Source organism: Schistocerca piceifrons, chromosome X (genome assembly GCF_021461385.2).
Source record: "Schistocerca piceifrons isolate TAMUIC-IGC-003096 chromosome X, iqSchPice1.1, whole genome shotgun sequence".
Lineage (NCBI taxonomy): Eukaryota > Metazoa > Arthropoda > Insecta > Orthoptera > Acrididae > Schistocerca > Schistocerca piceifrons.
In genome coordinates, this window is record NC_060149.1 from 277,339,945 (window position 1) to 277,412,033 (window position 72,089).

The window sequence follows — 72,089 nt, forward strand, 5'->3', positions numbered from 1 at the left end:
TTGTTGGCTGGTGGAAGAAATGGAAGTCTCGGCATTTGCCTCACAGCCAAAGGAAAACCTCTGCTAAAACCTAGGCTCGAACTGGTAGTGCACTTCTGTGCTGTTTCAAAGCCTTCACTGTGGCATGAATTGCCACCTCAATCCTGTTCAAAAATCTCTTCTCAAGCTAGCTGTAGAGTCTCATCACTTCTGCATTGGCAAGTGCTTCGATCCTAACCAGTAGCTCCACTCCAGGTTCTTGGTCTTAGGATTCTGGGCTACCTGCTGTCACTACAGCAGCTTTATCTCCTCCGTGTCTCAGTGCTGTCTGCTCTGACCCCACACTGTGGGGGCTGGCCTCCCCTTCCACTGTCACTCGTGGAGAAAGGGGGGGGGGGGTGCCAGCTGGCTACAAGGTTGATGGGCTGCTTCCAGTGCACTGTCTTCTCTGGAGTTAATGTTGTGCATTTCCTATGCCTTCTTCACTGCCTCTTCTTCTTAGCAATTTCTTCTGAATGTGTTTGTTTCTTTTCACCAGCATTATTGTGGGCTTTGAAGGCTTTGCAGCCACATCAGCTCACAATATGTGACCCCCCACAGTGAATACATGTTGGCTTTTCTTCTCTCTGCGTACAGTTACAACTGTCATGACTGCCAGCACACCTAATGCATTTTGCTTAATTGTAACAATATTTTGCCACATGTCCTTATTTTTGACACTTACAACATTGTGTCTAATGTCAAATCCTGCTGGGAGAGGCTCGATCTTGGTGTCAAATCCCACGAGGTTCTTCACCTTGAAGATTTCCTTTAGCCTTCTTGAAACTCGCTTCTTGTGATGGATCTACAGCCAGAACAAATGATGGTGGTCTGTTCTTGTTTGTTCAGTTGTGTAGTTTCACCATGGCAGCAAATCTGCAGTTCAGCAGTGTGTGACACACTGATTCTACATCGAACCTCCATGGTAGATCATGTAGCAGATCCATAAATGGTGGTGTTTTTTTCTGAAGTGCTGTTCTAATTGGTTCTTCCAATACGGTAGTCCATCATAATCTTCCTCACTGTATCCTGGTCATTCAAAGTGAATGTCCAGGTCTCTAGTATCATTATCCATTGGTGTGACCTTGGGACATTATTGAAGTTAATCAGTCAGTTCATGGTAGGTCTTTATTCTGTTGTTTCCAGTATAACAGATGAACACCAAATACCCCAGCAGATATTACCTCTTCTCCTCCTCCTCCTCCTCACTATTGTCTTCTCTCACCCTGCCTCCTCTGGCCATACTATAGTCTTCTTTGGCTTTTTGCGGTTGGTACCTCCCATGCTGTATACTAATGTAACACTGACAATTTATGGTGTTGTCAGAACAGCAAAAACACAGCAGTTTTCTTCTAAAAGCAACAAGCACGGCGAATTTGCAATTCATTATACAGCACACAGCTTAAGAGAAGCTTCTGCTTCAATCATTAAAGCTCTTGCTGTGAAACAGATCGCCTTGGAGGTATGTGTGTGTGTGTGTAACAGCCTCCCTATGGCTGCTGGGTAGGACTGCACTGATGGCTGCACTGCACTGAAGGGTGCAAAGTACACACCTCAGAAAGTTTTGTATCACATCGATTCCGAGAGTTCCGGAACCTGCAAAGAAAATTGGAATAGAGATCAACATACCACCACATTTCTGCCCTTCTTATTCCTCATGAAAACTACACATTGCATGTTGTACCACCATACAGTGAGTCCTTCAGAATTGGTGGTCCAGATTGCTGTACACACCGGCTGCTCTAGTCGAGCAATGTCATTATCCTGAAGGAAGTCATTCACAAGATGAGCAAAATGGGGGTGCAAATTGTCGTCGATGAAGATGAATGCCTCGCCAATATGCTGCCGATATGGTTGCCCTATCGGTCGGAGGATGGCATTCACATATCATACAGCTGTTACGGCGACTTCCATGGCCACCAGCGGCATACCTTGGCCCCACATAATGCCACACCAAAACAGCACGGAACTTTCACCTTGCTGCACTTGCTGGACAGTGTGTATAAGGCATTCAGCCTGACCGGGTTGCCTCCAAACATGTCTCCAACGATTGTCTGTCTGAAGGCAAGCTCGACAGTCATCGGTGAGAAGAATGTGATGCCAATCCTGAGCGGTCCATTTGGGATGTTGTTGGGTCCATCTGTACCACGCTGCATGACTGCATGGTGTCATGGTTGCAAAGATGGACACCGCCAGGGACATGGGGAGTGAAGTTGTGCATCATGCAGCCTATTGCGCACAGTTTGAGTCATAACACGACTTCCTGTGGCTGCACAAAAAGCATTATTCAACATGGTGGCATTGCTGTCAGGATTCCTCCGAGCCATGACCCATAGGTAGCGGTCATCCACTGCAGTAGTAGCCCTTGGGCGGTCTGAGCGAGGTATGTCATTGACAGTTCCTATCTCCCTGTACCTCCTACCGAGCGAGGTGGCGCAGTGGTTAGCACACTGGACTCGCATTCGGGAGGACGACGGTTCAATCCCGCGTCCGGCCATCCTGATTTAGGTTTTCCGTGATTTCCCTAAATCGCTCCAGGCAAATGCTGGGATGGTTCCTTTGAAAGGGCATGGCCGACTTCCTTCCCCGTCCTTCCCTAAAACCGATGAGACCGATGACCTCGCAGTTTAGTCTCTTTCCCCAAAGCAACCCCCCCCCCCCCCCAATGGATGAGCTACAGACAACATGAGCTGTGTACCTCCTTCCTGCTGGAATGACTGGAAGTGATCGGCTGTCGAACCTCCTTTGTCTAATAGGCGCTGCTCACGCATGATTGTTGGTTACATCTTTGGGCAGGTTTAGTGACATCTTTGGACAGTCAAAGGGACTGCGTCTGTGATACAATATCCACAGTCAATGTCTATCTTCAGGAGTTCTGGGAACCGGGCTGATGCAAAACTTTCTTTTTATGTGTGTATTTCTTCACTATAAATATGGAGATTAGCTACTGGCAAATTGAGGTTGATGTGACTGACCAATAAGTGACTGGTTTCATAGTACCTGACTGACTCTGAGTTCAGAGATGGGCCATTTGGTCTGCGCAACACCCAAGCCATCTTTGAGAGCGTGATGGACAACCCAATCTGGTGTCTAAATGTATTATGTCATTGTTACCAGGATGAAGATGTTGCTTTCTGAAATATTTCAAGGGTATCTAAGCCTCTTGACAACTGTGCTGAAATGTGTAAATGGAACTGCTTCATCTGAATCTGAGAATGTGCCTCTTTGTCACCCAAGAAATAAAAATCTTTGTGCACCTAGTTAATAAAAATGAAATTCCTCTTTATCGAAAAAAGTAAGAGCAGTAACAGATTTTCGAACTCCTCAGAATATTAGTGACTTTAGAGGCTTTCTTCCAATGTGCTTCTACTGTTGCTTCATAAATGATTTCATTTGTATGGCATAGCTACTACAAGAACTGCTACAGATAGAAGGCAAATATTCTTGAAGCAAGGAGCAAGAATATTTGAGATATTTTCTGTTCTTCCAGAATGCATAGCTGTAATGTTATCCTTTGATGGAACTTCTTGCAGGGATCATAAATGGTATGGACTGTAGAAGACTGCGGCTCCAGATTGTGAAAGCTGCTAGAAAATGTTCGTGTAATGATTATTGTTCTGGCCAGTTGTCTGCCTTTTAAAAGCATACTTATGCCATCATCAATGAAAAGAGTTCTACTTGACAACCTGGATCCACAGTTAAACTGTGAAGCTCTAGTCAGGTGCAGAAAGATATTCAGACTCATAAAAGAAATCTATATGTCAGTGACAGTCATAACCTTCGCCCACGAGAACTTTGGGTCACCATTTGCCATGGACAGCAGCAACTGCTGTGAAGGGTGTGTGTGTAGCAATAGACAAACCAGTCAAGGTAGGTCAACTCGGTGTCATTTATGGAGAATCATACGACTACTGACTACCCCTAGGTATTTTCTACTATGAGCTGCCAATAGGTCCCAGAATGACTAAGAAACATCAACCATTCTGCACCAATTCAGGTCTGGAGTACAGGCAATACCAAAGAAACAATCTAATGTGAAACACAATTTGCAACACTGGGTATCATATCCCTCTTAACTCAGTACTTCGGTATGGTGGCTCCAGCTGAATGATGAATAAATCATATGGAAGTGGAGAAAATTCTGCAAGACATTATTCGGCTGTCAGAAGGTTCGTGAAGAAGAAAGATTGCATGTGGCATTTATGTATTGATTACCAAAAATATATACCTATTGTCAGGAATTTGACACTTTGGACTGTCTTTTTTTTATCATCTTCATTCCATTGCTGATAGGGATGTTGGGGCCTGTTTTCAAAATAATGTAGTTTGGGCCAGAGAATATTTGGTACATCTGTGGGGACACAATTTATTTTATCTTTTGTGAGGACACCCTTTGTTGGCTGGTGGAAGAAATGGAAGTCTCGGCATTTGCCTCACAGCCAAAGGAAAACCTCTGCTAAAACCTAGGCTCGAACTGGTAGTGCACTTCTGTGCTGTTTCAAAGCCTTCACTGTGGCATGAATTGCCACCTCAATCCTGTTCAAAAATCTCTTCTCAAGCTAGCTGTAGAGTCTCATCACTTCTGCATTGGCAAGTGCTTCGATCCTAACCAGTAGCTCCACTCCAGGTTCTTGGTCTTAGGATTCTGGGCTACCTGCTGTCACTACAGCAGCTTTATCTCCTCCGTGTCTCAGTGCTGTCTGCTCTGACCCCACACTGTGGGGGCTGGCCTCCCCTTCCACTGTCACTCGTGGAGAAAGGGGGGGGGGGTGCCAGCTGGCTACAAGGTTGATGGGCTGCTTCCAGTGCACTGTCTTCTCTGGAGTTAATGTTGTGCATTTCCTATGCCTTCTTCACTGCCTCTTCTTCTTAGCAATTTCTTCTGAATGTGTTTGTTTCTTTTCACCAGCATTATTGTGGGCTTTGAAGGCTTTGCAGCCACATCAGCTCACAATATGTGACCCCCCACAGTGAATACATGTTGGCTTTTCTTCTCTCTGCGTACAGTTACAACTGTCATGACTGCCAGCACACCTAATGCATTTTGCTTAATTGTAACAATATTTTGCCACATGTCCTTATTTTTGACACTTACAACATTGTGTCTAATGTCAAATCCTGCTGGGAGAGGCTCGATCTTGGTGTCAAATCCCACGAGGTTCTTCACCTTGAAGATTTCCTTTAGCCTTCTTGAAACTCGCTTCTTGTGATGGATCTACAGCCAGAACAAATGATGGTGGTCTGTTCTTGTTTGTTCAGTTGTGTAGTTTCACCATGGCAGCAAATCTGCAGTTCAGCAGTGTGTGACACACTGATTCTACATCGAACCTCCATGGTAGATCATGTAGCAGATCCATAAATGGTGGTGTTTTTTTCTGAAGTGCTGTTCTAATTGGTTCTTCCAATACGGTAGTCCATCATAATCTTCCTCACTGTATCCTGGTCATTCAAAGTGAATGTCCAGGTCTCTAGTATCATTATCCATTGGTGTGACCTTGGGACATTATTGAAGTTAATCAGTCAGTTCATGGTAGGTCTTTATTCTGTTGTTTCCAGTATAACAGATGAACACCAAATACCCCAGCAGATATTACCTCTTCTCCTCCTCCTCCTCCTCACTATTGTCTTCTCTCACCCTGCCTCCTCTGGCCATACTATAGTCTTCTTTGGCTTTTTGCGGTTGGTACCTCCCATGCTGTATACTAATGTAACACTGACAATTTATGGTGTTGTCAGAACAGCAAAAACACAGCAGTTTTCTTCTAAAAGCAACAAGCACGGCGAATTTGCAATTCATTATACAGCACACAGCTTAAGAGAAGCTTCTGCTTCAATCATTAAAGCTCTTGCTGTGAAACAGATCGCCTTGGAGGTATGTGTGTGTGTGTGTAACAGCCTCCCTATGGCTGCTGGGTAGGACTGCACTGATGGCTGCACTGCACTGAAGGGTGCAAAGTACACACCTCAGAAAGTTTTGTATCACATCGATTCCGAGAGTTCCGGAACCTGCAAAGAAAATTGGAATAGAGATCAACATACCACCACATTTCTGCCCTTCTTATTCCTCATGAAAACTACACATTGCATGTTGTACCACCATACAGTGAGTCCTTCAGAATTGGTGGTCCAGATTGCTGTACACACCGGCTGCTCTAGTCGAGCAATGTCATTATCCTGAAGGAAGTCATTCACAAGATGAGCAAAATGGGGGTGCAAATTGTCGTCGATGAAGATGAATGCCTCGCCAATATGCTGCCGATATGGTTGCCCTATCGGTCGGAGGATGGCATTCACATATCATACAGCTGTTACGGCGACTTCCATGGCCACCAGCGGCATACCTTGGCCCCACATAATGCCACACCAAAACAGCACGGAACTTTCACCTTGCTGCACTTGCTGGACAGTGTGTATAAGGCATTCAGCCTGACCGGGTTGCCTCCAAACATGTCTCCAACGATTGTCTGTCTGAAGGCAAGCTCGACAGTCATCGGTGAGAAGAATGTGATGCCAATCCTGAGCGGTCCATTTGGGATGTTGTTGGGTCCATCTGTACCACGCTGCATGACTGCATGGTGTCATGGTTGCAAAGATGGACACCGCCAGGGACATGGGGAGTGAAGTTGTGCATCATGCAGCCTATTGCGCACAGTTTGAGTCATAACACGACTTCCTGTGGCTGCACAAAAAGCATTATTCAACATGGTGGCATTGCTGTCAGGATTCCTCCGAGCCATGACCCATAGGTAGCGGTCATCCACTGCAGTAGTAGCCCTTGGGCGGTCTGAGCGAGGTATGTCATTGACAGTTCCTATCTCCCTGTACCTCCTACCGAGCGAGGTGGCGCAGTGGTTAGCACACTGGACTCGCATTCGGGAGGACGACGGTTCAATCCCGCGTCCGGCCATCCTGATTTAGGTTTTCCGTGATTTCCCTAAATCGCTCCAGGCAAATGCTGGGATGGTTCCTTTGAAAGGGCATGGCCGACTTCCTTCCCCGTCCTTCCCTAAAACCGATGAGACCGATGACCTCGCAGTTTAGTCTCTTTCCCCAAAGCAACCCCCCCCCCCCCAATGGATGAGCTACAGACAACATGAGCTGTGTACCTCCTTCCTGCTGGAATGACTGGAAGTGATCGGCTGTCGAACCTCCTTTGTCTAATAGGCGCTGCTCACGCATGATTGTTGGTTACATCTTTGGGCAGGTTTAGTGACATCTTTGGACAGTCAAAGGGACTGCGTCTGTGATACAATATCCACAGTCAATGTCTATCTTCAGGAGTTCTGGGAACCGGGCTGATGCAAAACTTTCTTTTTATGTGTGTATTTCTTCACTATAAATATGGAGATTAGCTACTGGCAAATTGAGGTTGATGTGACTGACCAATAAGTGACTGGTTTCATAGTACCTGACTGACTCTGAGTTCAGAGATGGGCCATTTGGTCTGCGCAACACCCAAGCCATCTTTGAGAGCGTGATGGACAACCCAATCTGGTGTCTAAATGTATTATGTCATTGTTACCAGGATGAAGATGTTGCTTTCTGAAATATTTCAAGGGTATCTAAGCCTCTTGACAACTGTGCTGAAATGTGTAAATGGAACTGCTTCATCTGAATCTGAGAATGTGCCTCTTTGTCACCCAAGAAATAAAAATCTTTGTGCACCTAGTTAATAAAAATGAAATTCCTCTTTATCGAAAAAAGTAAGAGCAGTAACAGATTTTCGAACTCCTCAGAATATTAGTGACTTTAGAGGCTTTCTTCCAATGTGCTTCTACTGTTGCTTCATAAATGATTTCATTTGTATGGCATAGCTACTACAAGAACTGCTACAGATAGAAGGCAAATATTCTTGAAGCAAGGAGCAAGAAAGATTTTCTTTATGGTTGAGGAGATGCTGAAATCTTCCCAAGTCCTGTCCCTTTTTATGTGAATACAGAGATGGAACTACACAATGATTTAAGTGATCATGGGCAAGGTACAATTCTAATGCAGTGCTGAAAGAGTACTCTCCAGTTCCAAGAAGAATTACTCTCACAGAGAAATAGTGTCTATCTGTTGTTTGGGCAATCAGTAAGTTCTGCCCCTATTTATGTGGTAGACCATTCAGTGTTCTGACTGAGCACCCTTTTTTATGGTGGCTGACAAGGATGAAGGATCCACAGGACAATTGGCAAGATGTGCACTAAAGCTTCAGGAATACGTAATCACAGTTGTACCGTATTTACTCGAATCTAAGCCACACTCGAATATAAGCCGCACCTGTGAAATGATACTCGAAATCAAGGAAAAAAAATTTTCCCGAATCTAAGCCGCACCTGAAATTCGAGACTCGAAATTCCAAGGGAGAGAAGAGTTTTAGGCCGCACATCCAAATCAAAACATAGTTGGTCCATTGTAATTCAGTTTAGGTCGAATGAATGACGATACAGCTACAGTAGTTTGGTTCGAGTTAAGCTTAGCAGTTAAGCTTTACCATGTAGCAATTGCTATGCGTCAGGTGCTCCATCCGTATTTATACGGGTACCATTCCTTTATCACGTGCTTCGTCTGGTTTGAATTGATTGCTTATTTTTCTTTGATCTGGCAAGTGCCGTTATAGGTGTTCACGTCATTCTAAGCTGAAAATGCATTACTGTACTGTGTCATGCATTGTTTGTCGCATTCTGATAATGAGTGTTTATGACCTGCAGCAGCTTGCTTTTGTGCGCGCAACAGCCGCTTAAAAAAAAAAAAAAAAAAAAAAAAAAGAGGAATCGTCTCATTAGCGGAACAATGGCAAGAGACTGCTTGCTATTTGCTATTACTTACACTGATGCTTTCTTTGATAATGATCAACAAGAACCAAATAATAGACTGCGTATGATAGAAGATGTTCTGAACGAGCGTTTAGCGAAAATTTTTCTCCGGTTGAAAATCTTTGCAGACGCCTCTTTAGTACATTACATTCTGTACAGAAATTAGTCATCTTAGATTTAAAAATCTTGTCAATTGCCGTGCTTCATTTCTGACTGTATCACTATTAGGCATAAGAACAATACCAATATAAACATGACATGATATGTATATTATTCCGCATTTGCTGTTGTCTCACTCTAGTTTCGTAGTTTATTAGGCAGACAGGAATTATATGAGATAGCAGCAAACACGAAAGAATACAAGGCAAAATGTTTATATTCGTATTATTCTTATGGTGAAGAGAATACTGCATATGATTCACAATTCATAAAAGTTCTTATTAGCAATGATCTCTTGTCCCAGGTAGGAAAAAATTCAGACAAACAATCTTGCCAGTCGGATTTTCGTAGTACGCTGAAATGCTGCTACATTCAAAGATGAACAATATGGAATTTGTATTTACTTTGTTGGATAATGTATGAAAATGCAGTGGTCGAAACTCGGGGCGGTGAAAAAAGCTCGTCTTCCACTTTTTTTTTTTTTTTTTTTTTTATTTACTGACGCAGGGGTTTTGTCGCCAGTATTTATCTTTGTGCCTGCAAATCATACCTGTGTAGCGCTACATAATTCGACGGAAGAAGTTAGTTGTGGTGGCACCTACCAACATTTTGCAGAACTGCCGCTTACTTTGCACTCGATTCTAAGCCGCAGGCGGGTTTCTGGATTACAAAAACTGGAAAAAAAGTGCGGCTTGGATTCAAGTAAATACGGTATACAGAAATGGGCATAAACACCTGGATATCGACTGCCCTTCACAGTATCTCCTGGTGCTGATGATAACCCACTCATTATTGCACTGACAAACATTGCAGCCAAACAAAATGAATATCCAGCATTCCTGAAGTTCACAGATGCCTTAATGAAGGAAGAAACTGTCACAGGAGAATTCAGATTCTTAGATGGAACATGGTATAAATGGAATTAGGGTCCATTGGGATGGAAATGTTTGCTTGTCATCAAAACTCCTTTATGGCCCACCATAGTGAAGTATTTTTGTCAATACTCCATCATGTCATCTCAGATTTGCAAATATCCTTGACAGAATCAGAAGTAGGCATCATTGACCAGGTCTCCACCAATCTGTCTGACATTAAGTAAGCCACTTTATTGTCAACAGTGGAAGCATGTATCTCAGTTGCCCCCAGGACATCTGATACCAAATCCTCTTGTAGTTGTTCCCTTTCACTGGAATGAAACTGAATTTTTGGAGTGGTTTTCAAAGTTGACAAATGGGTATAAATGGATAATAGTGTGCGCTGACTACATCAACCACAACTGTCATCAAGAGTGCCAAAGCTCCAGAAATTGCCAGAATCCTTGTAGAAGGGGTATAGAGCATAGAGCACAATGTGTAATGATTGATGTTTGTGGAAAAGTATTTCAAGTTGTTGGCAGATATTCTCTTTATGTATGTTGACATTGAAGATAGATGTTCAGGTATGATGATGCTTGTGATTTTCACAAACTACACAGCAAATCTTAGGACAACACAGGTTTCATGCCATTTTTCCTGATCCATGGTCTTGAGGCTGAAATAGCAATGGATACTTAGTTTCCGTTTCAACCTTATGGTGCTCAGGAGGATTACACCTAACAGTTCATCACCACAATTGATGAAGCAAGGTAGCTGGTATACATATGGAACTTGGCTGCCCAAACTAAGGACTGTAAGGACTGTGAATGTTAAAACTCCAAACACTGACCTATAAGTTATAAACCAAGCACATTAATTTGGATTTTTACACCTGTGCTGGAGGTCAATCTAATAGAAAAATTATTAAAATGCTACTTTAGTCTTTAATGCATCCTCCGTAATGTCCAAAGTCATGGGTGATGATCCTACATCAAGGAGACAAAGGTGCAAAGACATTACCCATGTCCTTCACATGAATCCCTATCATAGACATGAAGTGCAGTTCAACAACAGGAACTTCCAATATGAGGACCACGTAAGACCTGCCCAGTGATTTGATACTTCAATGGAAGTAACTGTATTTGAATTTAGCAGTGATCTTAATTTTGTGTTCTCACAAGAGGTGTGTAAAAACTGGTTTAAATATTTGTCTTTTAGAATGCTTCATACTAGGCATCAGTATATAATGGTATAGTGCGTTACCGAGATAAATATTGGCATCAAAGTTAAAAACTAGTTTTCTCCATTTTATAGGAAATAACGTAATGGTGAAAGGGTGAAAAAACTCGAAAAAATCTTCAAACATCCTCAAGGACATCACCCCAACTGCCTCATGCAATTCCAGGAACTCAGGAACACACCTCCAACCAACCAATTGAAGATATGAAACGAGAAGACGAAGACAAGGGTACAGTGTCAGGTGCTGAGAATGATTTGAGAAGGAAAGCGCCTGTTGATGGTGACAAGGCTGATGACTGACTGTACAAAAGCCAGATTGTGTAAAGTACTATGCAAATAAGTTCACATGCTCCCATTCCTGATGCACATGGTCATGTGAAATATGTAACTGTGCTTAAGAACTTCGAGTATTTACTACTGGGAGTGCTGTTCTCATTACTCAGTGACTCTGTACATAGCACACATTTGTTGTAACTATATTCAGTGTGCAGTATGTATCAATTTTGTCCTACAAATACTGTGTTTTTCTTGTATGATGTATTGCATATATGTGCCATTATCTTCAGGAGATGTGAAATGTCTGTATAGTCTTTTACAAAGCAGCTTTTAGTAAAAGAATGTTGTTCTCTAAATATTTTGTTATGTGAAAAGACAGCAATCAAATCAGTGCTGCTGTTGAAATGTTATAACTCAAAGTGGGATTTATACATTCTGGGTAACATTATGATTCAATATATACATATTGAATGACATCATGATTCAAAAAGGAAAAATTGAGCCTTTTATGAAAGTAGTTTTTTTTTGAAGTGTTATTTTATACCAGTGTCTGGCACTACTTTCTTTTTGCAGTGTTTCTGATGTGATGATATGTCCTTTATGTGTGTTTATGTATTTTGGTAGTTTTTCTCTGTTTTATTTGAAAGAGTTCTGTATGTTTTATTGAAAATGTATTGTTTTCAATATTTTGTTACTTTGTCTGACTTTATGCTTATCTCTCTTTCATTCTAAATATGTTATTTATGCCCTGTAATTGGTTGAGAACATAAATAAGATGAAATTGTAAAGTAAATAATGTTTTAGCTTGTCATCATTGCAGTTAATACTCATGGAAGAGTCAAGAATAATTATATTGTGTCTGTTGATTTGCGGAGAATGTTAGAACTTCAAGATGTAAGTGATGAAAGCAACAATATTTTAACATGTTGCAGAATGTTAAATTATGTAGCGAGTTACTCAAAGAGAGCCTCAGAGTTATATTTTCAGTTTCCACTGTCTCAGTAACTGTGAATGTGCATGTTTGAGAAATGATATGTAACATATATGTTGAGGAAGTAACTAAGCTGTACAGTAATATATGTTGCTTATTAAAGCAATTTTCATAGCAGACTAAGTAATTGTAAAATGAAATGCTGTTATAGTCATACCAAGGTACACCACATGTATCTGAGTGGGAATCTATTTGGATGTTAAATAGATCTGTTTGTATTTTTAATGTAGCCTTTATTTTCTTCTTTCTCAAGATTCGTTGACAAATCTAATTTTCAATCTGAGAACATTTTATCACAATTATGAAGTGAGAAGCTAAAAATTAAAGTTTTCTTGTTGTTGTTGTTGTTGTTGTGGTCTTCAGTCCTGAGACTGGTTTGATGCAGCTCTCCATGCTACTCTATCCTGTGCAAGCTTTTTCATCTCCCAGTACCTACTGCAACCTACATCCTTCTGAATCTGCTTAGTGTATTCATCACTTGGTCTCCCTCTACGATTTTTACCCTCCACGCTGCCCTCCAATACTAAATTGGTGATCCCTTGATGCCTCAGAACATGTCCTACCAACCGATCCCTTCTTCTGGTCAAGTTGTGCCACAAACTTCTCTTCTCCCCAATCCTATTCAATACTTCCTCATTAGTTATGTGATCTACCCATCTAATCTTCAGCATTCTTCTGTAGCACCACATTTCGAAAGCTTCTATTCTCTTCTTGTCCAAACTATTTATCGTCCATGTTTCACTTCCATACATGGCTACACTCCATACGAATACTTTCAGAAATGATTTCCTGACACTTAAATCAATACTGGATGTTAACAAATTTCTCTTCTTCAGAAACGCTTTCCTTGCCATTGCCAGTCTACATTTTATATCCTCTCTACTTCGACCATCATCAGTTATTTTGCTCCCCAAATAGCAAAACTCCTTTACTACTTTAAGTGCCTCATTTCCTAATCTAATTCCCTCAGCATCACCCGACTTAATTAGACTACATTCCATTATCCTTGTTTGCTTTTGTTGATGTTCATCTTATATCCTCCTTTCAAGACACTGTTCATTCCATTCAACTGCTCTTCCAAGTCCTTTGCTGTCTCTGACAGAATTACAATGTCATCGGCGAACCTCAAAATTTTTATTTCTTCTCCATGAATTTTAATACCTACTCCGAATTTTTCTTTTGTTTCCTTTACTGCTTGCTCAATATACAGATTGAACAACATCGGGGAGAGGCTACAACCCTGTCTTACTCCCTTCCCAACCACTGCTTCCCTTTCATGTCCCTCGACTCGTATAACTGCCATCTGGTTGCTGTACAAATTGTAAATAGCCTTTCGCTCCCTGTATTTTACCCCTGCCACCTTTAGAATTTGAAAGAGAGTATTCCAGTCAACATTGTCAAAAGCTTTCTCTAAGTCTACAAATGCTAGAAACGTAGGTTTGCCTTTCCTTAATCTTTCTTCTAAGATAAGTCGTAAGTTCAGTATTGCCTCACGTGTTCCAGTGCTTCTACGGAATCCAAACTGATCTTCCCCGAGGTTGGCTTCTACTAGTTTTTCCATTCGTCTGTAAAGAATTCGTTTTAGTATTTTGCAGCTGTGACTTATTAAACTGATAGTTCGGTAATTTTCACATCTGTCAGCACCTACTTTCTTTGGGATTGGAATTATTATATTCTTCTTGAAGTCTGAGGGTATTTCGCCTGTTTCATACATCTTGCTCACCAGATGGTAGAGTTTTGTCAGGACTGGCTCTCCCAAGGCCGTCAGTAGTTCCAATGGAATGTTGTCTACTCCGGGGGCTTTGTTTCGACTCAGGTCTTTCAGTGCTCTGTCAAACTCTTCACGCAGTATCATATCTCCCATTTCATCTTCATCTACATCTTCTTCCATTTCCATAATATTGTCCTCAAGTACATCACCCTTGTATAGACCCTCTATATACTCCTTCCACCTTTCTGCTTTCCCTTCTTTGCTTAGAACTGGGTTTCCATCTGAGCTCTTGATATTCATACAAGTCATTCTCTTATCTCCAAAGGTCTCTTTAATTTTCCTGTAGGCAGCATCTATCTTACCCCTAGTGAGATAGGCCTCTAAATCCTTACATTTGTCCTCTAGCCATCCCTGCTTAGCCATTTTGCACTTCCTGTCGATCTCATTTTTGAGACGTTTGTATTCCTTTTTGCCTGCTTCATTTACTGCGTTTTTGTATTTTCTCCTTTCATCAATTAAATTCAATATTTCTTCTGTTACCCAAGGATTTCTAGTAGCCCTCGTCTTTTTACCTACTTGATCCTCTGCTGCCTTTGCTACTTCGTCCCTCAAAGCTACCCATTCTTCTTCTACTGTATTTCTTTCCCCCATTCCTGTAAATTGTTCCCTTATGATCTCCCTGAAACTCTGTACAACCTCTGGTTCTTTCAGTTTATCCAGGTCCCATCTCCTTAAATTCCCACCTTTTTGCAGTTTCTTCAGTTTTAATCTACAGGTCATAACCAATAGATTGTGGTCAGAGTCCACATCTGCCCCTGGAAATGTCTTACAATTTAAAACCTGGTTCCTAAATCTCTGTCTTACCATTGTATAATCTATCTGATACCTTTTAGTATCTCCAGGGTTCTTCCATGTATACAACCTTCTTTCATGATTCTTAAACCAAGTGTTAGTTATGATTATGTTGTGCTCTTTGCAAAATTCTACAAGGCAGCTTCCTCTTTCATTTCTTAGCCCCAATCCATATTCACCTACTATGTTTCCTTCTCTCCCTTTTCCTACACTCGAATTCCAGTCACCCATGACTATTAAATTTTCGTCTCCCTTCACAATCTTAATAATTTCTTTTATTTCATCATACATTTCTTCAATTTCTTTGTCATCTGCAGAGCTAGTTGGCATATAAACTTGTACTACTGTAGTAGGTGTGGGCTTCGTATCTATCTTGGCCACAATAATGCGTTCACTATGCTGTTTGTAGTAGCTTACCCGCATTCCTATTTTCCTATTCATTATTAAACCTACTCCTGCATTACCCCTATTTGATTTTGTGTTTATAACCCTGTAGTCACCTGACCAGAAGTCTTGTTCCTCCTGCCACTGAACTTCACTAATTGCCACTATATCTAACTTCAACCTATCCATTTCCCTTTTTAAATTTTCTAACCTACCTGCCCAATTAAGGGATCTGACATTCCACGCTCCGATCCGTAGAACGCCAGTTTTCTTTCTCCTGATAACGACATCCTCTTGAGTAGTCCCCGCCCGGAGATCCGAATGGGGGACTATTTTACCTCCGGAATATTTTACCCAAGAGGACGCCATCATCATTTAATCATACAGTAAAGCTGCATGCCCTCGGGAAAAATTACGGCTGTAGTTTCCCCTTGCTTTCAGCCGTTCGCAGTACCAGCACAGCAAGGCCGTTTTGGTTATTGTTACAAGGCCAGATCAGTCAATCATCCAGACTGTTGCCCTTGCAACTACTGAAAAGGCTGCTGCCCCTCTTCAGGAACCACACGTTTGTCTGGCCTCTCAACAGATACCCCTCCGTTGTGGTTGCACCTACGGTACGGCTATCTGTATCGCTGAGGCACACAAGCCTCCCAACCAACGGCAAGGTCCATGGTTCATGGGGGGGGGGGGAGTTTTCTTATAAAAAAGTAATTAGAATTACACAGAATTACATTTTTAAAAGTGCCAAGGAGGCTGTTGACAACCAAATTAATTGTAATATACTGAAAATTGTAAATTGAAGGGAAATAATTGTATCACAAAGTAAAATAACACCCAACATTTTGAGTGCATGTAAAGCAATTTGTGTCAATAGTTTTCCTGTTAGAACCTGCTCAAGTGCATTGGGTCTCACCCATGCCAATTTCCATCAGTGCAGCTGTAGAGAGACAATTGGTTTAAATTGAGGTTACATCTAGAAAACCACTGTGAATGTGTGCCATGCACTTGGGATACGGAGGATGAGTGGCACAGCTGGGGCACACGTGTTCATGTATGTCCTGTCCCTGACGTACAAATTCGGAGGTTGTCTGAAAATACTCATTCATCGTCATCACAACTACTTCATTTCACTGAAAATATTTTCCAGGTACAACTTTCTATAATGGTGGGATATGTAGAATTGTGTGTGCCAAAATCTAAATAATATGGTGGATACACTAAAAATTTTTTCCTCAGTTTTCCCACTACCACTGCACTTTTCTGAGCTGAAGAATTGTGCTAATGAAAGATGATAAAAGTTTATTTTATTTCATCCAGTTGGGCAGGCATATTGGTGTAATATTCACCAGTCATGGTTGTATTATTTGAAAAGGTATCTGATGAGAAGCTGATGACAACTTTTCCAGCTGTTGAACTTAACTCCACATTGTTTTTGTGTGAATCTGCCCACTTCTTCGACTCCAGTTTAATTTCTTCACTCGTGTTCAAAAGAATATATGACGCACTTGATGTAGCAGTTTAAAACCCCCTAGGACTTGATGGCACTGTCACAGCACAAGCTTCATGAGTGTCTGCTTCCTGCATTGCCACCGGGCATTTTTTTATGTGGCATATACAAGAGTGAGATCTGCTATTGCCATATTATTTACTAAAAAGTCTCATAAATCTTGTGAAATTTTCTAGAAGACTTTGAACTCACCATTGTTGATATTGGGATACTCTTTCATCGAAAACATTATGATAACATAAGTTTACTGAACTGAAATTTCAAAACAAAAAGAAAATCTTTGTTCAAAGTGGTCACATCTTAATATTAAATTACATCAATGATTTTTTTCTGTTTATTTTTACTCTAGTGAACCCCTAGATCTGACACTTAGTGACAGAATTTCCAATTGCATCTATCAGAAAGAGGTTATGAATAAGGAAGAATAAAAGCAAGTTTAGCATTTAACATTCCATCACCAACAAAGTGGTTAGAGGTTAGAGATGGAGTGCAAACTAGGATTGGGGAATTAATTGGTGGGTTTGTTCTCTCTCTCTCTCTCTCTCTCTCTCTCTCTCTCTCTCTCTCTCTCTCTCTCTCTCTCCCCCCCCCTCCCTCTCCCCCCCCCTCCCCCCCCCATTTCAGGTGAACCTTCCCTGCACTGCCTAAATCATCTTAAGGAAAACCACAAAAAATATGGAAACTTGAATAACTGAACAGAAATTTCAGTTACTGCCACCCTGAATACAAATCCTGTATCTTAACCACTGCACCACTTTGTGTGGTAGCTCGTTAATAAAATACCTAACCTATACACACATATCAATAATAAACACTAAGCTGATTTTTACATGGAAGAGTCATACCAATAATTAACAATCAGAATTTCTAATGTTCCAAATTTTAATTTCATATAATACGTAGAAAATGACACACACAGAATTTAATATAGTATTGTTTTACATTTATAGATACTTGTCAAAAAATGACATATCAAGATTGAAATATGCAGAAGACTCATATTTTTCTTATGTGAACAACTTTTTTTAAATTAATTTTTGATGCCTTCTGTACATGGAAGGATTTTATACTTATGTCATTAAAGCTGATAATGGTTTTACATAAATAATTATCAACAGCAACTGGTTGCAAAGTTTTTCTCTAGAATGCCTGTTTTATATATTTTATAAATTTGCTGTATGTGGGTTGAATCAATAAGCTTTTGAATTTTGAGCTCAGTTATACTGATGTGAAATATGTAATCATAAAGTAAAAATGGGCATCCATTGAGCAACTTTTTCTTCATTCTTGAAAGATATGTCAAAATACAGTCATAAAATCAATGAGTAAAATAACCTTTTTGTCTGAGATTTAATGAGACGTCATTATGGAACTATAACAATAACAAAAATTAGTTATGAGAAACTAAAAGTTACATCTTTTTCTAGTCTGAGAGAAAACAATGAAACCTTACTGTCCAGAACTGTTGTAGTTGGAAGACTGTGGAAATAATTACATTATTTTATCAAAAGCTAAGAAGTAATTGTGTATGTGATTGAAATGAAATAAGGCTTTTAGTATAAAATTCATTGTCCAATGTTTTCAAGGGATGGAAGAGACAAGGGAGTTACAAAAATCACCTAATGCTCTCCTACATGGCTGAAATAAGGTTGTGAAGGTTAAAGTACAACCCTGTTTCAATACTTAGCCTTGAACCATCACTGCCCATACACGCTTGAATGGATTTACCTCTGGAGACTTTACAGCCAGTTTCAAATGCTAATGCATCTAAGTACCTATTCAGCCTAATTGTTTTTTAGACTATGCATGTTGCTGTCGTGCACAAAGTGATTGGTTAGGCATCTCATATGCTGGCTAAATATTTTGAGCAGTTGGTATCTGAATGTATTCTTTGGAGTCCATTGTGGATGAAGTAATCCAGTTCTCTCACCTCAGATGCAATCACCCACTCCCAAACAACCAAACTTATCATTCCTTGGGCGACAATGCACTTTGGACAGCAGTGAGTGTTATCTCTGTGAAGAAAATCTTCCATCCTTGTCCAAAGAAAAAAAATCTTTGTCTTTAGGGCATAAAAAGTCCCACAGGTACTTACTAGCTGGGAGGAACTGGGGACAGAATGCTATGGCCACATTTCAATGATGACATACAGTGTCTCAATTTTGTGCGCATTTATGGTTATATGAGCTGACAGCATATTGCCACTGGCAAACAGTAATCACACTCACTGGCGGATATGGCTTTGATCTACATTTGTGCATGTATTCTTGACACAGGCATCTAAACTCTCTCAATGTAAGTCCCTAGTTGTTGTTTTTGGCCTCCATGCACTTTACAAAGTACAATCACCTTCTTCGCCCTCCTCTCAACATCTTCCCACCCACATTTTTGCTGTTACCTCTGAGATACCAATTGCTTTCACAGTATGGGCAATCAGGTGACCGCAGTATCATGTACTTACAATGCAGCCCCTAGTTACCTCAGTCAAGTAAGGCATGATTTGAAAGGTATTGCTCCCTATTACTCATTTCTTCATTTTTATGTTGCTTTGATGCAACTCATATGTAATACTTAAGGAATTTTCTCACTCCAGTATTGGAAGTAATGAGAGAAATTTGAGCAGGGAGAAGGGTGGTCCACAGTTCCAATTTTAGCTAGCTGACACCAAAAGCTACATTTGATCATTACTGTATATCTAAATCTGTAACCTGTACACCAGTGTACGGTGTGTGATGGTAACTAGAAATTGAAACAGGCGTGTACATGAACCTTCATAATCCATATTCTAGTCATGTTCAAGAGCTTTAGGTGGGTGATACCATAATTTTTGTAACACCCTTGTCTCTTCCATCCCTCCAAGACTCAACAGAACTTCAGACAAAGAGGGACCATGAATTTTTATCATAAAAACATTTCATTTTAAATTTAATCATTTATAGAGTTATTATTCCTATCTTTTGATAATATAATGTAGTGATTTTCTCATCCCTTGAATTCCAACAGTTCTGGACAATGAACATTGACGGTTTTCACAAATAGGAAAAATACTGTATTGTAAGAATGACTGCCACTAGGCCTCTGTATGTGTTCAGACTTCTTTTATTTTTTTGTTGTCATGATCATTTTGTGAAATGCATGTATGTGGAAGTAATATGTTGTCAGTCTCTTCTCAGAATGTATCCGCTCAGAATTTTCGTGGAAACATCTCTGTGATGCATAGTTCCTCTCTAATACTGCGTGCCACTGGAAACTGATGAGCTTAAAAATCAAACCCATGACTAAATGTGGTGCTATGCTTTGCACTCTCTCTCTCTCTGCTATTAAATCTCTCATTGAAGGAGTGTAGGCAGATAAACAATACTCAAGAATCAATCAAACAAGGGTTTCATAAACTGCACCTTTCATGGTATCTACCTTTCCTACAACTAGGTTTTGTGTTCAGTACAGAACATTTTGAATGCTTACTCCTAGGTATTTTACAACTGTTTCTGTTTCCATTTATGCCTCACAAGTCTTGCAATCAAACAGTAAAGGGTCTTTCCACCTGTTTGTGTGTGCTACATTACACTCAACATGTGTCGAAGGTCGACTACCGGTCTGTGCGATGAGCATTGATCTTCAGCAGCTTTTCCTACATTTTTCTACAGTTCTCTGACATAGCAACTTTCTTGTATAAATCATCATCATGCGCAAACAGCCTCACAGAACCTCCACCAAATGCTTATATATGTCATGAACTATAGTGGCCCCAAAAACATGTGTCCCATCAGGTCCCTCTGTTGAGTGATTTCAGTTGATTTTCTGATCCACAATCACTTATCTCAATATCTGTCATTTCAACGTTTGTGCCTGATAATTTCGCCCCATTAAGAGAGAGATGTTCTACATCTACATCTACATTTATACTCCGCAAGCCACCCAACGGTGTGTGGCGGAGGGCACTTTACGTGCCACTGTCATTACCTCCCTTTCCTGTTCCAGTCGCGTATGGTTCGCGGGAAGAACGACTGTCTGAAAGCCTCCGTGCGCGCTCTAATCTCTCTAATTTTACATTCGTGATCTCCTCGGGAGGTATAAGTAGGGGGAAGCAATATATTCGATACCTCATCCAGAAACGCACCCTCTCGAAACCTGGCGAGCAAGCTACACCGCGATGCAGAGCACCTCTCTTGCAGAGTCTGCCACTTGAGTTTGTTAAACATCTCCGTAACGCTATCACAGTTACCAAATAACCCTGTGACGAAACGCGCCGATCTTCTTTGAATCTTCTCTATCTCCTCCATCAACCCGATCTGGTACGGATCCCACACTGATGAGCAATACTCAAGTATAGGCCGAACGAGTGTTTTGTAAGCCACCTCCTTTGTTGATGGACTACATTTTCTAAGCACTCTCCCAATGAATCTCAACCTGGTACCCGCCTTACCAACAATTAATTTTATATGATCATTCCACTTCAAATCGTTCCGCACGCATACTCCCAGATATTTTACAGAAGTAACTGCTACCAGTGTTTGTTCCGCTATCATATAACCATACAATAAAGGATCCTTCTTTCTATGTATTCGCAATACATTACATTTGTCTATGTTAAGGGTCAGTTGCCACTCCCTGCACCAAGTGCCTATCCGCTGCAGATCTTCCTACATTTCGCTACAATTTTCTAATGCTGCAACTTCTCTGTATACTACAGCATCATCCGCGAAAAGCCGCATAGAACTTCCGACACTATCTACTAGGTCATTTATGTATATTGTGAAAAGCAATGGTCCCATAACACTCCCCTGTGGCATGCCAGAGGTTACTTTAACGTCTGTAGACGTCTCTCCATTGATAACAACATGCTGTGTTCTGTTTGCTAAAAACTCTTCAATCCAGCCACACAGCTGGTCTGATATTCCGTAGGCTCTTACTTTGTTTATCAGGCGACAGTGCGGAACTGTATCGAACGCCTTCCGGAAGTCAAGAAAAATAGCATCTACCTGGGAGCCTGTATCTAATATTTTCTGGGTCTCATGAACAAATAAAGCGAGTTGGGTCTCACACGATCGCTGTTTCCGGAATCCATGTTGATTCCTACATAGTAGATTCTGGGTTTCCAAAAACGACATGATACTCGAGCAAAAAACATGTTCTAAAATTCTACAACAGATCGATGTCAGAGATATAGGTCTATAGTTTTGCGCATCTGCTCGACGACCCTTCTTGAAGACTGGGACTATCTGTGCTCTTTTCCAATCATTTGGAACCCTCCGTTCCTCTAGAGACTTGCGGTACATGGCTGTTAGAAGGGGGGCAAGTTCTTTCGCGTACTCTGTGTAGAATCGAATTGGTATCCCCTCAGGTCCAGTGGACTTTCCTCTATTGAGTGATTCCAGTTGCTTTTCTATTCCTTGGACACTTATTTCGATGTTAGCCATTTTTTAGTTTGTGCGAGGATTTAGAGAAGGAACTGCAGTGCGGTCTTCCTCTGTGAAACAGCTTTGGAAAAAGGTGTTTAGTATTTCAGCTTTACGCGTGTCATCCTCTGTTTCAATGCCATCATCATCCCGTAGTGTCTGGATATGCTGTTTCGAGCCACTTACTGATTTAACGTAAGACCAGAACTTCCTAGGATTTTCTGTCAAGTCGGTACATAGAATTTTACTTTCGAATTCACTGAACGCTTCACGCATAGCCCTCCTTACGCTAACTTTGACATCGTTTAGCTTCTGTTTGTCTGAGAGGTTTTGGCTGCGTTTAAACTTGGAGTGGAGCTCTCTTTGCTTTCGCAGTAGTTTCCTAACTTTGTTGTTGTACCATGGTGGGTTTTTCCCGTCCCTCAGAGTTTGACTCGGCACGTACCTGTCTAAAACGCATTTTACGATTGCCTTGAACTTTTTCCATAAACACTCAACATTGTCAGTGTCGGAACAGAAATTTTCGTTTTGATCTGTTAGGTAGTCTGAAATCTGCCTTCTATTACTCTTGCTAAACAGATAAACCTTCCTCCCTTTTTTTATATTCCTATTAACTTCCATATTCAGGGATGCTGCAACGGCCTTATGATCACTGATTCCCTGTTCTGTACATACAGAGTCGAAAAGTTCGGGTCTGTTTGTTATCAGTAGGTCCAAGATGTTATCTCCAGGAGTCGGTTCTCTGTTTAATTGCTCGAGGTAATTTTCGGATAGTGCACTCAGTATAATGTCACTCGATGCTCTGTCCCTACCACCCGTCCTAAACATCTGAGTGTCCCAGTCTATATCTGGTAAATTGAAATCTCCACCTAAGACTATAACATGCTGAGAAAATTTATGTGAAATGTATTCCAAATTTTCTCTCAGTTGTTCTGCCACTAATGCTGCTGAGTCGGGAGGTCGGTAAAAGGAGCCAATTATTAACCTAGTTCGGGCAGGCCTTCCTAAAGTTGAGGTACATAGCATTAACCTGGGTGCCATTATCTACTTTTGTCCAGATCTCATGTACAAAGTGAGCTGCATTTCTCAATATCTCTATTGGAGGAATCCATTTTTTTTTTTTTAACTGAGCGGATTTGGGTCTCCGAAGATGTGATAATGCATGAGTATAGTACATTTTATGATTGTATTACAGATAAACATTAGTGAAATACATCTATTACTATAGACAACTGTCTAATGTTCTTTCTTGGAGACTGGAATGATTTGCAACTTTTTCCAGCAACCTTAAATACATTCCTGCTAGAAGAGGAACAAGTTCCTTCACATAATCTATATAGCATCATACAGGTATCTCATCAGGCCCACTTGAGATATTTTCTAATACAAAATCACTTCTTGATATGTGTCATTTTGGTATCTACGGTATGAGTAATAGAAGGGTTGTATTATGATCTTTCACAACAAAAAAGTTTTGGATTCACTATTTAGGTCTTCTCTCGGTCGTCTTGCAGTTCAGTGACATGATGGTCACTGAGTGGCTATAAATGAGTTTGATCCATTTAGTGGATCAGTACATCCTAAGGTTTTACTTTCAAATTCATTGACTGCTTCTCACCTTTCTTCTATTAAACTTATTTTGGATTTGTTCTGATTTTTTGTCAATGAGGCTTTGATTTCATTTTAACCTGTAACAAATCTTTGCTTTTTCAATGAGCTACTGACAAATGGCAGGTCTTTCCCATCCCTCACAATTATGCTCAGTATAGGCACATTTATGTTTATAACATAATGTGGAATATTCTAGAATTTTATCCATTAACACTCCAATTCTTTATCTTCAGAGCTGAATGTTTAATGTTGACTGGTCAGATAATTTACAATCTGATTTCTGTTCCTTCTAATGTGTGTAGTAGATGCTGTAACAGCTTTTGCCTGTAAAATAATGAAGCACTTACATTAGGATACAAAATATGGACATCAAAATGATAAGTAAATTACAATTGTTAGATTACTGTAAGAAGCTTTAGAAAGAGAGTGAAGCAAATGGAAACTTAAAGGAACAAGTTGTAACACCTGATTATTTAGTGACAACACTCCATGTTGATAAGCAAATTCAAAAAGTGATTTTTTAATTAAATATAATTGACAAGAGCTATAACTCAACAATCTCTCCCCAAATACCAAAAGTCATAGCTTCTGAATGCTGATACCCGGTTCCAAGAAAAATTGTAGTAAATGACCAGCAGCGGAAGGAATTCAGCTACTTAGGAAATACCATCTCCTTCACAGTTATATTATTGGGAACATATGCAGATTACTGAACAAAAAGGAGAGGAAAGAAGCTCTAATAAAGTTCTATGAATTCATGGCAATATCATCTGTACTTTATGGCAGAGGTGTGCAATAGTTTTGGCTCAGGGGCCACTTTGTATGAACAGAGGTAAGCAGAAGACTGCACCTTTTAAAATGATTACATGCATTAGTTAAATTTGCACTTCAAACATGGTATAAATTGTTACATAAAAATTCTGACTGTCTTGGTGGGCAAAAAAAAAAAAAAACTATTAGTGGGCGGCCTGCGGGTCACTATTTGCCCACACCTGCTTAATGGCAATCAGACATGGGCAATAACAGCTGGAAATGAACAAAGGATACAAACTGCAGTAATGAGGTTTAAGTAGGGCAGCTGGCTATAGTGTGTCTGATATGGTAAGGAATACAACAGTTGGACAAGAATTTATATAAACAAGTCAAAGAGTATAAAAAGTGGAAGAAACATGTCTCAAGAATGAATGAAAACAGAATGTGTAAAATCATAGTAAATTATTGCCCAACAGGGAAAATATCAATAGTTAGACCAAGAAATAGCTGGAGAGCTCAAATAAAACTAACCACAGATGAAGAAGGCACTGAACAAGAGGATATAACAAATACCTGACACTTGAAGAAAGAAGAAGAAGAAGAACTTTATGAGCAGATTCCTTTTTATTAGTGTGTTTAGTTACCAGGAGATTTGAGGTGTGTGCCCTTCATGAGTCAGTTCTCTAGTCTGCTCAAAGGAATTTTCAGAAATGATACTTGGAACAATCTCACATGAATCCTTGTCTCTGAAACTTGAGCTAGGTGACTGTTGGTCAGTAGCTAACAAGTTGAAATCTCCCCATACTACCAAAACGTAATCAGGAAACTTGTGCACAATATTCTTTGATACCAGTTTAAAGCTATTGGATTTCCAGTGTGGTGATATCACTGAAATGACATGATATTTTGATGTGTGTCAATCCCATTATCTTCTGGGGAAGTGTTGAAACGGTGTGACCAGGAATCAAACTCGGGTCTCTTGTTTAATAGGCAGGTACTAAGCCACTTTGGCACAGCAGTTCACCCAACTGCACGGATTACCCTGGCACACCCCCCTCCTCAATCTAAATTCTCATTGCCACCCCACTATACTTTAAATTGCGCCTTACACACGAACAGTATTGCTGAGGCTCTGCATGTTCTGGAATAGCACCTCCAGAACATGGAGAGCCTCGGCAATTCTGTTCATGTGTAATGGGGAATTTAAAGTATACTGGAGCAGAACTGAGAATCTGGATTGAGGAGGGAGGCATGCCAGGGTAATCTTTGCAGTTGAGGGAACTGCTGTGCCAAGGTGGCTTAGTGACCTGCCTAGTACACAGGAGACCCATGTTCGATTCCCAGCCTTGGTACAAATTTTCACTCACCGGTTCAGTCTGTACACATGAAATCGTACCTGTATGAGACCAGTAATGTCTCTAAAGTTCTGTAATTCCATTTGTACAAGTGTCAGGGTCGTCTTTATATTGAAATTGCCAGGGGACAATCTGTCCCTCCCAAGGCCACAGGATGGCTATGACTGAATTGAGGGGTGGGGGTGGGGAAGGGAGGGATTATTCTGGAGTCCCACTGTGGTCAGTTTGGCTCCTCCTTGCATGACATGTGGATGTGCCTCTGCTAGAGGCACTTGCAACATTTTATAGCCAGTAATAGGTCCCAAGCAGAGCTCAGTGGGCAGATTTTGTGTCTGTTCATGAGACTGTCAATGAGAAGATGGATTTTTATCAAAGAAATGTATGATTTCCCATTTCAGTATTAAATCCAGATTTTTCACTTGTAGCATGATCATTTTGCAGTGTGTTAATAAACATTTCAATAGCCTTCAAATGGTATTTAAAATGCGTATGTAACACAGTGGCTATCAGGATTTAAATTTTTCAGCTTTTGTAGTAACCAAAAAGTGTTGTACATCATTTTTGATCAGTCAAGTGAATCTTTCTTGTGACCTCTACTCTTCACACATCCTGGTGTAACTTGTTGAATTTTCTGTCGATCACTCAGAAATTGCTGTACATGTCTCAATACTGTGAGATGCCAATTTAAAGGCACATTTAAATTAGCATCCAAATGAAACCTTCTGTCTTTTACTATCAGGCTTAACATTCATTTGACTCTGTGCCCCAATATAATTCTCAGTCTCAGATATACCTGCAGTTTATGTAAATGTGTCTACACCAGATTGTGCTCTGTGAACTGCAGCAACGTAGTGTATGATTACTTTGATGTCACTGATATAACTGGAGACTGGAACAATTTGATCACAATTGCAATGTAATTAACAATAGTTTAAAACAACACAATGATCAAGGAGTTGCATTAACCAAATACTACCGTTAAATAGAGAACATCAAGCATATAACCTTAAGTCTCAGTCAATTCTTTCATTTTGTTATTTATCATCTACCAAAACACAAGAAGCAATAGCAGTTATTGAAAACGTACAAAAAGGCAAAATCGGAAGCAAATAAGCACATTTTATATGATCAGATTAGAATCACATGGTTATTTATATCTGATGGTATAAATAATATAAACATGGATTTTTTTACTTTTACAGCACAAATATATTATTTTTTCTGCTTTTGACCTCATATAGAATAATCAGGACATATTTTAAGAAACAGCATGAAAATAAACTCTGATGCCAGCTCACATCTAAAGAAAAATGCCCTTATATGTGCCCAGTTGCTCATGTCATTGAGAAGACAGATGGCCAATGTCACAGCTGTCATTGTTGCTGATGGTGACATGGGTTCAGTGGGGCTGTGCAGTTCTGAGTAAATAATCAAGCACAGATGCTCTAGGTGTCCCTTGTAGATCTTCATGGTTCTTGGTGTAAAATACCTAACAAAACAAAACAAACACAGATAATATTATGCTCCTGGGAAATCAATGTTTGCCTATCTATTTGGTTTGCTCACTGAGTAGTGGTCCACCTAGTGATGGGACAACAGACTGTTTTAGCAACTGTTTTGCCAAATGTTTTTTCCCCCCCATTCAGTCAGTTTTTTCAGTCAAATCAAACAACCAAATGAAACTAACCTCTGTGACCATGTAAGCTGTATGAATGTTTTCACTCTCTTTCTGGGTTTGAGTGGTTTCACTTAGTGTCAGACAGCCAACTGACACAACTCTCTGACAGCTACGTTAGTTGTATGAATATTTTGACTCAGTCTTCAAGTTTGAGTGATATCATTACACAATTTTTCAGTTATACATGAACCATGACATGTTGCTGACTTTTTTTTTAGAGACAGATAACATATTTTATTTTGTGGAGAGGTGAATAAAAAGTATATTTCTAAAAATGAAGTATTTTCAAAATTTGTGTATTTACTTAAATATGACTTTTTAACTTCACATTAGAAACAGAAACTAACACACTACACTTTCTAGATCTCACCATACAAAAAACAAACAACACACACAACTTCACAATATTCAGGAAACCGACAACCACAAGCACCACCATTCACAACCACCCATTGACACATAAGCATGCAAACTTCAGATTCATGCTCCACAGATTAAACAGAACACCCATGAACAAACAGAACTACACACAAGAACTTACTTATTACTTACTTACTTACTCACTGGTCATACCGGACTCGAGAGTCCATTACCACAGCAACGTATTTTTGCCATCTGTCCCTGTCTTGGGCTATTTCCTTCCATTCACCTTCAATACCTAGGCTCCTCAAATCAGCCTTCACATTGTCCTCCCATCTACACCTCGGTCTCCCCACAGGACGTTTTCCTTCTAGCTGCCTTACCAGTACTCTGCGCGCTGCCCTGCCCTCATCCATTCGAGCTACGTGACCAGCCCATCGCGGCCTATGTGATTTAATAATACTGATTATGTCAGGGCTTGAATAGAGTTCGTGAACCTCTTCGTTATGCAGTTTTCGCCACTCTCCGCTAATGTCATCCCTTTTTGCTCCAAAAATTTCCTCAAATTTTGGTTTTCAAATACTCGAAACGGCTTTTCATTTTGCACAGTGAGAGACAGCATAACTGGTAGAATAATAGTTTTGTATATTCTAATCTTTAAATTCCTAGACAATATCTGTGATGAAAGTGATCTATTCAGTGAGAAGTAGCACGCATTTCCCGCCCGTAATCTCTTCTTCAGTTCGGATTCAATCTCATTTCTCGAAGTGATGTCCACGCCTAGATACTTAAATGTGTTCACTTTTTCAAACTGCATGTCTCCAACTCTTAACATTTCCTGATCTACTGCTGTTGGCATTCTAGTAGTAACCAGGTATTTAGTTTTGTCTTTACTTATCCTTAGACCTACATCTTCACTAGCCTTGTTTAACGCATTCGCATTTGCTGTTACAGATTCTTTCCTATCACTAATGATGTTTAGATCATCTGCATACCCTAATATCTTAATATTTCCATTTAACTCCACACCCTCTGAATTATCTGCTGCCATTCGTACAATATATTCTAGGACTAAATTAAAAAGTAGACAGGGCATCTCCCTGCTTAAGTCCGTTCTTTATTACAAATTCTTCTGACTCCAATTTCCCCACATGTACTCTACCTTTTGTGTTTTTCAAGCTCACTTCTATAAGTCTAACATACTTCTTTGGTATTCCAAGTTACAAAAGAATTTGGTACAATTTTGACTGAAATACTGAATCATATGCTTTTGTAAAATCTATGAAAAGATTATGAACTGGTTTATTGTATTCCCATTTCTTTTCCAAAATTTGACGCAGGGTGAATATTTGGTCTATAGTTGATTTGTTCCTCCGAAAGCCGGCTTGGTAATCCCCCTCAATTTCATCTGCATATGGTGTAAGGCTGCTTAGTAGAATATTCGAGAAAATTTTGGAACATACTGGTAATAGCGATATCCCTCTATAATTACTACAATCCATTTTGCCACCTTTCTTAAAAATTGGGATCAGAATCGACTCCAGCCACTCTTCAGGTATCATCTCTGAGTTCCATACTTTAGTTAGCACTTTGTGAACTATTTCCACCAATTTCTGTCCCCCATTTTTAACTAGTTCTGCAGTTATGCAATCTGATCCTGGTGCTTTATGGTTTTTCAATTTGTTGATTGCATCTCTTACTTCCTTTAACGTTGGCTCAGGTATCTGCGGTTCTGCTGTATGTATTTCGTATGCCTGCTCATTTCCTGCTTCCTGGTGTACATTTAATAGATGCTCAAAATACGCCCTCCATTTACTGAATATAGCACTGGGGTCTGTCAGTGTTCCCCCAGCATCTCCTCGAAGTGCATTTGTCCTAGCCTTGAAGCCCTTCCTATACCCATTTATGTCCAGGTAAAGTTCCGTAATGTTTTTTGTTTTACTGTTTGTTTCCATTTTTGTAACTTGATTGTTCAAATAACCCCTCTTCTTTGCCCGTAGCCTATGACCAACTTCCCTTCTCAAGTTCAAGAACTCCTTTCGTTTTCTGTCTCCCATTCTATCCCAATCTAATCTCGCTTTTCTCCTTTCCTCTACCAATTTCTTGCATTCCTCATCAAACCATGGTTTCCTCCTGCTCTTCTTAATTGTACCTATTGTGACCTTCGCTGCCTCTTTGATATTATTCCTCACAGTGATCCACTGTTTATTTACATCCTCGTCTTGATCTTCATGTGTCCTGAGAGCATCAAACCTATTTGTAATTTCTATCATGTACCTTCTTCTAAAGTTTTCATCATTTAGCTTGTCAGTGTCGAACCTAACAAGTTCTGCATTGTGACACCTTGATGTTGCTGTAGATAGCCGTTGGTGAACTTTGGCAACTACAAGAAAATGATCAGAATCGCAGTCTGCTCCCCTGAAAGTCCTAACATTTTCTATACTAGTGTGCCATCTCCGATCTACAAGAACATGATCAATTTGGTTTCGGGTGTGTCCATCAGGAGAGACCCAAGTTGCTTTATGAATGTCCTTCCTCTTTAAATATGTGCTCTCAACAATCATGTCTTTTGAAACAGCAAAATTAACCACCCTTGTGCCATTATCATTCAAAATGTTATGCAAACTTTCTTTCCCAATTGTAGGCCGGAATGCTTCCTCCTTCCTTATCTTCGCATTAAAATCACCTATGATTAATTTTGTATCATACGAGGAGAACTCATCCCACAGTTGATCTAGTTCTTCATAAAAGCTGTCTTTAACAACCTCTTCAGTGTCCTCCGTTGGTGCGTGTACATTAATTACTACTAGTCTATTCCACCTGCCGGACAACACTGTAACTGATAGTTGGTCACTAATGAACCTTATATCTCTGATTGCGTGAAGCACTTTTCCCTGTATTGCGAAACCTGTTGCAAAACTGTGAGCTTCCGCACCTCTATAGAAAAATGTATAGTTACCCCTCTTTATGCTACCCTCCCCCTGCCACTGAGTTTCTTGAATAGCTGTAATGTCTACATCATATCTATCTAATTCGTCTAATAATGTCTGGAATCTTCCTGGCCTGTTCAAACTTTTAACGTTCCATGTTCCCAACCTGAAAGTTCCTTTCGGCCTGAATCTCTTCGAAGTAGGTTCTGCCCGGAGATCCGAATGGGAACCTAGTTTACCTCCGGAATATTTTACTTCAAAGGGACCCATGGCCATTAATGTTGGTGATTCTTGATGAATAGATTTGCTAGGAAGAGAAGAAGAAACAGGGATGGTTCATCACGCCATCGCCTGCATGAACACAAGAACTAAACACAAAAAAACAAATAGCAGTATAAAATGATTACACTACCCATATGGTAGGCAAGTTAAACCAAAAACATGCAAACAGTACAAAAATGAACCCACCACACACACACACACACACACACACACACACACACACACACACACACACACACAAATCCTTACCCAGCACAGAACAACACAAAACACAAACAATGACCACACACAAGCCACAAAAGAGCAACAACACACACACAAAACAAAATGGCACATACTCACCTACAATAACAAGATTGTTCACAGAATAGGCAACATATTAAAGAAACAGGGACTCCAAATAGGATACAGGATGGAGAACACAAGACAGAAAAAGACCAGAACACAAGAAACACCCCTGGATAAATTTAACAGGTCAGGAATATATGAACTCACATGCAACACTTGCCAGTCAGTATACATAGGACAAACATGCAGAAACTTCAAAACAAGATATTCAGAACATCTCAGAGCTTTAAAAAGCAACAGCTCCCATAGCACATTTGCTGACCACCTTATAGCCAACAACCACCACCCAACCACAATAGAAGCAGACTTAGAATACTAAAACCCAGCCACAGCCTATACAGCAAACTGACCATTGAGGAAAATTTCCATATAAAGAAGGCAATAGTGGAAGGAAAACAGGTCTTAAACGAATACACTACACTCTGCAAGGGCACACTATTTAACACATTAAAAGGAACTTTACAAATGAAAACAGCACAAACAGATAAAGCCTACACACACACACACACACACACACACACACACACACACACACACACACACACGAAAAATAAATATACTAAAAAGACGCACCATTTGCACACAAATAGGAATGCCATATAAAAGACAACAAGCACAGCTAAGAAACACACACAAAGATAAAATGCAAATAAAATTCAAATTTGGCGCCAAACTCTCTGGTAAACAAATGAACACTGACTGAGCTGGGACACACGACAAATCACAATCACACTGTGTTCTGGTGTAGTGAAAAGCATTTTACTACGTAATTTGTGGGAAATACTTGCTATAGTTACGTATGCATCACAACATCTCAGCATGATGCGGAGAATGGAAGTGCTTGTCACACGAAAACGTAAGTAAATACGAAAATAGGCGCGAAAAACTAAATTACACTCTAGAATATAGGTTAACTCTCAGCAAAAAACTTTCTCATCAACATCGTTTGGTTGCAGATGACAAGCTACCTGTAATAATTAACACAAGAGTGGTCCAGTAAATTCATGCTCACCAAATGTAAAGGTATTTACAAAAAGAAACGATCTGTTGTTTGAACTAAAAATGCACTTAATTTTATAATCATGTAACAAAAATGTTCACATTGCAGAATAAATAAAAACGAAAACCCACAGATGATGGCACAGTGGTGCCGAAACATGTTTGGGTACTGAGAAAAACGGTGCTTTGCGTATCAGGCGGACCTCAAATCCCAAAAATGTTAACTGCAAACACGGCCAATACAAGGAGCTGCAAACCAAACATGGATATGACTTTTTCATTCTACTTTCAATCAATTGGGACTTTTTAAAAGAGCTTAGTAATTGGTACTACATTATAAATCTATGTTTAAATAAATTAACAATTACTTTTCTGTTTAAATTTATTGACGCTCTTCTCCTGTTCCTGTTGATTTACACCCACCACCGATAATTCTGTTTTGGTAATGCTGAGGTGACATGAGGACAAAGCATATAAGATACATTTTTTTAATTGTTTAGTGATTTACTCACTTGCTTTTAAACCATATACTGTAGCTTATTGGAAGTATTTTCTTAGCAAGAAAAATGTGTCATCATTAATTAATTTTCTTTGAATTTTTTTAGTTAATATACACTCCTGGAAATGGAAAAAAGAACACATTGACACCGGTGTGTCAGACCCACCATACTTGCTCCGGACACTGCAAGAGGGCTGTACAAGCAATGATCACACGCACGGCACAGCGGACACACCAGGAACCGCGGTGTTGGCCATCGAATGGCGCTAGCTGCGCAGCATTTGTGCACAGCCGCCGTCAGTGTCAGCCAGTTTGCCGTGGCATACGGAGCTCCATCGCAGTCTTTAACACTGGTAGCATGCCGCGACAGCGTGGATGTGAACCGTATGTGCAGTTGACGGACTTTGAGCGAGGGCGTATAGTGGGCATGCGGGAGGCCGAGTGGACGTACCGCCGAATTGCTCAACACGTGGGGCGTGAGGTCTCCACAGTACATCGATGTTGTCGCCAGTGGTCGGCGGAAGGTGCACGTGCCCGTCGACCTGGGACCGGACCGCAGCGACGCACGGAGGCACGCCAAGACCGTAGGATCCTACGCAGTGCCGTAGGGGACCGCACCGCCACTTCCCAGCAAATTAGGGACACTGTTGCTCCTGGGGTATCGGCGAGGACCATTCGCAACCGTCTCCATGAAGCTGGGCTACGGTCCCGCACACCGTTAGGCCGTCTTCCGCTCACGCCCCAACATCGTGCAGCCCACCTCCAGTGGTGTCGCGACAGGCGTGAATGGAGGGACGAATGGAGACGTGTCGTCTTCAGCGATGAGAGTCGCTTCTGCCTTGGTGCCAATGATGGTCGTATGCGTGTTTGGCGCCATGCAGGTGAGCGCCACAATCAGGACTGCATACGACCAAGGCACACAAGGCCAACACCCGGCATCATGGTGTGGGGAGCGATCTCCTACACTGGCCGTACACCACTGGTGATCGTCGAGGGGACACTGAATAGTGCACGGTACATTCAAACCGTCATCGAACCCATCGTTCTACCATTCCTAGACCGGCAAGGGAACTTGCTGTTCCAACAGGACAATGCACGTCCGCATGTATCCCGTGCCACCCAACGTGCTCTAGAAGGTGTAAGTCAACTACCCTGGCCAGCAAGATCTCCGGATCTGTCCCCCATTGAGCATGTTTGGGACTGGATGAAGCGTCGTCTCACGCGGTCTGCACGTCCAGCACGAACGCTGGCTCAACTGAGGTGCCAGGTGGAAATGGCATGGCAAGCCGTTCCACAGGACTACATCCAGAATCTCTACGATCGTCTCCATGGGAGAATAGCAGCCTGCATTGCTGCGAAAGGTGGATATACACTGTACTAGTGCCGACATTGTGCATGCTCTGTTGCCTGTGTCTATGTGCCTGTGGTTCTGTCACTGTGATCATGTGATGTATCTGACCCCAGGAATGTGTCAATAAAGTTTCCCCTTCCTGGTACAATGAATTCACGGTGTTCTTATTTCAATTTCCAGGAGTGTAGTTTCATAATATGAATCATCCTTGCAAATACTGTATGTCACACTTTGGAACACTCCACTTGTCACCCAGTATTATCCTGGTCTTGAATGTATCAATCAGCTTCTTTGCCAGGGCCATGACTTCCTAAAATCATGGACTGAAGTGTGATCCATTCTGTGTGAGGTTTTGGCAGCCACACCTAGAATAGCTTTTCGTCACCTGGTCTCCGCAATATCCTTGTCAGACCCTATGCTCCTTCTGCACCCATCTCCCTACCCTGGGGCTCCTACTCCTGTGACTGTCCCCGCTGCAGGATTTGCCCTATGCACCCTCCAACCACCACCTATTCCCACCATGTAACTGGCAAAAATATACTATCACAGGGCGAGCCACATGTGAAACAACACATGTCACATACCAGATGTTGTTTAAACACTCTTCAGCCTTATACAGTGGCATGACTACTACCCAGTTATCAGTCAGGATGAATAGACACAGGCAGAGGGTGTATACAGGCAACAAACAATATCCTGTTGCAGAGTGTGCTGTACATCATGACAGTTGTGATCTCTGTGCCTGTTGCACCACACAGGTACCAGTTTCTCAGAACTCCACAGGTGGGAACTAGCAGTACATGTCCTTGGTTCTCGGAATCCACCTGGTCTTAATTTACATTAATTCCTTCCATCTCAGCATTTCTTTCCTGTAACTTGTCCTTTCTTCACTCCATTTTAGTTTTCTACATGTTCCGTTTTCTGGCTTGTTTATTATTTGCTGTCCTGCCTGCCACCCCTGTTACATACAATGCACTTAGCTTTTCACTTTTGTTAAGGCATGCATGATGTTTTAGTAGTAACCTCTGTCTTGTGTATTACCCTGTCTTCCATCTTTAAGCTCCCAGATTTTCAAATCTTGCCCGTTACAGTCCCCAACAATCAGTCTTTCTTTCTCATCACGTCCTGTAAGTCTACCCTTCCCGAGGTTCTGGGTGACTTTTCTGAACTATACCTGTTTCCCTAAATCTCTGCAGTCCTTTTCCTTCACCTCTCTTCCTTCCTCTTCAACTCTTCTGCCAGAAAATGGAGCCACTGGCCCCGAAAGCTTGTAAAAGTTAAATCCTGTGTGTGTGTGTGTGTGTGTGTGTGTGTGTGTGTGTGTGTGTGAGGCAATAACAGAGTTCAGTCAACTGTAATAACCGACTCATAGAGGGATGATCAACAAAAATATAATAAGTCGTCTGGGTAAGAATTTTAACAAGGAAAGCCTGGAAACCTAGATGGAGATGTATCGGACTTAATGCTTTCACCAGACAAATATGAGGTCACAAGCATTAAGAAATGAGTAATGACTAAATCATGAAAGGATTCCCAGCAAAAAAGTCATCTTGGTAACAATTTTAACAATTACAGTCTGGAAACCTGGGCAGAGATGTACAGTGCTTGAAACTTTAGCGACATCAGTATGAGGTGACGAGCATTAAGAAACCAATAATTTCAAGCTGGCTGGTTGCAAATTGTGGGTAAAAATGTGACATGATCACGTATCATCTATAAGCAAACAACCACAACACAGTATGAAGATGCCACCAGTTGACGAGCAGGACGGAGTTGATTCAAGAGTTCCTGACAGCAGATGAGTCTTGGGTGACCATCAACTGACAGCAGAGAATTATGCAAGGGAAATATGCGTATTCAATTAAGCTTGTCCCCTAAGAAAGACTTGCATTCTTGCCTGTACATACCTGTGGGTAGTTCGTCTATCATGGCTTACTTGTAGCTATGACTATTGTCATTTAAAGTGTGATGTATACAGGACCTGAGGGTTCAATTTGAGCAATAAGAAACTGGCTCCCTTTCATGATTCTAGTCTACGTGATAGGGCAGGCAGGCTATTTGTTCTAGTAATTTGAGTGTCTAGTAAGCCTCATCTCTGTTCTCCACTCATTAAAATTGTGACCCAGTGACTGTGCTCTTCAGCATGTTCACGTAAGCTCAGGAAGAAGCAATAAAATCAGACCAAGGTACCAAACCAGAAGCTCATTTCTTCATTTGTACCTCCCTAGCCTTATACCCGAGTTTGTATGCTGTCTCCAACCATAGAGACCTGATAAACCTCAGCTAAACCCTGAACCCTGTTGTCAACTTATTCCTTTGCATGAAGCCTCTAGTGTGCCAAAGCATTGGTGGATCTGAAAAATCCCACACCACTTGCTATCTAACTGAGGGATTCATGTATGTATGTTGCAACCTCCATCAGGGTACAACACAACAATAATGCTTTAACAATGGCAAATTGATTGAATGTGTCTGCTCAGAACTGAATATGCTGGTCTGCATTGATGGTTTTCATTTGGTTGCTCCCAAATACTGGTTTCACTCAAAAGACTGAATGTTTAGTCCAATCAGTTCGTAAAGCTACAACCGACTGATTAAATTGTTTTCATTTGTTTGCTCACATAGAGTAGTTTTGCTCAAAATAATGAATGAATAATTCTGCTGACATGTGAAACTACAACCAAATTAGATGACTGCTTTCCAGTAACCAACTGAATCAATTGTTTTTTCATTTGGTTGTTCCTGTCACTAGGTCTTCCAATGCTGCAGTAGTCCAATGTGGTCTGACTACACAAATAAATAAACTTTATAAAATTTCACTTTTGTTTATAAACTACTCTTTATAGCACAGTCACACCAGTATGTAGTCACACATACTACAAGCATTACTCTGAGACAGCAAGAGTCTCAATTAGTTTTTTGACATTTAGCTGTATGGAATGGTTTGTCCTCTTCTATCTTGTCAGCAAGTGATGCATTCTTACTAATGTGCCATGCTGTCTCATACAATCGGTGCTTTAATTACTATCAAGAAATTTGTAACTCCATGATTCATGATTTACCAGTCTGCGCGAGTCGACCGAAGCGTCCGATCCCACCCGTCGGATTTGACCTGTGACGTAAGGCTGTTGTTGTGTATGACGTCACGATGGCACGGAATTTAGTTAGTGAGAGTGGCGTGTTTGTAGGTGTCGTTTTGATGTGATCGGTGGTGCTCTCTGGTGGTGTGTTAGGTGATGTTTTTGGTTTAGTTTGGGAGTGTGGCGTCGTGTGAATTTTGGTAAATTGCTTTTTTATGTCTTTGGTAGGTATGGATATGACTGACAGGGTCAACAGTTTTTGGTTGTCAGCTATGATGGGGGACAGTGCGTTGTCTCTAATAAAATTTCTTCAACTATTCGGATTTTTGGATGAAGTCGTGAAGTGTTCGGTATGCTGTGAAGAAATGAGGCTTACTTAAAGTTCCGGCGTCTCGGACTAGGGACGGCTGTATGTGGAGACGTTGTAAGGATAACAGGTCAAGGGAAGTGTTCGATCCCAATGTGTGGCTGGGAATGTTGGTTTTGGTATCGGGAGATGTTTATGAGCTAGATAGGTCAAGGGAAGTGTTAGGTCCTAATTTATGAGATCGGGAGCTGCTGTTGAGCTATATAGGTCAAGGGAAATGTCCAATTCCAGATAATATTGTGTTTAGTGGTATTTGGGGAGTTTTGTGATGTTGGTTTTTTTCCTCGTTTTGCGTGGTTTTGTATGGGGGTGGGTGTCTAAATTTGTTTATATTTAGTTTGTCCCCACCCAAAAACCCCCTATTTCCCGCGCTTGTCCCGTTAGTGTCAGACTTTTTGTGGAACGTGTGTATGTTTGCTTTTTGATGTATTTTCGTCCACATAATGTGTACGTAACTACTTTATATGCGCCATATTGGAATCGTGGTTTATGGTCGTTTCCATCATATTTGTGACGTCATGGGTCAAAGCAGATGGGCGGGATCGGATGCTTCCATATTTCCATCTGCGCTTCTTCCTTCAGACCTCCTCTCATGTCTACTGAATTGCTTACTTTCTGTTGAACATCCCAGCTGCGTACTTGAGGTTTCCTACATTTTTAAAATGTTTTGCAGATGCATACTGTGTTTTAGACTCTTTGTTGATGAGATTACTGCCATCTGAATTTTTACAGAATTCTTTCTTATATTTTCGTCTTCATACTTTCTGTTTCTTCCCAGACGTTATCCTTCTTTATGGTCATCAATGGGATGTTAAAACCTAATCTTCATTTCTTTTTTCTTATTTATATCATCTCCTTGTTTTGCATTAGCCTTCCTTCTCCTTGAGTGACAGGGAACAATTACTTCTATTTCGATTTCCCATTCATTCTTTTGCATTTTATTCTATTCTGCCTGTAAGCAACCAGTCTTAGTACTTGCACTTTTTCCCTTCATATTAATTTTGTGTGTCATCTGTTTGTGCCTGTTTCTTCTGTGCTTGTATTACGACAAACTGTTCTAGCTCAGTGACCATATTGTCTTGACATGCAGCGTCAAGTAAATATAGTATATTCCTACATAAATGTAGAAGAGAACGTAGCTTACTTGTTTTAATTGTCCAAGTAATTAACAGTGTAAAGTAGAGATAGTGGTTTTAATTGGATAGTTGTTTTATATTGTAAGGCAGAAGATAAAAGAGGTAAAACTTACCCATCAAATATAAAGTGCACATGAAAAGGAATTATAAGGTACAGTCTTCCACATTGAATTCAGCAATACAGAGTATTCTCGATTGAGTAGTAAAATATGTACATGTACTAACAAAAAATGTATCCATTGAAAGAACTGTATCTTCTCCAATAAAATGTTGAGCAAAGTAAAACTGTGCAAATTCCTCCACTATCACATGAATGATATAAAACAGTGTGTTCCCATCTAGAAATAAACAGTCAACTATGAAAGAGCTTAAAATTGTAGAAAGGTACTTCAAAGAGACCAGGGCATAAATTGTCCAATTGCAGAATTGAGGTTTTACCATATGCTGAACACAGTTCAATAAATACAAGTTGAATGGCTTTAGAGGTTTCCCAGAAATCTCTTAAGAGTTCTGCAAATTCCTCCCCCAACTGCAACAGGTTCCTAAGCACAAAGTAAAGGGGAGAATGATACCTAGACTACATTAATAATATTGTTCCAGTGTTACCGTTGAACACGAACAGGATCGAGATCCATATGGAAGGAGCGAGGATACAAATGCAGGTAAAATCTCCTTGCATTTGTCTCAAAGAGATGTATTGCAACACTCCTGTGGAGAGTGTTTACACCATCCACAAAAAAGGATTAACTTACTTACAAGAGAGCTGTTAAAGGGTTAATAGCTTTACTTTTCTTGTTCTTCTTCTTTTCCCTTTTCCCATTTCTTCTACAGGGTCAGTATTTATAAGTGTTTGAGCAATGTTAGTGGTAAGTGTTGGCCAGATGCCCTTCCAAATGCCCCCCCCCCCCAAGAATGTTTGCTAAAAGTTTGCATAGCATGTAGCTGAGGCAGAATGTGCATACCAGACCAGCATTTACCTCGTTGGATGTGGGAAACAGTCTAAAAACCACATCCTGTCTGGCCAACTCAGCAGCCCTCATCATTAATCCACAAGTCAGATTAAATCTGGATCAAGCTCACCACCTCACATCCCAGAAGGGCTGCTTTAATATGCTCAGCTACCTGGTTAGGTAATACCTTTATTAATAAAGTGATGAACATCATGTCTTACTTGTTCTCCTCATCACAGATTTGCAAACAATTTCACTCATTATATATGTTTATGAGAAGGTAACAGTATGCTCACTGCAGCTTCCTATAAGTTGTTCTGTGGATTGGCCCTATGAAAGTATATGTCCTCTTCCCTTTTTGTCATCAGCAGGTCATATCAGACTTATGTTTATTTTCATACGACAGGGTGATTATAATTAAAGTTCCAGGTTCAAAATGCCATAAAAAAAGAATAGCTACTCAGACCGATGTCAAATTTGAATGGAATATTATCAAAGAAATGGGAAATTGTTGTGACTCACTGATCTTTCAAAGTGCCACCACGCAGTTACGCGCGTCCTTTACATGCGGTGCTGTCTGCCAGCCATGCAGCAGCAGCGCCACCTAAGCAGCCAACCAGCCAGCGACCGCTAGATTTGGACTCAGTTATGATTTGACTGTTAAAGTTTACACACGTCTTACTCTGTTTACTTGATCTGTGACTTTCATGTATTGCGTCTTCCTTGAAATATATTTGTTCAACTTGAAGTTATTACAATTGGTGATGAGGTAGTGATTTTTCTTTTCCATCGTTGATCCACATGTTTCCTTGGCTACTTTAGAGCAACTATTGCAAGGTCTTATAGAACAGCAAATGCTTCTCACAAATGCGATTCGTGATTTCGTCGCGGCATCAAATGCGGGGCGTCTCTCGCCGTTGTCTCTACCTACTTTTCCTCCTTATGACGAGACGGCGGCAGACTGGTCTGATTACGAAAAACGTCTTTGACAGCACTTCTTGGCATTTAATGTCGTGGACGAACAAACTTGTAAGTCTCTGTTCTTTTAATGGATTTCAGCTCAAATGTATCGGTTGTTGTCGCAATTGGCTCCTTGGAAAGATCCTGCGTCTTTGTCCTTTGCTGAAATGTGCTCACTTCTGTCCGCCTATTTTCAAAAGCATACGCATGTGGTAGCCTCTCGTGTTGCCTTTTATCGTTGTCAAAAACAACCAAATCAATCCTATCGCGCTTGGGTTGCTGAACTTCACGGCCTCAGTAGAAAGTGTCAATTTGTTACTGAAGTTCACAAAGAGTCCTACGCCGATTCCATGGTACGGGGTGCTATTATCCGATCGGCGCCCGACATAGAAGTTTGGCAACGTGCCTTCAGTTGGCAAATCCAACTCTAGATGAAGTCCTATCCATCGCTCAGTCTTTTGAAATTCCTCGCATTGCTGGAGCGCAAATAGAGGCCTGGGGTGACGTCGGGGGAATACAACCTCTGTGCACTGTTGACGAAGCGTGTGGCGTGTCCCCGCCGGCCGACGTGGCCGCAGTACGCTCCCAAGCACAGCCTCGGCCTAACCGTAAACAAACCTCTAAGAAACTACAGCAAAACCCACGGCAACTTCCTTCATGTTCGTGGTGTTTTACGAAATATTCACGAGAAGATTGTCCACAACGTTGGGCCGTGTGTCACAAATGCAAAAAAAACGGTCATGTGTCATCCGTTTGCAAATCCGACCGCATATATGATGTTCATGAACATAACACTGATTCTGATTCTGTGTTGTCTGTCAATTGTACTTCTTCCCTTTCAGGGAAGTTATTCCTCACTGTCCAAATACTTGGTCAAGATGTTCGCATGCAGGTGGATACTGGTTCTGCTGCCACTATCATCATTTCTCAGACGTATCTTCAGTTGGGTTCTCCAATCCTGTCACCTATCACTAGGCAATTACGGACTTACAATAAACAGAAGACTTCTCTCTTGAGACAATTTGATGCTGAGGTATCTTACAAATCTGTCGTTCGCACTGTTCCCATATTTTTGGTCGACCATAGTAACGCAGAGAATCTTTTTGGTTTCGATGCCTTTCGTGTTTTTGGGTTCACCATAGATGACTCTGTCAATATTGTCTCTGATGCTATTCCTTATTCTCAACTGGATACCTTGTTGACGACATTGTCGTCCCTTTTTTGTCCTGGGTTAGGCCATGCAAACGACTTTGAAGCTTATATCACGCTCAAACCCACTGCTCGGCCTAAGTTTTTTCGGGCTTGACCCATTCCTGTGGCCCTTTGTGATCAGGTCAAACGGGAGCTGGATTGTCTCACTGCTTCAGGGGTCTTGCTTCCTGTCACTTCCAGTGAGTGGCCCTCTCCTGTCATTTTCGTTGCTAAGCCAAATGGTGATATTCGTCTCTGTGGCGATTTCAAAGCCACTGTAAATGCTCAATGCCTTATCGACACTTACCCTATGCCTCGACCTGAAGAATTGTTCACTAAACTTGCTGGAGGCCAGTATTTTTCTAAACTTGACCTGTCAGAAGCTTATCATCAACTTCCTCTCGACGCTGCTTCCTGGCAGTTTCTGGTCCTTAACACGCCTTTCGGCCTCTATCAATACCAACGATTGCCATTCGGGGTTGCCAGCGCCCCTGCTTTCTTTCAGCGATTCTTGGAACAATTATTGCTCACTGTCCCTGGGTGTATAAATTACCAGGACGACATTGTTGTCACTGGCTCCACCACTGAAGAACATCTTCAAAATCTCCGCACACTTTTTCATGTCTTACAGACTGCCGGTCTTAAGTGTAATCTTCAGAAATCACAATTTTTTCAGGCATCTATCACGTACTTGGAGTTTCAACTCTCTCGGGATGGTATTCGTCCGCTTCAACAAACTGTCGCTGCGATCGATGCCCTTCCTTACCCTACATCTGTTAAGGAACTGCAGGCCTTCTTGGGGAAAATAGCATACTATCACAGGTTTTCACCATCTGCTGCTTCGGTGGCTCAGCCGTTGCATCGCCTGTTGCATCTTTCAAAGTGCCGCCGCACAGTTACGCACGTCCTCTACATGCGGCGCTGTCTGCCAGCCATGCAGCAGCAGCACCACCTAAGCGCCCAACCAGCCAGCGACCGCTAGATTTGGACTCAGTTATGATTTGACTGTTAAAGTGTACGCACGTCTTACTCTGTTTACTTGATCTGTGACTTTCATGTATTGCGTCTTCCTTGAAATATATTTGTTCAACTTGAAGTTATTACAGAAATGTGATGGAAACAATAAAAATTTATGAAAATTTTCCCACTATATGGTGCTGAAAATGTCATAACGTAAATGGATTCAGCTACAAATTACAGAAGAATTGCAATATGAAAGCTATGGTGTGAGTTCCACATTAAACCAACTGTACTGTGCAATGTGTATCACTGCTCAAGTGTGACATTTGACAGTAAAACAGTGGAAGTGGTCAAAAGACATCTGTCATATTTTTTCCTTCATTGTCGTATCTGATTTATTTACTTCATTAACAAAATCAAATGAATTTTCCTAATTTTTTTCTCCTCTTTGCAGTCATGTATTAGGATGCAGAATATTTATATTTTTTTCAACATTTCATTCGATATACCTAGAATGGCGGAAGGGGTCAATTCGAACCCACTGTAATTTCCTTTTTTAATGTATGTAGATCATCCAACAATGGAGTGGCAACAGTCAGCAGTCATGCAGCGCATTTGCTTCTCAGTACTGCAATTTGGCACATGGAAATTCCAGTCAACCATAGTTTATATCTTTTTTGTCCACAAAGCACGTTTTCGAACATGTGTCATCAGCGTAGACTTTCTGATGAAAAAGTGTTACATCTCTTATTTATTTATTTCTTACTTCATTGATCCAACTGTGACAAACTCATGAGGGTATAGAGTGTGTCAGTAAACAATATATACATAGGTAGTATTAAAGCAGTCAATCATACTAAAGTAATATTCCATGTTTGCATTACACATATGTGATTAGAATGACAGATTACAGCAAACATTAGACACAGTAAGTGGAAAACAAAGAAAATTATGAAGTTGAATTAGAAATTGACTTCACTGACGAAGATGATGATTATGTACATGACACAAGTTTAGATGAAGACACTGTGAATAAGGAGTGATTAGCAGAAGAGGATTCATATGCTGATCTATGTCAATCATCACTTCTTTCATTACAGCAGGCACAGCTGTACATGTCTGCAAAGATAACTGCTAGCAATGGAACCATATGAGGGGTCGTGTTATAACTTCAAGTTGAACAAATATATTTCAAGGACGACGCAATACATGAAAGTCACAGATCAAGTAAACAGAGTAAGACGTGTGTCACTTTAACAGTCAAATCATAAACTGAGTCCGAGTCTAGTGGCCGCTGGCTGGCTGGCCGCTTAGGTGGCACTGCTGCTGCATGGCTGGCAGACAGCACCGTGTGTAGAGGAGGCGCGTAACTGCACGGTGGCACTTTGAAAGATCGGTGAGTCACAACACTTTCCCCCCCTTTGAAGTTTTTGCACAGGTCTTGATGGAGGTGGCCTGTAGATTGCTAACATACATAGGTGTTGTTTGACCGGCCGTAAATTCTTGAGGAGGAGGCTTCCCGTACGGACGGAAGTGTCCCCGATGATAACGGGTCGAGATGACAGGAGACGTGGGGGTCGAATCTGCTGGGGCCCTGTGCACCAATCTGCCCATTGCGGCAAGTCCGGTTGTTATAACAGGAGACATGGGTGATGTGTCCGCGTCCGTGGAAGGAGGAGTTGAGTAGCGTTGCTCCGACAGATGATGGTCATCTGGTTCCTGCATGGGCATGTCTCCTGTTGGCGTCAGTTCTTGTGCTGGCACCGATATGATGGTGAGAGGACTGCGTTGTGAGCAATGAGAGATTCCAGGATCCCGAGCATCAGGTAGAGCCGAAGGTGGTGTAGTGGCATCCGGAACAGGCGTCGTCGGCACACGAGGCTGAAGCTGGTCCGAATGAGGCACTACAACACCCGTGTCTGTCTGGATTTCATACAGGCGTCGGCCACGGTGTCGTAAGATGCGGCCAGGACTCCATTTTGGCCGCCTGCCATATCCCCGTACCCATACAAGGTAGCTGGCGGTGAACCGGTCAAGCAAAGGCACCTGCAGACGTGAAGTGGAAGACCGCAGAAGATGAAGTAGTGTGCAGGGCTGTCAGCCGTGTAAGAGCTCAGCCAGGCTGTGGTCGCCCATGGGGGTGAAACGGTAAGAAGCCAGAAATTGGAGAATGGCATCATCAGCAGCAGAAGAAGTCAGGAGTTTCCTCATCTGAGCTTTAAATGTGCGAACAGTCGTTCAGCCTCACTGTTTGACTGTGGATGGAATGGAGGGGCCGTGACATGCATGACGCCATGACGGGCACAAAAATCCGAAAAATCGGAAGAGGCAAATTGTGGACCATTATCAGTGACAAGAGTAGAGGGAAGGCCTTCCAAAGAGAAAATGCGAGCTAGGGCATTGGTGGTTGCTGCGGTGGTAGGCGACGTGCAATGGACAATGAAAGGAAAGTTAGAGTAGGTGTACCTAAAAAAGGTCCCACGAAGTCAGCATGAATACGCTCCCAGGGCTTCTCAGGCGAAGGCCACAGTGACAAAGATGACTACAGGGTGGCGGCCTGTGACTCACAAGGGCCGCAGGCAGCGACCATGTGTGCAATTTCAGAGTCGATGCTGGGCCAGTACACATGATGGCACGCCAGAAATTTTCTGTGAGAGACACCCCAGTGCCCTTGGTGAAGGAGGCGCAAGACCGAAGTACGCAAAGACGCAGGTACCACAACACACGGAGAAGCATTTTCGGTGGAAAGGAGGATAACACCATCCCTAGCCGTGAGGCGGTAACGCAAAGTGTAGTAGTTCCGCAAGATCAGAAGTCTTAGCGGATGGACGATCTGGCCAACCCTTCTGAATACAGCGTAAAACCCGGGAGAGGGTAAGGTCAGAACCCGTAGCAGCCGCCAGCCAGTCCCCAGTGATGGGGAATCCGTCCACAACCCGCTGCTTGGCAACATCCAGGTGGAAACACAAAAGTTCGTCCCTATCAAATGCCAGATCAGGACCCATGGGAAGGCGAGACAGTGCATCAGCATTCGCATGTTGAGCCGTCGACCGGAAATGAATCTCATAATTACAACGAGACAAGTAAAGAGCCTAACGCTGGAGGCGGTGTGCAGCCTTGTCGGGAAGTGATGTTGATGGATGAAACAAGGAAACAAGTGGTTTGTGATCCGTAACAAGATGAAATTTGGATCCATAGAGAAAAACACCAAACTTATGAAGAGCATAAATAATGGCCAAAGCTTCTTTTTCAATTTGAGAATACTTTTGTTGGGCATCCGTGAGCATTTTGGAGGCATAAGCCATGGGTTGTTCAGAACCGTCAGAAAAACAGTGCGCAAGGACTGCACCAACCCTGTATTGAGAGGCGTCCGTGGCAAGAACAAGACGTTGGCCAGGTCGATAAGTAGCCAGGCACGAGGCCTGTTTCAGCATAGTCTTCAATTTCTGGAAAGCCGCATCGCATGACGAGGACCAGTGAAAAGGCATGTTTTTATGCAACAGGCAATGCAACGGCTGAGCCACCGAAGCAGCAGATGGTGAAAACCTGTGATAGTATGCTATTTTTCCCAAGAAGGCCTGCAGTTCCTTAACAGATGTAGGGTGAGGAAGGGCATTGATCGCAGCAACAGTTTGCTGAAGCGGATGAATACCATCCCGAGAGAGTTGAAACCCCAAGTACGTGATAGATGCCTGAAAAAATTTTGATTTCTGAAGATTACACTTAAGACCGGCTGTCTGTAAGACATGAAAAAGTGTGTGGAGATTTTGAAGATGTTCATCAGTGGTGGAGCCAGTGACAACAATGTCGTCCTGGTAATTTATACACCCAAGGACAGTGAGCAATAATTGTTCCAAGAATCGCTGAAAGAAAGCAGGGGCGCTGGCAACCCCGAATGGCAATCATTGGTATTGATAGAGGCCGAAAGGTGTGTTAAGGACCAGAAACTGCCGGGAAGCAGCATCGAGAGGAAGTTGATGATAAGCTTCTGACAGGTCAAGTTTAGAAAAATACTGGCCTCCAGCAAGTTTAGTGAACAATTCTTCAGATCGAGGCATAGGGTAAGTGTCGATAAGGCATTGAGCATTTACAGTGGCTTTGAAATTGCCACAGAGACGAAAGTACCAGTTACTGTGAAACTACAATACTTTTTACCAACAGTAGGAAGCGCAGTTTTTTGCTTCATTCAGAAATTGTTCCCTAATGCCACTCTGAGTAAACTTTCCTATGATCAGGTTGTAGATTCTCTAACTATTATGACCAACAAGTCAATGTAGTGGCAGCTAGGTACCATTCTTTCATTACAAGAAAAGGTCAGAAAAAACTTATCGTCAGTGTGTAACAGATTTGATGGGTATGACGAAGAAATGCAAATTCAAATGTGCTTGTGGTGCTTTATTTTTCTGATGTTATGTTATGTGATGCGATCGTGTACAGTGTAACTGATGTCAGACTTAGAGAACAGATTTTGAAACAGTCATATCCATCCTTTCAACACATGCAAATACAAGATGAGTATGATTCAGGTATAGTGTTCGCCGATAAATTTGAGCAGCCAGGTTGAGTCGTCCCTTGCTCGTGACTGGCTCTTTAGGCAGAAACAGTTCATGTGCACCATGCCATGTAAACAGCTCTCTAAACAGGTTAATAGATCCCCGTGGGTGTGGGGGTTAGAATAGGCCCGAGGTATTTCTACCTGTCGTAAGAAGTGACTAAAAGGAGTCTCACACTTTTCGGCCCTACGAGTTGAGGTCCCTTTCTATAGTTTGACCAGCCACTTTCAAAATTCTACAGAAGTGCAGGCCATATGGGGAATGATGCCTTATGTGGTGCATGAGTTATCCATAGTGCCCTTAGATTCGATCTCCTGAATCTCTTGTCATGGCTTTGCATCTCCACCAGCGATTCAACTATTTGGGTGTGGACACTTTCCGGAGTATGTCATCTTCTTCCATTGTCTCCTGTCCTCTTTCACCCTGTAACAATATTGGATTTCTCTGCACCCAATATCCAGCATGGTAGCCAGTCCATTGTGGTGGGGCTGTCATTTACCCATTTGGTGGTAGCCTTCTGACAACAGAGGGATCACACTGCTGATGCCTGAGCTGTAAACACCCTATGTATGCTGAGGAGTAGATGCCTGCCTTCCTGGGGCATCAGGACTCCCGGCAATGGCCATCATGCCAGTTGGCCTTTGCTGTGGCTGGGTGGTGCCTGTGGGGAGAGCCCCTGATCAGAGTGGGTGGCATCAGGGTGGATGACCCCCAGTGAAGTGGACTAAGTCATTTCTTGCTGGTGACCTTATGGCCCTAGCAGTCTCTGAGAAGGGCAGGATCGAGTACAATGCCAACAGGTCTCACCCTAAACCGTTTCCCTCCCTCACTATATCATGGGAAGAACGTAGGGCTACAGAACGGACAGAGCCATATTCGCCTCAGTTTTTAGTCTGGAGCAGAACTGATGGGGACTCCTTTCTACCTATGAAGCCTCAATTTTTCATTGAACACCTTGAGGATAAGTTTTGAGAAGTGATAGCACTGTCCAAGGTTCAAAATAGTGCAGTTGTGAATCAGACAGCATCCCCACCCCAATCCCGAGTATTACTCGCCTGTGACATGCTGGGTGATATTCCTGTTTCCATCACTTCCCATAAAAGCCTTAACATGGTCCACGGGATCATTTTCCATTGCGATCTCCTCTTGCAGTCTGACAATGAGTCCAAATCAATTGAGAGTGGTGGGGTGTTCATTTCACCTGGCGCATTTACAGGGGACCCAAAGACAACAGGGTTGCTACCGGCGCCTTCATCTTGGCCTTTGAGGGTGATTCATTGCCTGAAAAGGTCAAGTTGGTGGTTTACTGCTGTGATGTTAAGCCATATGCCCCTCCCCCTGTGCAGTGCTTTAAGTGCTGGAAGTTCAGGCACATGTCTTCCCGCTGCACTTCCAGTGCCACATGTCGAGACTGCGGATGTCCACTGCACCCACGTACTCCATGTGCGCCTCCTCCCACTTTCATCAACTGTGGAGAGCACCACTCTCCCTGCTCGCCAGACTGATCAGTACTGCAAGAGGGCTGGAAAATTATGGAGTACAAGACCCTGGACCGGTTGACTTACACAGAGGCTTAACGTAAATTTGAAAGATTACACCCCATTCAGCTGATGTCAACATATGCTGCAGCTGCATCACCATTGCTATCCAAAGTGCCAGTGGTTCCTCACTCTGTGCCACGAACAGTGGGCCCGCTAAGCCGCCAGAATAAATCTGCCCCCTTTGTGGTAGGAGGCAAATCTTCCTCCATTGCTCCCAAAGCACCTACTTTGGGATCAAGACCCCCCTGAATGCAGGGGATATCGGTCTCTTCCCCCCTGCCAGAGAAGCGACAGCCTCCTTCGGCTCCTCTTGTGTTGTGCAGAACGGGTCCCTTGGGGCCCTCTCTCCCAAGGTCTCCAATAGTGCCACGACGGACACTCGCCAGTGGCTCAAGGAGCCAAAAGCTGCTGAATGAAGAGCTTCATGGTCTTCCTCCGTGCCTAAAGCTGCTTTGGAGACAGCTTTCCAGCAAACTCCTAAAGGGAAGCGAGACAGCAAGCAAACTAAGAAGAAGTTTGCTAAGAAACAGGACTCACTGGTGGCCACAGCAGCACCACTCCCTACCAATTCTGCATCTGAGGATGCAGTGGAGATCTTACCATCCACTGTGGACCTGGATCTCACTGACGCTTCATCCACCATCACAATGGCTACAAATACACAATTGGTGGCAGTAGGTGACCCTGAGACATAACCTGCCTCCTTGCGCTCTTCATGCCTTCCCAGCCTGACTATAAAATCATCTTTCATTGGAATTGCAGCGGTTTCTTCCACCACCTGGCTGAGCTACAGCAACTCTTAAGCTTTACATCTGCTTTCTGCAATGCCCCCCAGGAAATCTGGTCCCCAGCATTACAAGAACCATAGCGACTATAACAGAGTGTCAGGTGGAGTTTGTGTCTATGTCCTGAACTCAGTATGCAGTGAACCTGTGCCACTTCAAATCCCTCCTGAAGCTGTGGCTGTCAGGATAAGGATGACGCAGAAAATGACTGTCTGAGACGTATATCTTCCTCCACATGGTGCAGTACCCCTGAATGCATTGGCTGCACTGATTCATCAAGTGCCTAAGCCTTTCCTACTTTTGGGAGATTTTAACGCTCATAACCCCTTGTGGGGTGGCACCGTGCTTGCTGGTCAAGGCAGAGATGTCGAAAATTTACTGTCACAACTCGACCTCTGCCTTTTAAATACAGGTGCCCCCACACATTTTAGTGTGGCACATGGCACATATTCGGCCATTGATCTCTCAGTATGCAGTCCTGGCCTTCTCCCATCTGTCCACTGGAGAGCACATGACGAGCTGTGTTGTAGTGACCACTTCCCCATCTTCCTGTCACTGCTCCAACGTCAGGCCCACAGATGCCTGCACAGATGACCTTTAAACAAGGCAGACTGGGATGCTTTCACCTGTGCTGTCACCGCTGAATCTCCCCCACATGGTAACATCAATGTGGTGGTTGAGCAGGTAACTACAATGATCATTTCTGTGGCGGAAAACGTGATCCCTCGTTCTTCAGGGTGCCCCCGGCGAAAGACAGTCCATTGGTGGTCACCGGAAGTCGCTGAGGCAATTAAGGAGCGTCAGAGAGCTCTACAGAGGCATAAGCGACACCATTCCCTGGAGCACATCATAGACTTTAAACGGCTTCGTTCCCACATTTGCCAGCTTATCAAAAGACGGAAACAGGAGTGTCACCTTCCCAAGTCTGGGAAAAGATCAAACGAGTTTTTGGGTACCAGACCCAAACAGGTGTTCCCGGTGTCAGCATAAATGGCGTGTTATCTACCAACATAAACGCGATTGCTGAGCACTTTGCTGAGCGCTGTGCTCGTGCCTCTGTGTTGGAGAATGACACCCTCCCCCCTCCACAGCCTTTTGCACTCTCAAACTATGGATGGAAGGGAAAGTCCTCTTGTTCACTACACGCGACAGTGAACCCAATAATGCCCCATTTACAGAGTGGGAGCTCCTCAGTGCCCTTGCACATTCCCCCGACACAGTTCCTGGGCCAGATCAGATCCACAGTCAGATGATTAAACATCTCTCATCTGACTACAAGCGACATCTTGTGATCTTCAACTGGATCTGGTGCGATGGCATCTTTCCCTTGCACTGACGGGAGAGCACCATAATACCAGTCCCCGAACCCGGCCAAAACCTGCTTGATTTGGACTGCTATCAGCCCATCAGCCTCACCAATGTTCTTTGTAAGCTGTTGGAATGTATGGTGTGTCGATGTTTGGTTTGGGTCCTGGAGTCACGTGGCCTACTGGCTTCGTGCCAGGGCTGTTTCCGCCTGGGTCGCTGTACCACTGATAATCTTGTGTCCCTCAAGTCCGCCATCCGAACAGCCTTCCCCAGACGCCAATACCTTGTTACCGACTTTTTTGATTTACGAAAAGCATATGACACCACCTGGCGACATCATATCCTTGCCACATTATGCGAGTGGTGTCTCCGGTGCCTGCTTCTGTTTTTTATCCAGAATTTCCTGTCACTTCGTACTTCCCGTGTCCAAGTTGGCGCCTCCCATAGTTCCCCCCATATCCTGGAGAATGGGGTCCTGCAGGTCTCTATATTGAGTATATCTCTATTTTAGTGGCCATTAACAGTCTAGCAGCAGCTGTAGGGCTGTCCGTCTCACCCTCTCTGTATGCAGACGACTTCTGCATTTCGTACTGCTCCATCCGGTACTGGTGTTGCTGAGAGGCGCCTACAGGGACCCATCTACAAGGCACAGTCATGGACTCTAGCCCATGGCTTCCAGTTTTCAGCCACAAAGTCATGTTTTATGCACTTCTGTCGGCGTTGTACCTTTCATCCGGAACCAGAACTCTACCTTACTGATGATTCCCTCACTGTAGTGGAGACATATCAATTTTTAGGACTGGTTTTCGACGCCTAATTAACTTGGATTCCTCTCCTTCGCCAGCTTAAGCGGAAGTGCTGGCAGCACCTCCGCTGCCTGAGGAACACCAACTGGGGTGCAGATCACTGTATGCTGCTGCAGCTCTGAGAGCCCTTGTTCAATTCTGCCTTGACTATGGGAGTCTGGTTTATGGTTTGGCGGCGCCCTCAGCATTGTGTATACTCGAGCCAGTGCACCACTGTGGCGTTCGACTAGTGGTGGGAGCTTTTAGGACGAGTCTGGTGACCAGCGTCCTGGCAGAGTCTGGTGTCCCTCTATTGCAGGTCAGGCATGCGCAACTGCTCGCCAGTTACATTGCACACGTTTGTAGTTCTCCTGCTCAACCAAATTACCATCTCCTTTTCCCACAAATGGTGGTTCATCTCCCACATCGGCAGCCCAGGTTAGGGCTTACAATTGCAGTTCGCGTCCAATCCCTTCTGTCTGAACTGGAGTCCTTGCCTTTACCACCTATACCCAAGGTCCATTCACATACATCTCCATGGTTTACACCCAGGCCGCAGCTTTGCCTGGACCTTTCGCATGGCCCATAGGACTCAGTTCACCCCGCATATCTCCGCTGTCACTTCCTCTCGATTCTTGACATGTACCGAGGCCATGAAGGGGTTTACACCGATGGCTTGATGGCTGATGGTCACGTCAGCTTTGCATATGTCCATGGAGGACATATTCAACAGCATTCCTTGCCCAATGGCTGCAGTGTTTTCACTACAGAGCTGATGGCTATATCTCGTGTTCCTGAGCACATCTGTTCAGGCCCTGGGGAGTCATTTCTTCTGTGTACTGACCCCTTGAGCAGCCTACAAGCTATCGACCAGTGCTAACCTCATCATCCTCTGGCAGCAACCATGCAGGAGTCCATCTATGCCCTGGAACAGTCCGGTCATTCAGTGGTGTTTGTGTGGACCCCAGGACATGTCGGAATCGCAGGCAATGAACTTGCTAACAGGCTGGCCAAACAGGCTACACGGAAACCACTTATGGAGATTGGCATTCCAATTACTGACCTGCGTTTGTTTTTGTGCCACCAGGTTTTCCGGCTTTGGGAGACGGAATGGCATAGTCTTAGTAACCACATCAAACTGTGTGTCATTAAGGAGACTACGAATGTGTGGCAGTCCTCCATGCGGGCCTCTCACAGGGACTCCGTGGTTCTATGCTGGCTCCACATGGGCCATGCTTGGGCACAACTACCTCCTGCACCGTGAAGACCTGCCTCAGTGTCAGTGCGGCACGCGGTTGACAGTGGCCCATATTCTGGTGCACTGTTCCACTTTGACTGCCCTGTGACGAAATCTTCGGTTACTGGACTCGTTGCCACTTATTTTATCTGACAATGCCTTATCGGGTGATTTAATTATACTTTTTATACCTGAGGGTGGGTTTTATCATTTGATCTAAGTTTTAGCGCATGTCCTTTGTCCCTCTGTGTCCTCCACCCTAGTGCTCTTAGGGTGGAGGTTTTAATGTGCTGCAGAGTGGCTGGCATCTCATAATCTGCTTTGTCGTTTTAATATCTTCTACCCATTTATTGTGTTTCTGTGGTTTTCTTGTCCCCTTTTGTCCATTTAAGTGTTTGTCGCCCTTTGTTCATCCTTGTGGTTTTTCCTTTCTCTTCGTTTTGTGTTGTCAGTCTCGCTTGTTTTATTCTCATTCTTCTGGCATTGTTTTATTTGGAACAAGGGATCAATGACCTAGCAGTTTCGTCCTTCCCCTCTCTTTTAAACTAACCAACCAACCTGGCAAATAGAATTAAGTCATACCTTCAGTGCTATTCGTGGCACAAATGCCAAGACTGCCCACCCAGACAAGCACAGTGTTGCACTTGGAGCGAGAAAGGTCACGTACAATCCGTATGTTTGCAATGGAACAAACAAAAGAATTCTGCCCACTCACGTAATCAATGCAGTGTATTCAAAGCCTGCTGCAGTCATTAGCAAAACTAGCAAGCAAACACTTTCTTCAGTGCTGTGCCAGTCCAACAAACTTTTTGTTCAATTGCATATAAGTGGGAAGCACGTGAAATTTCAGTTGGACATGAGTGCCTCTGTTACATTGCTGAATCGTGACACATATGAACTGTTAGGCTCCCCACACCTTTCTAAAAGTAGCACACACCTCACAGCTTATAATAGACAAGACATCCCTGTTCTCAGAAAATGTACTTTGCCTGCCATGTATCACTTGTGTACGCGAACTATGACTTTCATGTGCTACAATCATGCGATTGTGAGAACATATTTGGCCTTGATTTATTTTATTTTTTTGGTGTTAACATTCAGGAAACACTGTTGTCAATGACTGCATTCAGTGCCAAAGACAGTGTAGGTAGCTTGCTGAAAAAATTCCCTGAACTTTTTCTGAAGCTTTATTCAAGGCTAACAATTTTGTTATTTTATTGCACATATTACTATGAAAGACAATGCTCAGCCGAAATTTTGCTGGGCAGAACTGTTCCCATTGCATTATGGGACAAAGTGTCCACTGAACTTAAAAGAATTGCAAGATAGTGGAGCTATTGCGCCCATACAAGCTAGTCAATGGGCAAGTCCACTGGTTTTGCTCCCAAAACCTTCAGCTCACATTCGCCTCTGTGTTGACTTTAAATCTACAGTCATCCTACAAACTGTGATTGATAATTATCCATTGCCACCCCAGAGGATCTCACAAATGGATTAGGCGCTGGTCATTACTTTTCAAAAATTGATTTGCGCGATGCCTATCTTCAAATACTAGTAGACGAAGCATCTCAAAACATGTGTCGTGAACATTCATTTGGGCTTGTTTAAATATTTGCATTTGCCTTTTGGCAGTGCTTCTGCACCCACCATTTTCCAACAGTATTTGGAACAGCTGACTGCTCAAGTACCAAACTGTTCAAACTATTTAGATGATACTGTTGTAGCAGGTCATACACCTGAAGAACACACTGAAAATTTGTGTAGTTTGTTTCGTGTGTTATCTGATGCAGGACTAGAGTGTACACTGGACAAGTGTGACAGTTTTAAACCTGAGTTGCAGTATCTTGGTCATGTCATAAACAGTCAAGGTGTACATCCTCTTTAGTCACATTTGTTAGCCATACAGGACCTGCCAGTTCCTCACAATGTCACAGAATTGCAGTCAGTCTTAGGGAAAATGAACTATTATGTTCAGTCCATATCAAATGCTACGCAAATCGCAGCTCCATTGCATCAATTTCATCGTAAGAACATCCCCTTTGTTTGGATAGATGAGCGCCAAGAAACTTTTAAAAAATATAAAGCTGTATTTCTCAGTGATCACTGCTTGGTACACTTTTATCTTGACCTACCTGTTGTGTTGCAAGTTGACACTTCCGCTTATGGAAATGGTGCAGTGCTCTGGAAACGGTGCAGTGCTTTTGCACAGATTTGGTGATAAAGACAGGCATATTGCTTTTGCATCAAAAGTGCTGTCCAGATCTCAGTGTAACTATTCACAAATAGAGAAAGATTGGCTATTGTGTATGGTGTCACCAGATTCCACCACTATTTGTATGGCAGAAAATTCTACTTAGTAAATGGATCACAAGCCACTGCAGTCCTCGTTTTATCCTATGAAGCTGGTTCCTGTACAAACTGTCCAAAAATTGTAAAGATGGCCTTTGTTGTTGTCTCAATAACAATATGAGAGAGTGTATCGTCCAACAGCTCGACATGGTAATGCAAATGCAATTTCACATCTTCCGATTGACCCTGATATAGACTTTGATGCTTCTGCTGCATCTTGTTGTCACATCAATGCTCACAATTCTGAATTGCTTCAGTCCTTTCCTCTGAATTATAGGAAAATTCCTCAGGCCATGGAAGCTCATTCAAATTTGAACATTTTGCTAAAATATATTCGCACATCTTTGCCTGACTCATTGCAGTAGCGCGCTGATACTTTGCATGTCGGCATAGCCTCGCTATACAGAAAGGAGTGATTCTTGTTCAAAATGACAGTGGACAGTCACATGTGCTGATCCCCAAAGCTTTGCAAAAAGAAGTATTGCAATTACTTCACCAAGGACACTGGGGGATTGTTTGTATGAAACAGTTAGTATGTCAACACTGCACTTGGCTGGGTATGGACACCCAAATAGAACAGATTATGTCACAGTGCCATGCATGTCTGGAAAATCAGTTTGCTCAGCCACAAATGTTTTCTGCTTGGCCTAAGTCACAATCATCATGGCAATGTGTGCACATAGACTTTGCAGGATCTTTTTGGAACACTCGTTGGTTGATTGGGTAGACTTTTATAGCAAGTTTCCTTTTGCTGTGCCAGTGAACTCAACAACGTCACATAGCACTTTTTAGGTGTTGTCCTCAATTGTTTCCTTTGAAGATTTGCCTAAACTCATAGTGTTGGACAATGGTTCTCAGTTCACATCAAATGAATTTGAATCATTCTGTGAACACAATGGCATACAGCACCTAACTAGTGCACCATTCCATCCACAGTCGAACTGTTAAGTGGAACATTTTATCAGAATCAAAAGAAGGCTGGAAGTATCGCTTCGAACTGCATGATTTTGTGTTTTACGGGGTTTTTAGCAGCAGCAGATGGTGGGTGCAAGGCAAGATCCTTTGTCGAATTGGCCTATGCATGTATCTCATTTCAGGCCCAGACGGATTGCAGCACCGACATTACAATAAAATTCACCACTGCCATGTGCATGGTTATCCTTCTGTATCTCTTCCTCCAGATTCACAGATCCCGAGGACAGTGTGGCCACAGCAGCTGCCAGAGGGTGTCATCACAACACCACAGGACAACCCCATCCAGATGGAGCCTTTGCCTCCTCTGCCTGCTCTCGTCCTACCAATGGAGCTGGACCCACAAATGCCGCAGTAACCAACGCCTTCTACATTGTGGTATGGGCCTCAGGAGGTGGACACGTACCCTTCTGGATGTCTTCCGGGGGACATTTCCACCAGTGCACAGGCCAGATAGTGGGGTATGACTGGAAGTCTCACGTCCCCTGCAGCCACAGCTTCCAATCCATTAGTGTGTCCACCCTGCTGCCTCCCCCACTTTTTTCGTGCTCCATATACAATGACAGTCCATCACCTTGGTGGGGAGCAATGTAACGGCATAAAGTCAAGCACCAGCATGCTATTTGGGAATGATAGAAAAGAGGTGGCTGTGAGAAGACGTCAGCCAGTCGCACGCTGACTGACCCCTCTCCAGGATGACTACACGACAACAGCAGCCCCTATGTCAAGAGGACATAAGTGCCATGACTGACTGGTGATGCTCCAGTTGAATAGCCACTTCACGACCAGCGGCTGGATAAAACCGTCAGTGCTCATTACTTTGCTTGTACACTCTATGTAACACAGACATGGGAACTGTTATACTAAAGAAATTGCTTATTTTGTATGTCACTCTTTGCTTGTGACACATCTGTGTAATTGTCAGATTTAAGTATTGTCTTTTAATTTTTTCTAATAAAACTCATTAATATGATTTGTTTGAATTGTTTTTCTAGTGAACTGAGTAGGAGTCCTGGACTTCACATATTTGATGACAAACTTAGAGACATAATGAAATTTGCCAGTGATGGTAGAGGTAACAGGACCTCCACAACCCATCTCCTCAGAAAAATACAGTCCTATGTAAACAATGCTGTCAACCTGCACCATACTGTTCACTTTGCAGAATAAAGAGATGACAGCTGATGTGGGAGCAGATTTTCCACTGACCATATTCTGCAGTTCTGTGTACTGACACATCCTTAGAAGCGGAAATGGGCTTCATCTGTCCACAGAATGTTCCATAGTCATTCATTGTCCACTTCCATGCAAGTAAGAAATTCTAGAACAAACATTTGTCTTACTGCCAGGTCAGTATGAAACAACTCCTGAACATGAGTAATTTTGTATAGCAATGCAGGAAGTATCGAAGAATTTCATGCACCATGCTCAAAGGCATGTCCAGTGTTTGGGCAATTCACTGTGTACTGCATATTTTCACACCACTTCTCGACCCCTCCTGCAATGTTGTGGCCACACCTTCTACAGATGTTGGATCAATTGTTTTCCTCCCTGTTGCAAAATGCAGTTCAAGCAAACCTATCTTTATGAATTTGGCAATCATATTCTCCACATCCTTGGCAGACATTGGACCTGCACCTTTTTTTCATACCCTTGAGTGCCTGAAGTTTCTGCAGAACTACTGGTGTACGGTCAGTCACAAAAGAGCTTTACCAGCAGCAAACGATCCTGCATTGAGAATCATGCAGAGCATCTCAGATATGAACTGGGGAACAGCTGTATACCTCCCATCTTTTATTTTGCATATTCTGCTGTTTACTGTGACACATAGTGGTAAAATTTTCGTTCAGATTTTTTTTCCGTAACATTTCATCCTCCTTTAATAATATTCTGTTCAAATTTGACATCTTTCCAAGCACTGGTCCTTTTTTTTTCTACAACTTTTTGTACTTGGAACTTTAATTATAATCACTCTGTATAACAGTCGCCATATTACATTGACAATTTTTCTAATTTTTTCAGCATAATATAAAAGTATAAAAATGTAAATACATTTCTAAAAATACAAAAACATGTTCAAATATAATATACAGAGGATGGTCAGAAACAGTCTGAAAAGCTTGCAGGGTGTCCCAGGATAGGTTGTGCTGAGAAATAATTATTAAGGAAAAAATTCAGTGTGTTGCACTGCTTCCTAGTTAATTAGTATTGAAGTTAGCCAATCAGGCTGTTGCATGTGCAAATTCAAGTGGCCCACCAGAGATGGTGTCACAAAATATGTTCTTCATTTGGTTTCCCCAAACCAAACTAGAGAGCTTTACAAAAATTGGAAATGGGATGGTAGTAAGGATCGAACCCAAACCAAAGGTTGAGCAGTCACATTCACTATCAGCTGCACCCTGGGAACAACTGACACTAATTGTAACTGGTGGACTGCTTGAATTTTCATGCATGATGCCTTGATTGGCTAACCTCAGTGCTATTTAACTTTGAAGTGGCACAACATATTGAATTTTTTTCTTAACAATTATTTTTCAGCACAACCTGCACTAAAACACCATTACAAGCTTTTCAGACTGTTTCTAATCACCTTGTACAAGCCTTCATCATCTATGAACTTGAATACTAGTGTCCTGTGGTTTTATGCTGGCCTCAGAAAAACTACAGTCTTGGCACATACTTTGTGGTTCATAACTTGCTTTTCTTTTTTGTTTTATCATCTGTATGATGCATTGTTTTTGTGGAATTTGATAGAATTAAAGTACGATGTCCATGTGAAATGCCACCTCTTCAATTTCCTCATATTTGATGTTCCAGTAATGTAGTATATTTCTGTTGTCTAAAGTTATCATATAAAGAAAACAACAATAAGTTACTAATAATGCTTTTGCTGATGTAGTTCCAATGCTACAGTTAGTTTTAGAAGCACATCTCTCTGCATATGTCCAAGGTGTCCTTTTGCATGATCACTGTGCAACTGTTTGGCCCGCATGTTTGCTGCAAATACAGCAATGGCGCTACTATATAATCTTTTCACTGAAATTGATAGTTCATGTCAATTTCAGTCTGAGCTACCTCATACACAGTTTTGCAAGCTTTCTTAGTTACTTTACTTGAATAATAAAACAATAATTTTCTTGTTAAAGTAAAGACCAAAATATTAACACACATGGCACCAGCAAATTGAAATTCCTCCTACTTTAGTGGTAGGATTTATTGTTTGGGACTAGCTCTCCAGCAGTAGTAAGTAGGTTATATTGTGCACAGCTTCTGTTGAATTGAATTGAATTGAATTTTATTCGATCCTGTAAGATTACATTGTCTACAGTAAATGTACGTGTAGTATAGGACATGTCAAAGTATTAACATTCTTTATCACTTATTTTTCTACACCTTTAGCTTACATTTTTACATCACTGATAATGAGTAACAATATATACAAATTTAATGGCATAAGTATTCTGCAACATTGTAAAACTCTTTTTCAATGAGATAGCCTTTAAATTTTTTTGGACAGTCATTATGAAGTACACTATCTTGCAGGTCTTTGGGCAGACTTCTTAGTAGTCTGATACCAGAGTACTGGGGTCCTTTTTCTAGCATTGCCAGTCAGTGGGGTATGTCCGTACGTCATTCTTCCTTCTTGTATTGTGGGTGTGTACACTAGCATTTGTAATCCAGTCCTCACTACCTTTTGTGATGTACATTATTGTTTTGTATATATACAACGATGAAAAAGTTAAGATACCTAAATTCTTGAAACAGTTTCTGCACGTTTCAGAGGTCTTTCTTCTTAAAATGGTCCTAATTGCTTTTTTTTGTAATGTGAACACTCGCTTTGTCTCTTGTTTGTTTGAGTTTCCCCACACAGTCACTCCATACTGTAAGTATGGTTCGAAAAGTCCATGATACACTGTACACAGAAGGTTCTTGTCTGAATACTGTGATAGCTGCATCATTAAGAATATGACAGAGTTCAGTTTCTTACAGACATTATTAATATGTTTTTTCCATTTCAGTTCATTATCCACAAGAATACCTAAGAATCTGCATTAATCAGCAAAACAACATTTGTTGTTTTTGCCTCCAGCTCTTCTCTTGTGTTTCCTGTGTCCACATCCAGTATGTGTCTTCATATGTGGCAATTGTGTCTACATTACAATCCCTGTCCAGCAGTGTCAACAGGGGGATACAGTTCAGTCCCAAGAGGGAAGAGTTTGGTAATGCACCAGCTCACCTATAACTGCCCAGCTTTCTGCTCGGTATCTTGTTCTGTATAGTAACTGTTTTAAATATATTTAGGGATTTCGAGAGCTCTTAAGCAGGTAAACATCAGAAGCCACCAGAGATTGTTGAATGGGCTTATAACGTTTTCCATTATAGAACTACATACAAGGGTTGGAACTTTAATGCTGGCAACTATTTATTTACAGCTCGTACAAAATAGATACGTGTTTCAAAGTTTTACTGGCCTTCAAAGTCGTCAACAGCATTGTGCATAACCCATTGCCAATTATGTGGAAGTTGTAGGATACTCTTAGCAGTGCCAGTTGTGTTGACCGTTCGAGCGGCACGGTCTATTGCCCAACGAATTTGTAGCAGTTCTGAAGCAAATGCTGTGAAGTGTTTTCAGTTTAGAAATTGAGTTGAACTTATGAGGGCAGTAGGTGGTATAGCACTTAGCAGCCCCATCAGTCAAAGAAATCAGTAATAGCTTGAACTGTATGTGCTTGAGCATTGTCCTGCAAAATGATGGTCAGATCCTGCATCAAGTGTCATCACTTCTGTCTCTGTGCTGTTCGTTTTTGGAACACAACCTTTGACCAGCTTACAGACAGAAGTATTGACACTTTCTGCAGGACCTGACCATCATTTTGCAGGACAGTGCTCAAGAATGTACAGTGCAAGTATGGCGAGAGTACTTAGTTGATATGACTATTTTCACATCTTTTGATTCATAACACGTTAAAAGTGCAAAATTATTTGCTATTGGCAGACTAGTGTTGTTATCATTACGATTAGCATGATGGAACTTTTCGGGCCTAATGAAGTTATCATTTTGTTCGGTTATGACAATTTCACTACACTTTGAATAGTCTTCTGTTACTTTATGAGACTACAGCATAACTAATATACCATATTTTAATAAGGCAGTCACACTTTCCTCTCGGTATTCCTGTTGCAAACATAGAATATCATGAAAATTGCAGTGCACATTTCCACAGTCACGGATTATGTTTCTCTCTTCTAAGGTATTTAAACATTTGCAATAGATCCATTTTTGGGACCACAAACATAACTTGACATCACATTTCATCTTATTACAATGTTTCACACACACAAGGTTTAAATTAAAAGTCATAGTTTTCTGCAAATCTGGTAATTAGTACGCTTACACACACGGTCATGCAGTAAGGAAAAAAGGATGGGTGCAACACAGGTTGGGCGGTAAGTATTAGAACAAAACACGATAAATTTTTTAGCAGAAAAGTAATGACTGTTATTTTTAAGGATATAGGGAAACAACCACTAACAAACATCCAGTTTATAAGAGAATTTAATGAATGTGCTATTATATCCTCAGTTTTTTTCTCTCGAAAATAGAGAGTCCATAAATGTCTTCTGATTTTGAGTAACTTAGTTTTGCTATTGCACTTTTATTATTGGTTACTTTTACCTCTTATCTTTTAGTGCCAGGAAGTAAATCTTCAATATTTTGTAGGAAAAGAGTTTTCATGTTTTGAGTCATGGATGTTGTCATATTTACGATTGTGTTCAGCTGCAGCAGTGTTATTCATACTGCCAGCATGATCAAAGAACGTGTTGAAATCATCTGGTGTGATACCAGCATCACAGGAATTATTTTTGCTAATATCTTTACTTCTGCCCACATAAGTCCTGACAACAATTCAGGCTACTTTACATTTATTTTGCAACTTATTAATATAAACGTCATTAACATTGCACTTGCTTAATCTGACTGATTTCTGCCTTATATTTGTTCTTTAACTATATGTGGCTTGCTCTTTCTGCTCTGCTATCCCTTGATTTGTCATAGGAAATTATTAACAAAGTTAATAGCTTTCGTAGATAGTGTGTGAACCGGTAATGCACAGATGTGAGACCATATATCCTGCCAGTTCCCTTATTTTTTCTCACTACTTTAGGGCAATTAGTTTTAAATGTATCTGACAGTGCACTGACAGTTAATGTAAATGCATTTTCAATGTGAGTAGGCTTGCTTCCAAGCAGAATGCCATTCCAGTTTGTTGTCTTTAGCCAGGTTCTGGACTTAATTTCACTGGAATCAGATATAGACTTTTTAGTATTTAATTTAACTGAACACCTTTATGCACTGATATAATGTGTATTAAACAACCTTACTTGATAACTGATTTGTATCAACATTAGTAATTACATTGTCAAGGCAAGCAGTTTGTCTTGTCAAGTGATCGTTAATACAGAACAGGTCATGTGATCATAGCATACTGAGTAGGTTAATGTGTATGTGTCCTTGGTCTTGTATCAGTACTCAAGCCACCAAAAATTAAAATCGTATATTTAGGCCATTTCTCAAAGTGTACAATCAGTTTCTGTAACCTGCACAGATATACCAATATCACTATCTGTTGTGCAGTTATACACGTACAATTGTAAGATTTTACATTGACAGAACAACACTACTGTTTCCAGTAAATTTTCTGTACAGTAATCATACACAGCAAGGGCACTGCAATGCAAGTCTATGCCACTACTAACATACATTGAGCACCCCCCCCCCCCCCCCCCATTTTCACAGTTTTGTATCCATCTACAGTAAACTATTATTAAGTCAAACACTGGTTGTACATAATTATAACTGCAGTTGATATTCGCTTGCCCAGTGTTCATTAATCTGTATTACTGTAAAAAGACAAATCTGGAAATGTACTTGACTGATTTACTTGAAATGTTTGCACAATACCCTAATAAATGCTTAGATGGATATAGGCTACATTTTTTTAATTGTATGTGGTAATGGGAAACATTGTTAGCAGAAATCTCAAAAAGTTCTTGACCAATTTATTTCAAATTTTTACATGATACCCTTATAAACATTCAGAGAGACACAGGCCATATATTCTTTTAAAGACCAACTACCAGTTTTCTGTTAAAACTGACTGTGCCAACGAAAATGTTTGCCATGCTCTGCTGTGAACATGTATAGTTTTGTTTTCTTTCTCACAATCAGTTTCAATTATGATAGCTGGGCACTTAAACTGCTAGACAAATTATTTCTTCCATATATGTTCTACCTCATTATATATATTTTAAATGCAAACTGTAAACACAAAACTATACTGTTTTGTTTTATTCCTTGCAATCTGTTTTCACAGGAAACAGGAACATTGTATTTATGGTTTATGATTAGAATACTACTATGGAAACTAAAATTGTAATAACAAGCAAGGCTCAAGCTCAGAGAGAGAAGGGGGAGAGAAGAGATGGCCATTGGCAGGGAGGGAAGAAATGGATATAGAGAGGGCAGAGGAGGAGATGGACAGAGAGAGGGGGAAGGAGATGGTAGGCGACAGGAGGAAACAGAGACGTAGGGGAGAAGGAGATTAGGATGTATGTCCAATTCCCATACATATTTAGCAATTGTGAAGCAAAACAAACATGCAGTAGCTTGTTTGCTTTCACACATTGACTGGATACTTCCTCCTTTTTTTCCGTATACAGCTTGATTATTTTCACACACTGACTGACAACTTACTTTTAGTGTCTTAGCTCGACTCTTTTTTACACACTGACTGGTCACTTGTTTTCAACAAATTCACATGCTCAGGATATGTCAACTTGCCGTTTATATGGATGGGTGGGAATGTTTAGTTTCTTTTCTACAGTCCACCTGTTACAATCTTTTGCACCAGAATATAAAACTCCCTTTTAAACCAGGAGAAGTAAATTATTTCTACCTGTAGTACTGTGGTTGTGAATTGCCGAGTTCATTAAAGTTTCTGTTGTCCACAAATACCGTTAGGGAATATATGTATTGGCATTTAAGTATAAGAAGCCTGAAGAGGCTTCAGCTAGATCTTCAGTTATCAGCTTTAATCTTGATGACATTGAGTGCAAATAAATGTTTATTTATGGATGAACATAAACAAACATCTTTCCTCTACCGACCATTTGAATTTAGTGGACAAATGATGTAGAGAGTGTGTTGGATCCCACTCTTATATGACATTTGGGGTAAAAACAAACAGGAGAATGTTTACAGAACTTGGCAATGTTAACACAGCAGTAGGCCTATTGCTTTGAAATTTCTACGATTGTGGTGAGATGGCCCCATCTCCATAACCAAGGTTGCTAACAAAGTTTTGTGTGGTGGCTCTCAACTTGGATGCAAGTCATCCTGGTGGTGGAAAATTTTCAATGCCAGTATTTGGGTGACAAAGGGATGAGAGGTGATGGCGTAAAGTTCGTGATCACATTTTGCGCTAATGTCCTGGATTACATTTGTACCTTCTTTCACTGTCTCATGATGTGAAGGCATGTGACACTTTCTGTTCTTCAGATTTAGAGTTAAGCTCAGCAGCCGCAACGTACTTTTTGAGAACAGTAGGCCCATGGACCAGCACTGGGTTTCATCCTACCGCAAACCAACTCCATTACAACCTCACCGAATGCAGTGACACTTGATTCCTACATCTGCTCTTCTGTGCTCATTTCCTGAGTGTGTTACAACTTTCATTTTGATGATGAACACAAGATTATCATCTGACATCTATACATCGCTTTGTTTCTGCAGCAGTTCAGTGCGCCAGTCTTACCTGCAAGAAGTTTTACCCAAACTTATTTACCTGCAGTTGCAATGAAATTTATTGCACTAAAGTACTTCCAAGAAAGATATTTTCTTCAATATTACAACCAATTGTACAGCTAAACTTTTTAAATATATCTTCAAGTATTAGGCCTACACTTCAGCTAACATAATATACAAATTGTCAAATTTTTAACTGGAATATCTGTAAATCCCACTCTCTTCCTTGCACCTAATCAACCTCAACACATCTAGATATACATCTGACTGGATGTAATCAGTCTTAATGCATCTACTACATCTACAACCACATATAAGGAAATCATTACTAATTACTACAAGGCATAAGATTTTGTGGGATTGTATGTGTTTCACAAGACAAATAGAATTTTCATTACCAGAACAAGTAACGCAAAACATTATCTATAATCCGTCTCAGATCACATTGGCAACTCGAGTTCAGATACTCACAATCACTTTGAATACTTATGCTTCAAGTTATCGCTGTTTTAAACAGAGTATGCCTACTCAGGCATTCCCTACAATCTACGTCTGCAGGATGTTCTCTCCCAGGTAATGTAGATACTTAGACACGGAGGGAACTGCATCTGGAAAATCACAAGGATTATTATAGCTTTCCAGTAGAAGTGGGCAAAGCATATAGACCTACGTGTTATCAAATATTTTTCACAACTGTAGGCCTATTTCAGGTAACTTGCATTATTTAATCACTGACTTCCTCTAAAATGTTCCTACATAAAAGGAGAGTAAATGCTTCAACACAATAGCAGATACAACATCAAGATTGAGAGAGAAGTATCACAGATAGTAAATGGGGATAACAGCAATTAATAAAGACAAATATTGACTTCTACATTTTTTGTTTTCGAAGTACACATCAAAATTGATCTCTGAACTGTCAAACAGCTTTAAACTTGTTCTTCAATTTCTCCTTAACCACATTTATTCTTTTAGTACAGATAGTCTGTTTTCAATTTTTGATATACATGTAAATCAAAATTGGTGCAAATTTACTTAATATATACTGTTCAGAAAAGTGGGCTTTACAAATTGTTATCCCTTCTGGAAATCAAGACAGTGAATAGAATTTGTATTCCAATTTTTCTGGTTGTCCACTAAAAATGCATACAAGTGACTGTGGACATCTGTTAAAAAGGATATCGGGCTGCCACTACCATACAATAATTTTATGTTTAAGGTATCAGATGCCCAGAAACTTTTAAATACGTGATCCTCTGTGATTGTTGATGAAAACAGTTGTTTTACAGTCATCACAGTTGATTTCAGGTATTCCTCCCATGTTTTGCAAAATGTAATCAGCTACATACGTTAATGCTTGTCTGTCATTGCTTACATCAGCCTCTTCACCATCACTGACACCACTGCTGCATTATCAGCAAGGACACTATATAAAACATTTTCATCAGTTATGAAAACATCTTTTGTGGAGTCAAGAAAGCTGTCATGTAATTGCCTTAAATTGCATAATGGCATACAACTAACATATTCACAATTATGTAATGAATTTATAGGTAAGGATAAGTAATTGTTTGTAACTGTTTTCAGTGTTGCTACGGACTGAAGGCAGGTTGGGTTGGTGTTTGAAACACCGTGTTGCCTCATACTACAGAAAACATTCTCCAGTGGGTCTTGATTAAAGGTCCTCATGCTTAAAAAATTGAAGCCATTAAAAAAAAAATCTGCACTAAATGAACATCAGTGATTATTGTAGTTTGCCACCCACTTATGAAACTGGACATTTTGTCTTGCCTCTCCCTGTTCCTAACTGCAACACTTTCTATTTATCCAATTCCTTTAATACACTGTACCACATTTCAGTATGTGGTGCCCCTGGAGAGAGGGCACGCTTACAAAATTTAATACCTTGTGGATAATAATGGGAGCTGTCTAGTGAATTGAACAGGCAATCTATCTTTTCAACAAATTGTGCAGTGTATATTAACATCTGCAGGTAAAATATTAAATGCTACATAGGTCTCAATAACAGCAGCAATTCTAACTAAGCTGGGTTGCATGTGTCGTAACTTCCATTTTAGTAAAAGAATCCTTAAAGTCAAAATGACTCCTCTGCAATTTTGGCAAGTCTTAAACATTTTATCCTGATGCAGAAGAAAAGTCCTCTGAATAAATTCAAAACTGGCCTCCTTTTTAAACCCAAACTGAATTTTATTTCTAGTTGAGTATTTCTAGTATACTTTAATAGGTGTGGGACATCATAAATGACTGCAATAGGTAAAAAATGAAATGGACTGGATTCACTTGTTTACTGACTGCAGAGTCCCTTCAGTGCTCCCCGGTTGGCTGCACTCTGATGACAAATTGTATTAACTGCCATCAGCTCTATTTGCAGTTGCTTATAACATAGATAATAAGAACTTTTAAAGTAGTACCTGAAACTGAGCTCTGAGTGAAGAGAGATGCGGCTACCTGCCTCCAAATTTTGCATATGCCTCTGACCAGACTACCAACACATCATGGTCTGCACATATATTTGCCCTTCTTATATCGTGAAACCCACTGATTTGCTGCTTATTCACATCATAATAAAAAATGGTCTCCAAAGACAGTTCATCAAGGAACAAAGCAAAATATTTAACATTGTTGTGCACTGCCTTGGCTTCTGCTTTTATTACATTCATCACTGCAGGACTCAATCCTGGCTTGGAAGGTGGAACACACAACAGAGGTTTCATATGAGGCACAGAAGGAAGGCAAAAATGAACTAACAAATACCTGTATGGGCAAGGGTTTTGCTTGTATAAGGACAGAGCAAATACCTTGTCTTTGCATGTCCATTACCTAGCTCTTGTTGCTGCTATCGTACAAAGCTTTAAGCGGTTTTCATTCATTTTTCCCATGATGTAGCTTTGTTTTAAGTTCTGGTAGCCCTGTTAAAGCATTCCTATGAATCTTGGACTTTTTCGATTATCTGAGTCTTAAGTCTGCTTTTGAAACTCCACTAGCCAAAACTCCCTCTGCCTTCACAGCTTACAAGGACTACTCCACATCAGATGCAACTCTTAAGTTTGTCTTGGAAATCTGTAGAAATACTTATTGTTAACTTTCTCCATTTAACCTACGTAACATGCAGATGAAAAACCCCGGAATTTATAGTAGTATTCAACGTCAATTTCTTGAGTGGATTATTCTGAAAGACGCAAAATTCCTTACTACATTCACTAGAAACAACTGTTGATGACATATCAGTCGTATTTAAAGAAACAAAAGGAAACCACACAAGTTGATTCGCGATTTCCATATAGCTATCACCGCTGTGGGGCTGTGTAGATGCTTTATTTGCGAAGGTTTCCACCATGCTCCTAAGATGGGTGGGATAATCAAATGTAAACGATCTCATTATGGTACCGAGTCTTAGAGGATGCCTCTGTTAATTATACGGTTTATTACTTAAAACAGATACCAGCCACACGCATAATTTAAAGAATGTTATTTAAAGCACATCAATGCCGGTTTGGATTTGTCACAATTCCATATTACGATGTTTGAGAAAGATTTTATTACTTTTCTGCTATCGCTTCGTTCTGCAATCGTTATTGCGCACCACTATAAACAAAACGTTTTGTATTTGTGAACTTTCAACAGATTTTTTTTTTCTTTTTAACCGTAATAGGAACACACAAGACATGACCGTAAAGTAAAATAAAACATGAAATATATCGAAAACATACTTCGTGTGCGTAAGTTTTCGGCACACTGCATGCTTTATTTGACTTAATATCATTCCATTTGTTTATATGTAGCTTAAAACGAAAAAAATTCTTTTCCCAGTTAATCGGATTTCGAATGAAGAACTTTTAATTTTAGGGCAGAAAATGTACGCTGCGAAACGAGGCCCAAGCAGGAAAGTAAGAAAATCTGTAGGCGCCATCTTACACGGATTTGTGCTATCGCTTCGTTCTGCAATCGTTATTGCGCACCACTATAAAAAAAACGTTTTGTATTTGTGAACTTTCAACAGATTTTTTTCTTTTTAACTGTAATAGGAACACACAAGACATGACCGTAAAGTAAAATAAAACATGAAATATGTCGTAAACATACTTGGTGTGCGTAAGTTTTCGGCACATTGCATGCTTTATTTAACTTAATATCATTCCATTTGTTTATATGTAGCTTAAAATGAAAAAAATCTCTTCCCAATTAATCGGATTTCGAATGAAGAACTTTTAATTTTATGGCAGAAAATGTACACTGCGAAACGAGGCCCTAGCAGGAAAATAAGAAAATCTGTAGGCGCCATCTTACACGGATTTGTAATAAATCCGAAATCGGTGATGGTTTGATTTCAATAAACTTTTTTGAACCATAATTGTGGCTGGCTGCTTATTAAATTCTAAATTTTATAACTATACTGCAGCCATGGTTGCGGCAATGCCTGCTTACAACCTTCCCCTCGCAAAATCAGTCCCTAAACAACTTCAGTCATCCCTTTTACAGCTTTCTTTAATGGCCAACCCTCCTCCTTTATCCGGGCTTGGGACCGGCAACAGCTTCCGCAAATATACTCACCTCACTGTACAGAAGCTGCAGGCGGAGTTAAAGGGGGTTAACAACCATTTATCATTACGCATAACAAAGATAACGCGGCTTTGTATTGTAATTATCGTTCTCTATTTAAATTTCTCTCTCTCAAAGTGCGTGAGGTTTTTTTTTTTTTTTTTTCTTTATTGTTATTTTCAAACCCGTACAAACAGGCAGGCTGTCAGCAGCATGGTACGCCGCTCTTCAGCCGTAGAGGAGATAAAGATAGAACAGAAAGAATACACAAATGTGACATAACGGTGGGTAATAAAACAGTAGACACATAAAGACAAACACGGAGCCGTTCACACTTGACGAAAATTCACTACAAACTGTTGTCACGACGCACTAACACTGAAGATGGCGATGGCACAGGTGAACGATGGAGGATGACGGGAACACTGAACACGAAACACGACGGCACTCACGAGACACTGATGGCGACGATCTCCGGCGCGCGAATGTCCACTCAGCGTGTACGAGTCCGGGGACCTGCCAAGAGAGGAGGTGGAGGAGGAGGAAGGGGAAATGGGAGAGGGGAGAGCAGAGATGCCATGGGCAAAGGAGAGAGGGGGAGGGAGGTAGGGGGAGTGAAGCCCGGAGGAGAGGGTAGGAGGGAGGGGGGAAAGGAAAGAGAAGGGAAGGGAAAAGGGGGGGAGGGAGGGTGCCTGAAGGAAAGGACACAGGAGGGGGGGGAGGATCAAAGTTGATAGGAGGGGTAGATGCAGGGGAGGAGGACATCATCAGGGAGGGGGAGCTGGCGGAAACCACCTTGGGAGAGGGTAAGGAGGGTGGAGAGATGGAGACCAGGTGGGACGTGGGAGTACAGGCGCGGCAGCGGGCGGGGGTGGGAGAGGATCGGGGAGACGAGCGGGTGAGGAGGATCGAGTTTACGGGAGGTGTATAGGATTCGTATCCTTTCGAGGAAGAGGAGGAGGTGGGGGAAGGGGATAAGGTCATACAGGATCCGCGTGGGGGAAGGGAGACGGATGCGATAGGCAAGGCGGAGAGCATGGCGTTCAAGGATTTGGAGGGATTTATAAAAGGAAGGGGGGGCGGAGATCCAGGCGGGATGGGCGTAACAGAGGATAGGGCGGATGAGGGACTTATAGGTGTGGAGGATGGTGGAGGGGTCCAGACCCCACGTTCGGCCGGAAAGGAGCTTGAGGAGATGGAGTCGGGAACGTGCCTTGGCTTGGATTGTCTGGAGATGGGGAGTCCAGGAGAGGCGACGGTCGAGGGTGACGCCAAGGTACTTAAGGGTGGGGGTGAGAGCGATGGGACGGCCATAAACGGTGAGATAGAAATCAAGGAGGCGGAAGGAGGGAGTGGTTTTGCCTACAATGATCGCCTGGGTTTTGGAAGGATTGACCTTGAGCAACCACTGGTTGCACCAAGCGGTGAACCGGTCAAGATGGGATTGGAGAAGGTGTTGGGAGCGTCGCAGGGTGGGGGCAAGGGCGAGGAAGGCGGTGTCATCGGCAAACTGGAGAAGGTGGATGGGGGGTGACGGCGGCGGCATGTCCGCCGTGTACAACAGGTACAGAAGGGGGGAGAGGACGGAGCCTTGGGGCACACCGGCGGAGGGGAAAAAGGTGTAGGAATCGGTGTTATGGATGGTGACATAGGAAGGACGGCGGGAGAGAAAGGAACCGATCAGACGAACGTAGTTAATGGGAAGGGCGAAGGTTTGGAGCTTGAAGAGGAGACCGGAATGCCATACGCGGTCATATGCGCGTTCGAGGTCAAGAGAGAGGAAGATTGCGGAGCGGCGGGAATTGAGCTGTTCGGAAAGGAGATGAGTGAGGTGAAGGAGAAGATCGTCGGAAGAGAAGGACGGCCGAAAGCCACACTGGGTAACGGGGAGGAGGCGGTGCTGGCGGAGATGCTGGTGGATGCGGCGGGTGAGGATAGATTCCAGGACCTTGCTGAAGACCGAGGTAAGGCTGATGGGACGGTAGGAGGAGACGGCGGACGGCGGTTTGCCAGGTTTGAGGAACATGAGGATACGGGAGGTTTTCCACAGGTCGGGGTAGTAACCGGTGGACAGGACTACATTGTAGAGCCTGGCCAGGGTGGAGAGAAAAGAGACAGGAGCTTCACGAAGGTGACGGTAGGTGACACGATCGTGACCAGGAGCGGTGTTGCGTTTGGTGCGGAGTGTATTGATG

General features: G+C 41.8%; 1 protein-coding gene and 1 long non-coding RNA gene across 2 annotated transcripts in view; both read left to right on the forward strand.

Annotated features, from left to right (window-relative positions):
- LOC124721312 (vacuolar protein sorting-associated protein 26B-like) overlaps positions 1-11,956 on the forward strand; it is a 70,966-nt gene extending 59,010 nt beyond the window's left edge. The window contains exon 7 of the mRNA XM_047246225.1: positions 11,144-11,956. Within this exon, the coding sequence (XP_047102181.1) occupies positions 11,144-11,155 (12 nt within the window). The 3' untranslated portion in view covers positions 11,156-11,956. The remainder of the gene's footprint in view (positions 1-11,143) is intronic.
- Positions 11,957-32,217: 20,261 nt separating this feature from the next.
- On the forward strand, positions 32,218-57,440 carry LOC124721313. Its single transcript, XR_007006317.1, has 3 exons — positions 32,218-32,361; positions 32,462-32,528; positions 56,738-57,440. It is a non-coding gene; the product is annotated as an uncharacterized LOC124721313 (long non-coding RNA).
- The last annotated feature ends 14,649 nt before the right edge of the window (positions 57,441-72,089 follow it).